Source organism: Pinus tabuliformis, chromosome X (genome assembly GCF_031772625.1).
Source record: "Pinus tabuliformis cultivar Carrire ecotype Pingquan chromosome X, CPIR1, whole genome shotgun sequence".
Taxonomy (NCBI): Eukaryota; Viridiplantae; Streptophyta; class Pinopsida; order Pinales; family Pinaceae; genus Pinus; species Pinus tabuliformis.
This window is the reverse complement of record NC_142308.1, coordinates 43226808-43298896: the sequence shown is the minus strand read 5'-3', so window position 1 is coordinate 43298896 and position 72089 is coordinate 43226808.

The window sequence follows — 72089 nt, the reverse complement described above, 5'->3', positions numbered from 1 at the left end:
CGTAATACCCTAAAGGTATGGCCTTGCAGAGTCATCCAACAAAAGCCTGGTAAAGGTAATAAAAAAGACTCTAGCTGATCATAAGAAGAGCTAGGATTCACATTTGATTTATGTAGTATGGGCAAATAGAATTACTCCAAAGAGATCAACTGGCAAATCTCCCTGTTTTAAAATTCCTGCAGGATTCAACAAATGAACTTGATGATTTTTTAAAGAGAATAAATCAGATTATTGAACTTAATGAAAATAGAGATGAAGTTCAATACAAATTGATGAAATATCAGAATAAGATGAAGACCCTGTTTGACAGAAGAGCCAAGGAAAGGGACTTTAAGGAAGGTGATCTAGTTCTAAGATGGTATGCCAGGAGAGAAGAGAAAGGAAAGCATGACAAATTTGACAACCTATGGTTTGGACCTTTAGCAATTGCTGAAGTGAAGGGTAACAACACTTTTGTGTTGCAGAACCTTGAGGGGCTATATTCCACTTATCCTGTAAATGGAAGGTTTCTCAAACATTACATTCAATACTAAGAAGTTGAAATAGCTTTCATTGTAAATACTCCAGTTTTCCTTTACTTTTCAAGATGACAGTGTGATTTTCTTACAACAAGGACTCCATAGCCCGAGGAGAAGGCACATGGATCTGCAGGTTCTCAGCATTCTACAGGAGAAAGCAGTCCCTAGTTAGAGCCAATGTTGTAGCATTTTTCGGTTTTGATGAGATAGAATATTTGAAAAAAAGTTAAGTTAGGATATGGACATAACAATAGTGAATAAAATGTTTTTAAATAGAATATCTTGATGATGATGTCCATATAAAATAAAATGTTAGGTTAGATGTCCTAAAAAATCAAGACAAAAAAAAAATGTTAGGTTAGAAAGAAAAGAAAAAAAAAAAACTCTGAAAGTGAGCAAGTCTAAATGCCACTACTATTTTTCTGCAAAATAATGGTTGTGTGCAGCTTGTCTTAAATGCCACAACCCATGACAGTCAAATAGTTTAATCTTGTCTGCTTCATGCTTTAAATTTGATGTTATAGTTAGAGAATAAAGATCTGGCCAAACTGTTTAATCTTGACAGATTAGTAGTTAGGTAGAGAATCATAAGGTGCTCATTAGTTTAATCTGAGCCCTTGGAGGTTATAAGGTTAGAATTAGATAGTTTGCTTTTGTAAAATAAAAAGAAAGGAAAAGGGTTTCCTAGCTTAAATGCACCCATTAAGTGAAGAAAAAATGATAGGATAAGCAAAGGGTAAGTAGAAGAAAGGTCGCAGAAGTTTAATGGTTGATTGGACAAAATGTACATTTATCATGTTTTACCATATGTTTCTACGTCCATGAGGCAATTACACAAAGAAAATGAAGGTCTACAAGATAAATTAATTAACTTCCCATTCATCCCCATTCACCCTTATATTTACTAATTTCCCTTTCCTACCTTCATACATTCATATTCATTCATTTTCCATTAAAACCCCTTTTCCTAAGGTCAAAATCCTTTTTGCCTAGGAAAAGTAAAAAACCCATGTAAAATCCCCTTTTACACAAAAAACCCACAAAATAATGTTTAGCCTAAGTATTGATGCATATGCAAAAAGCAAATAATCTCATGATAAACCATTATACTTAGTGTATTTCCCTTTTTCTGCCTATATTTCCAGTTTTCATATATTTTCCCTTTTCCGCTCATATTTCATATAATTTCTCCTTTTCCGCTCATTTTTCATGTTAACACTAACTTATAGTATTAAACCCCTAAAAGTCCCTTTTCCCGTATATTATTTATTCCCTTTAATGAAATACCCTGAAATCCTTAGTTTTATTATAAAAACTATATATTTTCATAACATATCGCATATTAGCGGATCGTAACCTTTCAATGTGCATCCACTCCCCTCCGATTGCGATATGCGATGCACAATGGACCCCGACCTGACGGAATATTTATTATAGTTCATTGCCATATCGCATCCGCCTCCATCGCAAGTCCCGACTAAAGCATAACCCTTTGCCATTGCGATCTCCGATTGAGATGGGAACCCGAACCCGACGCAAATATATTTCATGTTTTATTTCCATATCATGTCCAACCCTTATCGCATCCCTTTGCGGTGGGCCTTCCTCCACTAACCCCGATTGCGATATGCAATGAACCCGAAACTGATATCATTTATCTGCCCGCATTCATAGTTTTTCAAGTCTGCCATATCGTGTTTTGAGAAGAATTTCTTTGTTAAAAGGTTTTACAATTTTAACAAAGAAATAAGCTAAACCTCCATTTAACCGCTAATCTCAGTTTTAACCCATAATAAAGCCCATTGTTGCCATAATTAACTGCTAGGACCCTCCACGTTGCTCCTTCACTCCACCACCGTTCGATCAAATCCATTCAAATCTATCAACCCTAAGCGTCTTCGAGTCGGCTCTTTGTACAAGCATTACCCGCCCGAAAAGCAGTATTCAACTGACCTCCCTTTGCTATGTGTCATGCTCAGGTTATTTTGGGTGACCCCTCCCAAAGCTGCCTGCGCCTCATAAGGGGTGCGATGAAAACCAAAACCACCTCCCGCATAACGAGAAAATGAACACTGTTCACTTTGCGCCATATTTTAAAAAGGAAACTGTTTTTCCGTTTAAACGCAAAATCACCATTTTTCTTTTATTTCGCCTGTTTTCATAGTAAACCCCCCATAAGCCTCTACGACCAAAAAGCCATTGTTTTACCTTCTGATACGCTCTGGACTCCTTCCAATATCCTCTCAAGCTCAATAAAGCCATTGATGTCCTCCTTTTTCACCTCTGTTTTTCTTAACAATTTCTGTGTTTTGTAGGTAAAAACCCCTGTTCCAAACTTACAAAGAAAAAGCCTGCATATAGTTTTGAAGATAAATATAAAGGGTTTTACTATTGAAAAACACAGTAAAAACCTGAAATGCACAGTAAAGGTTACTAAACAGGGTCAAAGGATATTTACAAAGTTAAAAGAGTATCAGATGAAAGATCAAATGAAGAAATTCACTAGCGTAAAGGCTACAAGCAAATAAGCAGCATAAAGGGCGAAATATCAAACAACAAAGCCAACACAACATGAAGAAAAGGGACAACAAGAAGCAGTTCAATAGCTGCCCCTATCTTCTTGCATGAAGATCTTTCCTTTCCTAGAATAAATCTCAATCAGTTTTAGGCTATTTTTTAATTTCATAATTGTATAAATAACTCTCTTCTCGAGTTGTTATGAGTTTGAAGTTCAGGATTCATGGTTCATTGCTTGTTAAGTTGCGACTGTTCATTCTACTTTGAACCTGGAAGCCACCTTTGAAGGAAGCTTTTCTACACATTTGATGTACTTAGTCTTTCTGGAAGCTTAATACAAAGCAGAGATTCTGAATTTGGTTTTACACAGTTTGTGTTATCCTGTAAGTTTTTCCAGTTATCAATCATTATGTTTTTCTTCATGTGCTTATGACTTATAGAGATATCTAGGTAGGAAGAATTGTGTCTCAATTTATTCCTATAAGCTCCTGAAGTGATCATCTATTAAGAGAATGGATTAATTAACTATCTGTTTAGCTAATCCCCTCTAATCAATAAATCTTCAACATCTTGTGTGAGCTTAAGTATACTGTCTTGAACCTCTAGAACATAGTTTAGAAGGTTTTCACACTTATGATTGTTCTGTTTTACAGTCTGGAAACTATGATAATCATATTATTTTCTGTCTTCTTCTCACCACTATTTTGATCTATATCACCGTGTAAAGCTTTATAGCAGCCCTTTGATGAGATATTAATATAACCCAAAGGATTAAGTATTTTAATTCTACATCTGTCTTCATTCATTTTTCTTCCAAAACTAAAACCAAAAACCCAAAAACAATTATTTTAGATGCTTTGGCATTGGTAGCTGACCTACTACTATCTCAGAGGTACAACAGGGATGTGTACTTATATTCTTCTTCAAGTACACACGTAGATTATGAGGCATGGTTGATTGACTCAAGGGAATCCTTTCACTTCACTGCCCATAGGGAGTGGTTCTGTGAGTACGAGAAATATGATGGTGATGAAGTCTTCCTAGGGGATGATATGAAGGCTATAATCATAAGACATGGAAAAGTCAAGTTGAAGTTGCAAGGTGGAAGGATCAAAAAACTTCTCGGTGTTCTGCATATTCCTGTATTGGCTAGAAATATTATTTCTGTAAGCAAGATGGATGATGTAGGTGTAAAAACAATGCTTGAGAAAGACACCTACAAGATGGTTCAAGGAGCACTAGTATTGATTAAGGGAGTTTAGATTGGAACTATGTACAAGCTTCTGGGTAGAACTGTTATTGATGGGTGTAATAGTTTTGTGGTTCCTAAAGGTGGAGCAGAAAATCTAGTGGTCTCTAGAGAAACAATTATGTTATGGCATCAAAGACTGAGACACATTGAAGAGAAGGGTATTTGAATAACGCATGGTAATGGTATGGTAGAAGGAATGTCTAATTTCTCTAGGGAGTAAATGTGTTGTATGGGATGTCATGTCATAGGGGGATATGATAACCTGTTGCATAGTCCCCAATTTTTTATCCATTTTCTTAATGTTTAGAATCAGAGGGAGGGTGTATAGGATAAACTTTATAAATATGGACATTGACATATAGTTGGGAGATGGATAATTGTTGGGTGTGTGTTATATTGTTTCCATGCGTCATGGGGTCTGAGGTACAGACCCAGTAATAGTTGGCCAGCCCCAAGGATGGGGTCAGACCCAAAGATGGTGGGCGAACCTACCCATGGTTTTTGTATGGTTTTTGGGCATAGTGGTTTTTGCTCATGGTATTTGTAGATCTGGTCAAGGGAACTATGGTTATGTTCTAATCCAATATTAGTGGATTGAGGTTTATGAATGCTTCGACATGTATATATATGTATTGTAACATATAAAGGAATATAATGAAAAATAAAACTGGTATTCTAGGTTTTTGTATCCAAGGGAAAATCTCTATGTATATTTGTTTTATGTTCTTGTCATTGTATATTTTTTTGTTTTAAGAATTCATTTGCAGGTAATTTTTGTACAGGGTTAAAACCTACAATCATGGGATACATTTCCAACCATGGAATCCATTTACTTTAGTTTAACCATCTTGGAGAGGACAAGCTAGGTTGGCTTATTTGTCGGTTTTCGTATTTTGGGACCAGAGGAGGTGAAAGAAGGATTTCAAAGGGAAGATTTCAAGGGCTTTAGAGATTCTTTGTCGTAAGAGTTTGAAATGGTTATCTTTGGGTCAAGTACATTTGTAGAGGTGTTGAATAGTTAGGAGAGAGTTCCCACAAATTACCAAATTTTGAATATTCAAATATTTAGCCAAGATTAGACCAAAGAAGAGACTATACATCTCAACTTGATTATTGGTTATGTGTCCCAAGACCTAGGAATAGCTAATGACTAAATTTCCATCAAGGTTATGAATAACCCCTCCCCCTCCTGCAACACCTATTTAAATTAAATTTTTAATTAAAAATGGATTCAACCTTTATGCAAAATTTGATAACAAAAAGTTATAATTTTCTCGAATCTCATAAAAAGAATTCAAAAAAATTATCTATTACACTTGGGAAAATGATAAAAAAGTATGAAAAAATTACCAATTAACATACTACATCTTTACGTTGGACATATACTACCCACAAAGCTGACGTTACCCCTTTTCATGGAAATTTGATAAAATAATTATAATAAAATTTCAAAATTTCATTTTTTAAATTATATTTTCAATTAAAAAGGGATTTGATCGTCATAAAAGAAGTTGGATATAATTATTATTGATGAAATTTTGATATATTTTTTATTTAAGTTATATTTTTAACTCAAAATGGATTCAAACTTTATGAAAAATTTGATAAATTTTCTCAAATCTAATAAAAAGGAGCCAAAAAAAGGTGAAAACAATTACATATTAGACTTGGAAATATGATCGAAAAGCGTGAAAAAAATTACCAGTTAACATATTGCTCCATCTTAACAAATTACCAGTTAAAAGCGTTAAAAAATTACCAGTTAATATATATGTCTGTGTGTGTGTCTTTTTCAATATATGTATTCCACAATTTTGATTTAACCAACCTATATCCATTTTAACTCTAGATCTGTCAAGCGTTGAGAGGGATCAAATCTCTCAAGGTGCAAAACTCTTTTTTGAGTGCAAAACTTAAGGAAAGGTTAGCACATCGAGAGACTTGATCCCTCTCGAAGCTCGTTAGATCAAGAGTTAAGATGGATCTAGATTGGTTATATATGTATATATATATATATATATATATATATATATATATATATATATATATATATATATATATATATATATATATATATATATAACCAATAATATCATTAGAAAAACCATGGGTTGTCAAAACCTAGAGCCCAAAAACCACCAATAGTAAATTGACTTTATGACCTCAAATTTACCTAAACTATAAACATTAGTTTGTTATAATTTTTTAATTTTATTTAATTTTAAATAATTTGAATTATTTATTTATTTATATATATTCTTATTTGACCGAGTCAAAATGTTTGCATAATAGGACATTACAATGTCTCTTCCATATTGGGCTGGAGAGTGCCTCTAGATTTTTTGGCCAACACGTGCATTGCAAAATACATAATTACTTGCCAAAGCAACTATGATAGACATACATTTAATTGGCAACACTGCCAAAATACTAACAAGACAAAAAAACAACCAACATTCATCAAGTGTCATTAGAGTTTATCAGATTCTTTTGAGATGAGCCATGGGATGGATGGGGTTTAAATTCACAATGTACGTGACCCTCCATGTGTGCCAACCGAGATTCCATCCTGTCCATTTTCTCTTGGATTTGTTGTTGTACACGCTATAGGTTAACTAGTCAATTATGTTTCTGCCACAAAGTGTGTTAGAGGCGGTTCATGAAGTCCATTATACGATTATGATCATCTTGACAAGCCTAGTTTAGTTGGTCAAGTAATCTCTACATTTGTTGAAGAGTGTTAATAATACCTACCACAGAGGTGGAATATTACACTGCAGGGAGGGATTGAGGGGACAAAGGATCCTCTGTTTCTCCTTGTCCCCACCCCTAGTCTTGTTATTGTTGGGAGCATCGTTGAACTCTACACATCTCCAACCCTCAACGTGACTTGCCATGGTGAGCATCCATATTGCGTGCCCCGCCCTTGTGTGCATCCATGTTCTCCTTCACCTATGTGGTCACTACTTTCACACACTTGATTTAAATACACCCTTTGGGCTTGATGAGCTATAAATAAAATTTTATTATCCCACCCATTGCCACCCCTATTTCTTGTGAAAATTTGAAGACTCGAATCCTATTGCAACAATTGGAAATAATTCTCCTAATTGTTAATTAAATTTAACAATTAATTTACTATGAACTACAACAAATACTGAATGAATCACACCGCAACCTACACAAATAAACTGCAGAATAAATAAACACTAGAAGAAATACTAACACACACACATAAAATGACACAATTATTTTTTCACAAATGTTTCCGGAAAACCCAACTCGGGAAAACCGATGCAACTGTTAGTGTCGGTATCTTCATCCCTCCATCAGAGATCAAATCCTCTTGTTGCATTGCATATTAGGTGTCTCGCTCAGTTAGCTGCATTCCATTAGGAGCATGGATCATCTGACGGTAGTGGCTTGTTGTACATTTTCCCTCATGTCTTTTACCTGCTGGCCCATTTTCATTCATCAAAATCATATGCAGTCACTTTTTGTCTTCGAATTTGCAAAAGTCCTTTTTTAGGGTTTCAGTTGCATTAGGTCTAGGGTTTCATCAAAAAGGTCTCCAAAATGTCCAATAACAGTCAGCAGGCACATGAGGAGGTTCCAGTACCAATAAAGTTCATAATAAATTGCTCAGCAATGTATTTTTCCTCAAAACTCTGTTTTGAGGAAAAACAGAGTGTTCTAGGTTTTTGTTGTATAAATTCATGTAATTTCAGTTCTCTTGTATGTAAATCACTTCAGTGGCAACCCTGGTCACCTTGCCAAGCTTCAGCTGCTCCATCACCTGCAAGGCAAACAAAAAATCAAAGCATTCAGTTGATCACAGGCAAAAATAAAGCAAACTGCCCAAAAACAGAGTTTGAAAAGCAAGTCAAATGCAAACATTACAAAGTGGGTTGTTGATAAGTGAAAACTTAAAATCTCCTGTATATAACTCATTGGTCATGTTCAAAGAGCTCATTTGCATTCAAAGAAGACATATTAAGTAAGAGAAGGTCGTGTTGGAGAAAGGAAGCAAGTTTGAAGCAAAACTGTGCAAATCCAAAGGCGCGGCGCATTGGGCAGGAGGCGCGGCGCATACAAGAGGCGCGGCGCATAGGGCCACTCTCCTCAGTGTAAATTTGCACTGGCGCGATGCACACAGGAGGCACAACGCGTTGGGTTTGAGGCGCGGTGCATAGAGCTTCCAAGCCTGATTTGCTTAAAAATTCCCTCAAATTGCCAAAATCACTCAAGTCTTCTAGTTTGCAAGTAAGTTAAGCCCTCTTCCTTGCTAGTGAAGGAGTTTTTCATACAATTTATGGTGGTTATGTAAAAGAAAAATCAAACCCTACTTCCTTGCCATTTCTCAAGAAATTGCTACCTAGGGTTTGCATTGGTTATTTTGGCTGCCAAGTTCATTCTACCACTCCCTCACTTTTCACTTCTCCATTTATTTTCTCACCTTATCCACCCATTCCCCAACTTCCATATTCAGTCATCCCTATCCCCAATTCCCATTTTTCCCAAATCCTAATTACAAATCCCCAAACCCTAATTGTTGTCCCAAGAGCTTCATACCACCATTCAGCTGAGTGTACCATCATTCAAAGAGTTTCAATCATCATGTCAAGTTCCACTGGATCATTTTATACCTTGTTCATGCTTCAGTTGCGCCTAGGTAAGGTTCATTTCCCTCTCCTAGGGTTTTGAAGGTAATTTCTCTTAGATGGTCAAATCATCAGCAAAACTTGTATCTTGATGTTCATACACCTTCCCCTTTCCTTAATGTACCTTATTAAACTTTTCCCATCACTTATATCCCTCAAATTCCTCATTTTCGCACAAACCCTAGTTTCTTGCTACAACATGACAATTTTCTGGGTTAGGCCTGTGTTTTTCCCTTTTGAACCCCTTCCCCTCAGTCAATCTTTGCAATTCCACTTTTCCCTACTTCCTAACATCCCTCCCTACTTCCAAGAATTTTCCCAAGAATTTAGAATCCCCTTATCCCCTTCATTTCGCTTCATTTCGACAAATCCCCTGTTCCACACATTGGGGTAGGTTCTACTAAAATGATGTCTCTGAGCAAGAAAAGATGAATTTGGGAAAACAGAGAGAGGTTTTTGTCCAAAAAATGCCAGGAAAGAAAAACGTCCTTCACTTTTTACACAAGTGTCATGGTTTTAGATAAATGTCAAAAATACAGTTGCTCGGGAGAATTGATGCACCTCTGAAGTGACCTTGGGAAAATCAAGTTTTCTCCTAGCTTGGTTGGCCAAATGACTTGATTGATGAGTCAAATGATAAATAGACACAAATATATTTCCAATGAGCTATCATGAGCTCAATTTGGGGTTGAGGAAGACCTTCAAAAGTTGACTGCAACAACACTCTACTTTTAGGCAGCCTCATTTTGCACATTTTGACCAGTCTTGGGAGATTTGATTTTTGACAGGGAAAATGAACTCCAAATTGAAAAATTCAAGTTTTTTTGGAAATTAGACTCAATAATATTTCCAATGAGCTATTGTGCACCCAATTTGGACACCGGGAAGGTCCTAAAAACGGGTCCGCAAAAAGGCGCTACGCACAGAAATTTTTAACACAGGGTTTTCTGCCCTATGCGCCGCGCCACGTGGCGCTCGCTTTTGCTAGGGGCTTCCAAATCTCAAAAACTCAACATTTTTGGATTTCTCATGCAAAATTACACTTTCCTACTTATGGCCAAGAAATTTGGGCAAGTTTTGAGCCCTCAAAAAGGTCAAAAAGACTCAAAAAATGACCTCACTGCCCCTATTTTGACACACAGGAAGCAGTGTTTGGAGAATGGACTTTTGGAGGGGAAAATTGAGGCCAAATTGAAAAATTACACTTGGGTTGAAAAGTAGACAGACATACCTTTCCAAAAAGCACACTTGGAGTGAATTTGAACACCGAGAAGGCCTTCAAAAGTGGGTCCAAACAGGCGCTACGCATAGAGAATTTGGCGCAATGCATAGAGGAAAAATTGCCAGTTTGACCAAGTTTTGCTCTGTTTTTCGCCTAGCTTTGCCTAGTTTGAATTTTTTACTTTCCTAATGGAAAATTTATGATGTAATTTGATGTATATTTATGGATCATGATGTAATTGTGTTGGATTTTCACTTGTAGAGGTAGATTCATCAGTTTAGAGGTTGTTTGAAACTGAATGAATCAGTTCCCTTGTTTTTAGAGGCATGCTGTTATCTTGCCTAGTTTCTAGTTCTCAATTTAGAATCAGTTGGATCAGGTCATAAACTTGTGAGCTCGACCCCTAGAGGTAAGGATGAGCTATGTTTGTCTATATTATGTTGTTTTTCAGTCATTAGCATGGTTGGACTCTTGAGAAATCCTTGAGTTTCATTGTACATTCATTTTCAGTATTTTGGCTAAGGAATTGAGACCAGGATTTGCAACACTCTTTGGGATTCATGTGGAAATTTGTATTGGTACAATGCTTCTCTTTGTAATTTTGAATTTTGTTTATGTATGCCATCATCTATCTTATTTCTTCTGAACTAAACAAACAAGAGTGTAAGTAGAATTCATTGAAAGTGCAATGCTCTACTTGAAGTTTGATTTAGTTGTTTGATGTTTTCAGCTGTTTGAAGAGGATCCATGATTTCCCTTGCCCTCTTCAACCCCTCACATGTCTTTTCCTTCCATCTCACTAAAATTTAAGTGCCAAAACGATTACCTACCTTGCCCCATCGAGATCTCTGCAGAACTGAGCCTCAATCCCCACACCCCAAAATTTTCCTTTCCCTTGATTCCAACAAAACCCCTCAAAAACTCAAATCAAATCCTTGCACTTCATACCTAGCCTAAAATTAGTTTTTATTTCAGTCATCTCAAGCCCCATAGATTATCTTTTGCTGAGATTGACCCGGAGAGAGACCTCTCCTGTCCTCGTAGGGCTAGCTACGAGGCTGAGTGTGGTTTGATGTTGGTCTTGGATCCTACCTTTTCAGCCTGAGGTAAATCTAGGCACTAACAACAACAACTAAGGGTTTTATTATTAAGTAGCAGTGAAATTTAAGTACAATAATTTGGATGCCGAATACTGGCAATAGGGCAGAGAAAAATACTGGCAAAAATATCCTGAGGGAAATTACCCTCACTCTGAGCAATCCTGACACTCAACATATCTTTGAAATCAAGTTGTCCTCCTAGCTCTACATAACTACTGTGTCACACTAGCGCAATATGCTTCACACTCTACTCAGAAAAACTGAAGATCAAGCCATCCAACCTTCTGTTGACTGGGAAATTGGTGCTCTGACAATCTGGAAATACTTTCTGGGCTCTGGAACTGAAATCCAACTTAACCAGGCTAGCAAAATCGAACTTGCTCACTGAAGCTTCTACATTGCCTCTATGCTTCTCCCTGGAGAAATCTCTGCCTTTCTCTGAACTGCACTTGCTGGATCTATAATGCCTTCTCCAGCCTCACTGTCTTTGCCCCTCTCTCACTGCTTCAATCTAACTAGCTCTCTTTCCGACAACTGAATGTCTGCTCAAACTGCTCAAGTGTCTTCTCCAAGTGCCCATCGACTTCTTCTTATAATCCTCTATCAAGACTTCAACGACCAAGATTAGATCTTAATCTATGGCTAGGATTAACTTGAAGTCGATCTGTGTGGGTTTCTAGAAGATTCATGCCATAACTTAATTAATTTTGATTAATTGGTCATATTCCCTAAGTTTCGAATTAGGAAATATTCTAAAAATCACTAATAATCTAATTAAGTCATTTCTAGGTGGAATTTCCAGAAATGATTTCCGGGTTTTGGATATCTCATGTATTCTAGCCTCTCCACAAAATTTTGTGGCTAGAACACATTTGATGCTACAAAAACTAACACTCCCTCTAAGCAAGGAATATGTTATAATACTGTTGCCCCCTGTAGCAACACATTGTCTCTGCATCATCTCTTGTCACGCTGTTGATGTCTACTTGTTGCTGCTCACCAACCACTACGCAACTCTGATATGTGTTGCATTTATGCTGCTGCCGACTTTGTTGATCTGTTTCCAACACTGCATCTACACTGCAACTCCCTCTCCATATGTTGCTACTGCAATTGCAACATCTGCAAATGAAAAACATCCTAAATACTGAATCAACTGTGATCAATATAATGCATATGTCAACCAAGTCTCTGACTGCTGCTAGTATATGTGCTATTAGTGAGGCATCTGTGCTGTTTTTGACTCTACAATGTGCCACTCTGCACTGTTTCCAACTCTGCATTGTGTTGTCTAGTATCTAACTGCAACTAGACTCTACATCTGTCACTCTGGCATATGATTGCATCAATTGCCACTGATCCATCCTGATACTGAATGCTGTGGGCTCTCGTAGCAAGGTATTGATTCAAGAGGTGGACCTCCTAAATAATCCTGCCCATTTGTCACATAGGAGTGTCATACTCCACCTCCTTCTGGACCTAGTGTCCCATTATCTCATTTTGAGCCTTGTCCCTTACTGGGAACTTTCTTCACTTTGAAACCCGTACTAGACAACTCACACTTCCTGTGGTACCCATCTCTAACAATTGGAATTCGATTTACTTCCCAGATCTGCATTCTGGCTAACTCGAACGACCTCCTCTGGTAATTTCGTATGGTCATCTCTGCAAAGCTGCAAAATCTGCGAAACTCAAAAACTGGAAAATAAACACGAATATCCCTCTTTCACTTTGCTCAGTTGCTGCTACTCGGTCGTCACTCAACTACTGTTACTTGGTCACTGCTACTACTCAACCATCGCTCAACTGCTATTACTCGGCTACTGCTGCTACTCGGTCATCACTCAACTACTGTTACTCGGCCACTGCTGCTACTCGGCCACTACTGCTACTCCGTTGTCACTCAATTGTTGTTACTCAGACACTGTTACTACTCAGTCGTCACTCAGCTGTTGTTACTCGACCATTGCTGCTACTTGAACTAGGCTATTCGCACTCCCTTTTAGAGTGAGAAAAACTGCGCACTATGATTGTTGATTTGCAAGGGAATTCGAACTTCTTGAGACTAGAAGTTCCCCAAGGAAAATTTTCCCTCAATGTGTGCTCTTCTTCCTCCCGACACGATTTCTACTCTAGCAAATTGCTGCGTCCAGCTAGAGATATGCTCTGTGAAAAACACTAGTTGCTCCCTCTACCTCTACAAATTCTCAATCTAGAGAGATCGAATTTTTTGTCCCTCTCTCAGAAAAATCGATTTCTTCTCAAGAATTCGACCTATTGGCCAAGGTGATTGTATTGCCTCTAGGGTTTCGAAATGTTGCTCCTCAATGAACAACGAAACTCCCTCTTCCTTTGCTACTGAGCTCTAGCTGATCATCTGTGCTCTGATACGATGTGAAAATTCAAAGACCCGAATCTTATTGTAGTAACTGGAAATAATTCTCCTAATTGTTAATTAAATTTAACAAATTATTTACTGTGAACTACAACAAATACTGAATCAATCACACTATAACCTACATAAATAAATTGCGGAATAAATAAACAATGGAAGAAATACTATCACACACACATAAAATGACATAGTTATTTTTGGATAAATGTCCCCAGAAAAAAACCCAACTCTGGAAAACCGGTGCAACATCTGAGGGTTTTATTATTAAGAAACAGTGAAATCTGAGTACAATAATTTGGATGTCGAATACTAGCAATCCTGTAGAGAAAAATACTTGCAAAAATATTTTGAGGGAAATTACCCTCACTCTGAGCAATCCTAACACTAAACATCTCTCTGAAAATCAAGTCGTCCTCCTAGTTTCACGCAGCTACTGCATCACACCAACATAGTATGCTACACACTTGTTTGGAACAACTGAATATCAAGCCATCCAACCTTCTACTATCTGGGAAATTGTTCCTCTGACAATCTCGAAATACTTTCCGGCCTTTGGAACTGAAATCTAGCTTCACCCCAACAAAATCAAACTTGCTCACTGAATCTTCTGCGCTGCCTCTGTGCTGCTCCCTGGAGAAATCTCTGCCTTTCTCTGCAACTAGTTTGCTGGATTTGGATTGCCTCCTCCAAAAACACTATCCTTACCCCTCCCTCACAAGTTTGATCTCACTAGCTATCTTTCCAGCAACTGAATGCTGCTACTCAGGAAATCGACCTACTCGTGAAATCGAACTGCTCAAGTGTCTTCTCCAAGTGCCCATCGACTTCTTCTTATAATCCTCTGTCAAGACTTCAACGACCAAGATTAGATCTTAATCTATTGCTAAGATTAACTTGAAGTCGATCAATGTGAGTTTCTAGAAGATTCACGCCATAACTTCATTAATTATGGTTAATTATTCATATTTCCTAATTTTAGACTTAGGGAAATGTTTTAAAAAAGACTAATAATCTAATTAAGTCATTTCTAGGTGGAATTTCCAGAAACTATTTCTGGGTTTGGAAGATATCATGTATTCTAGCCTCTCCAAAAAAATTCACGGCTATAACACGTCCGCTTCTACAAAAACTAACATTTCCCTCTGCAAGTGGATGAGACCACTGCAAGTTTCCTAGAACACCACGCAATAGAGCTGGACTAGCCAACTATCCTAACTCATTCAATACATGTCAACACACCCCCAAAAGAAGGAAAACCCACCTGCCGCTTTACATAGGACAAGGAAGGAATAGGTTCACGAACGAGGGGCCCGAAAGTTAACCAAACAAAGCTACTAAAGGATGTAATAGACCCAATACAACCAATTCAACCCCGAAGGGGAAAAACTGCCTGCCCCTTAACCCAAGATAACATATCGATAAATTCAAGAACATGATGCTCTACAATTAATGAAATGAAACCACTTAAGGAAATCACAAACCCAAAATCACTATGAGGATAACTCTCCTCAGTATGGCCAACATTTCTCCCACATTTGACAGAGAACAACCCACCGGACCAATTAAACATCCAGCTGAGGACTATTGGACCCCTCCACCTGACAAAGAAAATAGAAAGGGAAAAATAAAATTGTAATTTTCGCACCAGACCACCAATTTGACCCACCCAACATTCTAGGTATTATCAAGGATGAAAATAGCAAATGCACAAACAAAGGTAGAGCTATAAAGTTTAATCTTGGTGTAAATTTCCCATAGGTGCTTTGAGAGAGAACCTTGCAAATCTGGAGCTTTACTATGTTCTGATTGACTTGTCATTCAATGTTTTGTTGAGTCGTAATCTAGGTAGAGCCACCTATGTGCTCAAAGTCTTAAGCCCACCATCCTTCCATGAACCCCTCATAGACCCTGAGTAGAGATATAGGCATTGACTCATTGAACCCTCCACACTAAGTGATACATAGCCAAACCAATACGTAATTCCTCCCTCTAAAGGCTTTTGGGTATTCAACTTTTTCCCCTTTGGCCACCAACCCTGCGTCTAGTACAATAATGATTCGATGAGTGTTAAAGCCATTAATTGATTCTTATTGATGAAGTATTACGACCTTCATTGAAGTTACATGCTCACCACCTTCTAGCTGGGATCTCACGTTATGGCAGAGTTAATGCGTAGGGTGGAGAGCCCTCGCCACATGCCCCATTGTCCCATGTTCCACCACCCCCATTCAGGTTAATATATTTTATAATTATTATTTATAGTATTTTTTTGTGAATCTAAAAGTTTCCATTATGCAAAAATATTACATCGGTGTGTCTAACTTTCCAAAATACTACCAGCTTCACTGTTACCAACTTTATTGGCGAGTAGGTAGTTACCAAAGTAGATAAAAAACAATTAGAAAAATTTAGCTAACCAGAACTAGAAATTTGCATAACATCATAAGACCTTCAAGGCTAGAATGCAACTAGAAACCATTAAGAGTCAAAATAATTAACATGAGCAAGATTCTCTCATCCATAGCCTCGTGATGGTAGAAGCTTGAAGTCACAATTTACATGATTCTCCATATGGGCCAGTATTCCCTCAATTCAGTTCAATTTATCCTATATGCACCACTAATCCTTTTACATGTTGGCCAAACGGTCTTGCATATACCACTGATTTCTCTAGAGATAATTCATGAAGCCAATTATCACGTTCTTGTCATCGTGTCAATCTTGACTAAGCTACTCCAAAAGTAAAGTGATACGCTTGGAATGACTACCAAAGTGGTCTAGAGATGGGACCAACTCCTTAGTGCTACGTGCATGAGATGGGTTAGTGTCAATGACCTCACTTTAACCTAGGTCCTCCAAACAAGGTCTACTATGTTGTCCCCTCTAGCTAATCCCCCCTCCTATTTATGCCTCATTTATGAGGCACTGAAATCTGGACTGCACACCAATGGATTATGGATGCAAGTAGATCACAAGCAAACCACATATTATAAACTCGCCTAGACTTCTCACCCACAAAGTCAACCCAAAATAATCTCCCACTCAAACAGGTACCCTCTTTACACAAGGAAAATTCTGGAGAGCTAAGAAACTGGGTGCTCACAAACCTCCACTAGAAATACACAAAACCCTCCAGCAAATAACCAGACTACAAGGAGTGACCCAACGAGAAAGTTGCGTGTCGTAACCTACCCAGCTGCAAACCCATGACCACAACCAGAGTAGATAGGCTCCAAGAACTAAAAGTAAACCCATAGTTAAAGAAAATACATATAGTCCACTAGAATACCCAACTTTAAAGTTCAGATGACGAGGATCGAGCTCTTCTAGACATAGAGCCGAAACAACAGAGCTAGGGCTACCCTCAATCCCCCCAAATATTTACATAGATCCTTCCATACCATAACCAGAATAGAGTTGTTATCTTAGAGAGGTAGTAAGTTGATGCCTCCCTCTCCAGTCAAACTCCTTAGGCTGCAAGTAGAGCGGCGAAGCCTCAATTACCAGAACCTAAATCAAGACAATATTACTACCATAATTTACATAAAGAGTCTAGGAATGCCAAATACAAAAACTAAGATTGGAATCAATATCAATGATAGGATGATACCGAGATGGGAGACCACCATGCCATACCTTACTTTGGGATTGACGACCCAGATTCGAACCCAGTTGGCATTCTAGTGTGTAGGAGACCACCAATAGTATTGTAATTCCAACAACCATATGTTGTTTTCAAATCGCGAGTTGCTTTTACCAGGGTCCCAACTTCGCTACACCTAAGAAGGCTCGCCACCACCTTGATCTCTCCAAGCCACTGAGTATGGTCACCGGGTAACAAGACCCAAACGGTCAGAACAAACACCTTACCCTGTCATCACTTCCCATGCCATTGCGACTATCCAGACTCGCACATTGGTGAGGCCAATACTATTTTTAGGATCGTGAAGCCAATGTATCTGTCGTCATGTAGGATTTAGAACCACTTTTATCTGAACCTCAATAATTGTCTTGTCAATTAACTTAACACCCATGCACATTGAATTTGAAATAACTCAAACACGAGGATGCATGGCGGAGGAGTGCCACGCCACCCCTCCTTATTAATCAAGGGGGTTGATAGCGTGGTGGACACCTCTCCCTGAGACCCACACCCTGTTGTTCATTCTCCCGCATCGGGGATTAATTATAATAATTTAAAAGAATGTTATGATTTAACTTATTTTTTATGAATTTTTTAATCTGGGAATGTGAGATGTATAATGTAGTAAGTGTTTTGATGTTTATCATGGATTGATGCTTATCCACGTTTATCAACCATTTAATTTATATGGTTGTACTATTTAAAGTGATTAACTAAAAAATGTCATATGAAATGAGTTATGGTTTTTTAGACATGTCGTATTAATGAGCTATTGTATTGGTCCATGTTATTGTAACAAAGGTTATTTAAAATTAAGAATCTCGACAATAAATCCATCATAAGGCTTCTTTTGTATGCAAATGACCTTATTCTGATTGCTAAATCGGCTCTTGGTTTGCAAGAGCACTTACTATCCCTTGAGCATTTTTGTAGAAGTGTGGGGATGCAAGTCAATATCAGTAAAACGAAAGTAGTGGTTTTCTCTAAGAAAAGAAAACATAACTAACATAAGTTCTACTTTGAATGCAACATTCTAGAAGAAGTTGTGGATTACAAATACCTCAGAATTGACTTCAACAAAAATTTAAGCTGCAATGGTTTTAGAAAGAAAAGAACTTTGTGGGGTTGGAAAGCATTTTATGCTTTTCAAAATGGGTGTAGAGAGGGAGAGTTATGGGACTAGAAAAGCACTCAAACTCTTTTTGGGATTCTAGTGATTCCGATGATACTCTATTATTGTGAACTATGGGCCAACAATACATTCGACATGCAGTGGAGACAAATTGAGAAAATTCAGTAACGTTTCATTACAAACAAATTCAAGATTAAAAGTGTAGTTCCTGATGCTATCTTGTTAAGTGAAACAGGGGTTGCTCCTATTGAAGTAATTGCTATGGTGCGAGTCATAAGGTATATTAAAAAAATTGAGCAAATGAAAGAGGGTAGATGGCCTAAGGTTGTCTTTAATGACAGATTGTGCAAAAAAAAAACTTGGATGTAGCAAAATAACAAATGGTTTAGTAAATGGGGTATTTGCTTGAACGCGTGTCCCATAAACAACAAAGAGATAAAAGCTTTTGTTATGGAAAAGTTCCACAAGCATACTTGGGATAAGGAGCTAGGATGAAAGAAAAAGTACTATATTGAAGTGTTTAATCCCACTCATAATCATCAACCAAAAGCATACATAGAGGCAAATATCTCTTGGAGACCCAAAATTCTTATTGCTCAGTTAAGGACTAATTCTCATCAACTTTGTTGTGAAACAGGGCACTAGAAAAGGCCAAAAGAAGCGTGGGAGGAAAGAGTATGCATTTTTTGTTCTTCCGGAAAAGTGGAAACAGAAAAACATTTCATTTTAGAATGTGAGGCCTTAAAAGACAACAGGGAAAGTTATGTAGATATGTTGTGAGCTAGCTCTTGGGATAATCTATTTAGCGAGGGGTTTGTCGAGAAGCTGGGAGCATTTATTGTGAAGCTTCATAGAAAAAGGGCCAAATACATCAAGCAGATGAAGAAGCAATCTGTCCCATAGGATATCTTTAGCCTCGTGGACGTTAAAATGATTTCTTCTTCTTCTTCTTAATTCTTTTTAACATTAATAATAATAATTTTAATTGAAGTTATAATTTAGTTAATTGATATGATTTTTTCAATTATAGCAACTTATGATGTATGATTAAGTAAGTGTTTTGATGTTTATTATGGAATAATACCCATTGACGTTTATCAGCCATTTAATTTATATATTTACACTAACTTACTATCACAACCATATAAATTAAATGGTTGGTAAATGTTGATAGACATTAATCCATAATAAACATCAAAACAATTAAAAAATAGACATGTTTATTTTGGAATATGGATTCCAAAATTATAATTTAATTATCAATAATCATTAGGTCGATGGTAGAGATTTAACCTCCACAAAATATTTTAGAATATTCTTAGTTGTTACAAAAATCAAAGGTTGAGATTTATCTCCAAAGTAATTATGCCCTTTTTTCCCTTTTAATTAAATTGATTATTTAAAAACAAAGTCATATGAACAATTGTCATATGAAGTGAGTTATGATTTTTTCGGTGTGTGGTATTAATAAGCCACGATATTATAACAAAGTCTATTTACAAATTAAGAATCTTCATGGTAAAGTGGAAATAAAACTCCATGGTTAAGACACTTGTTCCATGTTTTTTTTTGTTTGCTAGGTAATGTGAGTCCCGAGATCATTGGCATGCCTAACCCGTGGCTTGAGCAATTGTGACCCAGGGGCATCTAATCCATCAAAATCACCCAAGCATCGTACATGTCCTGGGCCACACCAACCCTTAGCATGGATGGATTTTTGCCCGCAGAGTTCCATACATGTGACCTTTACACTACGAAGTGCCTTAACAGAACACTCTGTCACCGTTTGCTCTATGCCCTATGGGTCTTGTTCCATGTTTTTAAATGTATATATGTTTAAATTATATATTAACTCTTTTTTATAATTAATATTATTATTATTATTATTTAAAATAAAGTTATAATTTTAGTTAGTTTTACTAATTTTTTTAATTTTAGCAATGTGAGATGTAACATGAAGTAAGTATTTTGATGCTTATTATGGTTTGATGTCTGTGGACATTTACGAACCATTTAGTTTATATGGCTGTACTAGTAATTATAGATAATTATGCTCATAGGGGTGTCTATCTTAGAGTATGGCTTCCATAATTTTAATTCAATTATCAAGAATTGTTAAATGGATGGTAAAGATTTAACCTATATAGAATATTCTAAAATATTCATAGTAGTATGCACAAATCAAAGGTTGAGATTTATCTCCAAAAGAATTATGCCATTTTTTCTCTTTTAATTAAATTTATTAATTAAAGAAAATGTCATATGAAATGAACTATGGTTTTTTTGGGCATGTGGTATTGATAAGTCATGGTATTGGTCCATGGTCTTGTAACAAATCCTATTTACTGATAGGCGCAATTGAACTTATGGATGAAATAACCTCTTTCATAATAAATTGATGATACAATTTCAAGCAAGATTATGATTTTTTAAATGCACAAATGGATTCAACACCCTGGGCACTTGAATTTTAAATATTAAATGACTTAAACTCAAATTTTAAAAAATATCTGCCAAATTTTGATTAAAATTAACCATAAAAAATGTCGTGAAGAAGGCCATTTCATCTATTAGTTAGACCACGCCTTTACAAATATGGTAAAGTGGGGGTGAATCTCCATGGCTAAGAATCTTGTTACTTTTTTTTAAATGTATATATGTTTAACTTTTATATTAATTCCCAGATGGGGTGTTTTTGGTGCAAAAGGGGAGGGGGCTGCCACTGTCCCACCTAGCCAAGTGGTTGGGGGATATGGCAACATGCCCCCATAAAGAGTTTTATGGCACTATCAATCTCAAGGCCTCACCTCATGTGGGCCGATTGTAATTCACTTGAACTCATGCATGATCATAACCATTGTAATGAATGTCTGTTGTCCTGCTAGGTTACTTGTCAGGCCTTTGCTTGTGTGACAATCACTCCCACTCCAATGAAACTTATGGTACTTTACTTCATGGTCTAATTTTCACTTGGTGTTGTTGGTTACCATAGGCCCCCATATGTGACTCAAGTATTGACTCTTGCTAATCTGAATTTGGGTCATTGGCTAGCCCACTCCTTGAGCCTTGGCCAAGCCTTGCTCTTCTATCCATGTTATATAAGTATTACTTAAAATTAACAAGTCCCCTCCCAAAATAGAGTTTCTATAGCCATTTCTAATTGTTATTTTAGAGTATAGGACTGGTCTGGTTGTTTCCTGCTCTTCGTAGGTTCGATGCTCATGGTGTTTCCTTCGATTTCGGCTCCTCATGCATGCTAGATGAAGGTCTAATTGGGTGTTATACACTTTTAGTGGGAGCACTCTCAATATATTTTGTTTTGAATATCTCCCCTTGCTTGGTCTTTGTTTCTACATTTGAATTCTTTACTGGTGTCTCCTTGCTAGTAGTCTTGTCTAACGCTCTTCTTGGACTTCTTGGCTTGTTTTTGTGTTTCTCTGCTCTCTCACTATTTTTTCTCCTACTATTATTCACTCTCCTTTGTTGGATTTTCAAGCAAGCATTGTGTCTTCCTTTGCACTCCCTCCCGAGCTAGCTCACATTTTACATGGACAGTTGGTTTTTTTCTCCCTTACTAGATCTTGGCCTCCTCTATCGTTTGATTACCTATCTCTTTTCCTTCTACATGTGGCACCTCTCTTTGTGTTTGTCACTTATACCCTTCCCACACTGACAACTTGCTCTAAAATCATTGATGGGCCTCCCACCATGCCCCATCAACGTGCACATGTTCATTGAGGAATGACCTATTGCTAACAACAAGCCTCTTGGGGACACTCATGTGTCCACCATCGCCTAGAGGAAAGAACTACTAGGTTTTGGGATCTCACCCCGGGCCCCATCTAGGAGGATCTCACTTGTATGGTGCGGGAATGAGCCTCTCATTGGCATCAAATTTCAAACATAGAGGTTCTTATAGAACTTGTAGATTGGGTGCCAAATGTTGTTTCAACCAATAAATGTACACCATCAACTTATATTGGAATTTGAAATTTCTCCTCCACGAAATCTTAATGGATTGGTTCGAGCATCGAGTAGACATCCTACACTCTTTGGAGCATTTACATCGTTACATGAGGGACCTTCACCAATGTCTTGATGACACAACACAACACCTTGGTATTCCTCCCCCATTAGGAAACACCCTTGACAACACTGAGGACCCCTATGGACTCTGATACCTCTACTTAGTCTTATTTTTTTTGTTGGCATTGTTGTAGAATCCATTGTCATTTTAATTTTATTTTCAGTGTTATCGCAAAAAAAAAATAAAAATAAATAAATAAATAAATAAAAAATAAATTAATTATGTTATAACAAAAATAAGGGGGAGAATGCAGAAATTTGAAAGAAAAAAAAAAAAAATAAAAAAATATATATATATATATATATATATATATATATATATATATATATATATTATGTTATTGATGGCTTGCGAATGTGAGAAACCCGGGAGAAGATTTGAGTCGTCTGATCGATAGGTAGCACATCTAATGGTAATCGCACGGTTAAAAAGGGTGAAGTTTACTCCAAAATCGTACACGAGAAGTCATAAAATCGAGTTAAAACCTCAGTTGATCAGGGTCATCCGCTTGAAGGATGCAGATCCGACAGCAATCACGCGGTTAACAAGGACGAGGTTTAATTCGGAAAATGAACGCAATGGTTTATGGAATGCAATTTGATCTGTTGAAGTCTAGATCAATCACAACCACTCATCAGGAAAGGACGAGATCCAACGGATACCGCGTTAAAAAGTGCATGGGTTTTATTATGATTTTTGGACCCAAGAAGTCTTTTAATTGCAGTTTTGTTTCCTATCGGGTCCATGGGGAAGGAAAAGGTTTGTGGAAAAGGCAGACGCGATAAGATTATGAACTAGAGTTTTGTTTCCTTTTGGTTCCGTGGTAGTTGAAGGTTTTCCATATTCGACGTAAATCAACCAATTCCGCTGTTTTAGTAGAATAACTAAAATTAGAGGTGGATGACCGAAACTTCAAAGTAACGGTGATTGGTCAGGCTTCTTTGTGTTTTTTCCAATCAGAACACTTCCGATAGATATGTGGGCCCATAACCACAAGTCCACACATAGAGTTTTGTAAAGATGCAGTTTGCTGCGTTAAAACAATCTAGCTATTATCAGAACATCTATAGAGAAACTTCATCAACAGTCAAGCCACAGATTCAAACAACGAGCAACCATCACTTTCTAATTTCTGTTACTTCTTGTTATTTTGTTTTCTTGAGAAGAATGAGGTGTCTTTTACCCTCCAATGTAATATTATGTAACGACTTTTACCTTAGATAGTTAGGAGATAGTTAAGCAGTTTGACAATTTTGGTGATTACCAACTGTCCCATGATGTATAAATAGAGGGAAAATTATAGAAAAAGGGTTCGAATTGTGAAGAACCTGGAGACTAGGCTACTATAAGTTTTCCACTCATTGTTGGGTATGATTTTGTAACTTCTCTGTTATGTGTCATCATATGTCTTCTTTTCTTTAAGTATAGTAATGAAGTTGCAAGTCTTTGTTTACTTATGTGAATGAAGTTAAAATTCCTTAAAAGAGCGCTCCTATACTTAAAACCCCTACTTCTACATTTCTTCTAAGTTACAGATAATAGTTTCTGTGAAAAACAACATATTGTCTCTAACTTTTCAAAGTGTTACAAATAATAGTTTCTGTGAAAAACATCATATTGTCTCTAACCTTTCAAAGCATTCTTCACTCAACATTTATATCCAGCATCATATGGCATTCTGAGATTTTCATATCAGCTAAGTATTAAGGGTTAAAAACCAGGTCTTTCAGGTCCTTCATTTGAGGATACACCATACAAATAAGTGACATGAATAATAAACATTAATGTCTTAAGCACAATTTCTACACAACCAAGAAATTGGTTTCTTAAGGGACAACATGCATCATAGTCTATCCTGATGGCCAATCTGACCTACTTTTCAATATATGTATAATATTTTGTTTTTTTGAACACCATGTTATCCTATGCCTCTCTACGAAAAATGAACTTTTGGCTATGCTCTGGTCTTCCCAATGAAAGAGTAACCTAAAGTGTTTAGCATATCCATGTGCACTCTTATTTATAAGGTAATAAAATATTTACCCCACATTTTTTTTTAATAATTAATAGTAAATTTATAAGTTAGTTAATTTTTATGATTTTATTTATTTATTTCCTTTTATAATTTTAGCAACATGAGATCTATCATGAAGTAAGTTTTTGTTTTGTTTTGTTTAGTTTTAGTTTTAATTTTTGTTTGTTTGTTAGTTTTTGTTTTTGTTTGTTTGTTTGTTTTTTTTGTTTTCATGGATTGATGCCTATAAGCTTTTAATAACCGTTTAATTTATATGATTGCACTAGTTAAATAAAAATTCTAGAAGCCCTATTCCAAAATAGACATGCCTATGGATGTAATAGTAAAATATAAGTAAAATTTAAAATTTTGAATAAACATATTATATTATTAAATAAATAAAAAATTTAACTAATTAACCTATTATTAGCTTAGATCCATCTTAAGTCTGGAAATTCCAAGCATCGAGAGGGATCAAATCTCTCAAGGTGAAAACCTCAATATGCCAATGATCCATTAATGAAAAGGTATTATAGACTATGTGTGAATTCGCTTATGTTACTTAGTGCAACGGTTCGAAAATATTGCGAATAACATAAACACACAAACAATTTGAAAACACATTCAAACACATCAACACAACCAAATTTAATAAAGGATTTCACTAGACTTTCTGGCTACGTCTCCAGCTCCTTTCACTTCTAGTGCTGACCTCTTTATTTTGACTTCAAAATGCTGTTACAGGTATGAGCTCGAAAACAGAGTCTCAAATAAGAAAATGGACATCACCACTGCGTTCAGCTCGAAATTTCGAGTCAAACAAGTATAAACTCAACCATATTTGGCCACTGTGACCTCCAGACCCCCTGGAATGGTCCAAAACCACCTTTGTCCCTGCAAAACCACCCTCTGTTTGGCAAAAACTGCCTTGGCTTGCATAAAACCACCTCGGATTGCGCGCTGGTGGTAGGGCGGGTTCGACACCTGCAATGGTTTATTAAAAAATTGGTGGCTTCGTTAACCAAGTCCCACCCTTTAGCATGTTGGTTAGTGGAGTTATGTGAAGTCGTTTGTATATAAGGTTTTGGAAGGTCGAGGGTTCGAAACCCCCCCTGACTATTCCGCCGTTATACATTGGATATGCGATATGATTTGTGTTAACTCCGCTGTTTCTTTGGTTATGTTTCGGTGATATGGTATCGATATACCATATGTGGTTGCAATCTGTGGTGAATGTGGAATAATGTGATAACATAAAATTAAAGGACCGGTAGTCGTGGGGTTGACCCCAACCATCTGGTCTTTTTCCGGTGGAGATCTCGACACAACATAAAAGCAAGCTCATCATATCCATTACCAAGTATGACAGTAGCCCAACTGGTGAGCTAATGATCTGAATTTGAAACTACTTGTAATTTGTTTGCAAGGTATTCAATCCAGAATTATACATGTTTAAAAGATTTCCATGTCTTGCAGAAAGAAAACAAATGAAATTTTCAGCTGTTCATGACCCATTTAAGCATAGCAGATTTATTTCCTTTTACTGTTTAACACACTAAAATGAATTTGTTCTACAAAATAACTCAACCACAGATGCAAAAGAAGTTGATAAAGCAGTTCACCCCTCCTAGGCTACGTCTGTTGGGTCCAAAGCTCCCAAATGGGCTTGTCCTTGTTTTCATTAATTGCTCAAATTGAAAATACAGCTGAATAGAAGCATCTACAGGTGAAATAGATGGTAAAAATGGATTCAAAACACTTGAATCCTTCAAGATTGACTATTGGATCACCTCCAATGGATACCTGCAACCCTATACAGTCTTCACAATACTGGGCATTGATGGCTCCTAGAACTTTCACGGCTCCAAAACCTCTGAAAATGACCTCATATGGCTGTAATACCCGCACCAATGGCTTCAGAAGGTCGAAAATACCCAAAATAAAAAAAAAAATCGTCCAAAACCGCCTTTCCTAGCCAAAGTTATGGCCATTTAATGATCCCCTCCAGTTTAGCCTAAAAGAACTCCAGCTAACTTTAGTTAATGTCCAGTTAGCTCCGCCAAATCTGGGTGTCCGCCAAATTTGGCGCCACCGCCAAAAAATCTGCCAGTCTAACTGTTACTTAACTACCCACAAATTCCGCATGTGACCACATTGCAGTTATCCTTGGATTGCGCGCTGGTGGTTGGGTTTGGCCCACGGTTCTCGGCCCAAGGTCATATGGTATGGGGGGCTGGCCCCCTTTGGTTTCCGCCCCAACCAACTTTAACGTTCAATTATCATTTGTTTCACCCATTCAACAACAACTAACCCCATGGCCTAACGGTAAGTCGTTGCATTCTCCTGTGGGAGGTTGTGGGTTTAAACCACGCTTCAACCAAAAATTTTGATAATGCGCACATACCTTGCTGACATCATCCTGGGGGCCACGTGGTGGCCTCCGGGCTTGCCACGTGGCAGCTTGTGATTGGTTGCCGAAAAGGGAATATTCCCTAGAATATTCTGTAGAATATTCCTTTTTTTTTTTTTTTTCAAAAATTAAAATTTCCAATGTTATTGACAAATTCTTCTTTTTGCCATAACGTCCTCATACGGCGATCGTTTTTCGAACCGTTTGCGGCGCCAGAATCGGGAAGAAGAGCACTTTCCAGTTGTTTAACTTTGAACTAGTTCTAAGCACTTTAAATTTTGAGCATTTTACGACACTTAGGACATGAGCACATGATCACGCCTCCCCATTGGGAAGCTTTTGGACCCCAAAAGCCTTCAACTACCTGTTAAAGAGGTGAGGGTACAGCTCCCTCACTCTATCCACCTCCATCCACTTTGCCTTGTTCGGTTTGCTGCCTTTGAAACCAACCTGAACATAATCTACACTGCCCCTTCTTGAAGTGCGTGTCCTTCTGTCAAGGATTGTATCTTCTTTCAGCTCATCTAATAATTCTGGTGAGAAATCTTCTATAGATGGCAGCTGAACAACATTTTCATGATCAGAAATCAAAGGAGGTTCATACAAACGTAAGTTCTCCACATTGACAGCAAAATACATTTGCATGTAGGAAGGCAAATCTAATTGAAAAGCATTATTTCCAACCTTCTTAAGGATTTTGAATGGACCATAATGAATAGGCTTCAGCTTTTTACCTTCTCCTTGCATCCTTTCCTTACTAATGTACAACCATACCTCATCTCCTTCTTGAAACTTGTGATCGACTCTATGCTTGTCGTGTCTTTCCTTGCACTTGCCTTGACTCTTCTCAAGCTGTTCTTCAATTTGCTAATGTATTTGCTAAATTCTTTCAATGAATGAACGAGCTTTGTCAATATCACTATGTCCCTCAATGGCAACATCTTTCTCAAGAATGAAATCAAGAGGTGATTTTGGCAAGTAACCAAAACAAGCTTCAAACGGTGAGGTGTTTGTGGAAGAGTGCTTGGCACGATTGTAAGCATGCTGTATGTAGTGCAAATGTTCATCCCAAAGCTTGGGATGCTTGCTGCAATAACCTCTCAAGAGGTGCACAATGGTTCTGTTCACAACTTCGGTTTGTCCATCTGTTTGCGGATGGAAAGCAGTACTTTTCTTCAACTTTGTGTCCATCATCTCCCATAGGTTGGACCAAAAATTCCCCACAAATCTGGAATCCCTGTCACTAATAATGGAAGTAGGCAAACCAAAGTGAATCCATACATGATGAAAAAATAATTCAGCAGTTTGTTCAGCAGTTATAGTTTTCTTACAAGGCATAAGTATACACATTTTGCTGAAACGATCAACTACTACATATAAATAATCATGCTGCTTTCTAGATTTTGGCAAACCTCCTACAAAATCCATTGAGATTCTCTCCCATGGTCTAGAAGGTATCGGTAAAGGAGTATACAAACCAAGCTTCCTATTGCTAGGCTTGCTTGTAGCACATAATGAACAACTTCTTATGAACCTTGAAACATAATCTACCATGCGAGGCCAATAGCAATACCTCTGTAGATGTGAAACTGTTTTACTCACAACAAAATGGCCAGCAATAAGAGAAGAATGAGCTTCTCTTATGACATTTATCCTCTCCCCCTGTGGTATACACAACTTGCCCAAATGAAACAACAAATTGTTATGCATGTGATAGTCATTTTCCTCTACATGATTCCCTTTACTCAAGTTAGCATGTACACATCTTTAAAGTCATCATCAGATGCATATTGTTCTATGTAACTATCATGTACAATGGAATCATTCTTAAGTAAAGTAACAACACCAATAATAGGCCTTGAAAGAATATCAGCAACCTTATTCAAAGTACCTTTCTTGTACCTTATTACCAAATGGAACTGTTGCAAGAAGCCCATCCATCTGAAGTGTCGTGACTGTTGTAACTTGCTTTGTGATTGCAAGTACTGTAAGGGCTGATGGTCGATATGTATAACAATTTCTTTGCCCATCAAATAGTGTTTCCACTTTTTGACGCTTTGTACCAACGCATACAACTCCTTATCATATGTAGGATAATTTACAACAGCACCATTAAAAGTTTCAGAATGAAAAGCAATAGCTTACCATGCTGTAGAAGAACTGCACCCATAGCATAATCACTAGCATCAGTTTGTATCTCAAATGGCTGTCTCAAGTCCGGTAATGTAAGGACTGGAGCTGAACTAATCTTCTCTTTCAAATATTTGAAAGCTTTTTGCTTCTTGCCTCCCCATTGGAAAGCATGCTTCACACTTGTCACTGCATGCATAGGAGCTGCTATAGAAGAGAAGTTAGAGATAAACTTCCTCCAATATTGAGCTGCACCCAAAAAACTTCTTACCTCTGTAATGGATTTGGGAGAAGGCCACTTCACAATAGCCTCAATCTTAGCAGGATCAATTCTCAAAGCACCTCCTCCTACTATGTGTCCCAAATAAACCAAAGAAGTCTTTCCAAATTCACACTTTGACATTTTAAGAAATAACTGATTCTTCTTCAAAACATCAAGTACTTTCCTAACATGCATGACATGATCTTCTCTAGACTTGCTGAAAATTAAGATGTCATCTAAGTAGACAATAACGAAATCATCAAGAAAAGGACGCAGGACATCATCCATTACCCGCATGAAAGTTGCAGGTGCATTGCACAAACCAAACGACATCACAAGCCACTCAAAGAGTCCTTGTTTGGTTTTAAAGGCTGTCTTCCAAATGTCACTTTCTTCAATTCTTACTTGATGATATACCCTGCGCAAGTCTAGCTTAGTGAAATATCGAGCATCTTTCAGCTGGTCTAGCAAATCATCTATCCTTGGGAGTGGGTAACGATTCTTTACCGTTATCTTGTTCAAGGCCATAAAATCAACACACATACACCAAGTGCCATATTTCTTTGGAATCAATACAATCGGTGACCCACATGGCGAAGTACTTGGCCTTATGAAACCCTTGTCCAACAAGTCCTTGATTTGCTTCTTTATTTCAGCATTCTCCATAATAGACATGCGGTACATGCCTATGTTTGGAAGAGGACAATCTGGATGCAAATGGATTTCATGCTGAATCTCCCTCTTAGGAGGCAAACCTGTTGGCTCCTGAAACATCTCATGATATGCATCAACTACATCATACAAATCTGATTTAAGTTTTGGATCACAATTGTCAAATGACTCATGATTCACATCAACCTTGGGCTTAATCATAAGGAGAACAAAATTCTTACTTGAATTGACCAGCCTTTTTACCTGTCCTGCATTTACCATCGCTATATTTGTCTTCTTGCGATGAGCTCTAACAATGAACTCCTTGCCATATTTGAAAAGATGATATTTGTTTTCATGACGATGAAAGATAGCTTTCCTGTCAAACAAGTAAGGACTTCCCAAAACAATTCCTGCTATATCAAAAGGTACCACATCAAGTTCAACTGTGTCAATAAAATGTGCAGTAATTGCAGAGCGCAATGTGCACTTTCTTGAAACTTGTAAATTTGCATCCTTGCAAATCCATCCAAGTGGATATGGCTTCGGATGTGGAACGGTCTCAAGTTTAAGCTGCTTGACCAAGTCCTCTGATATAAGGTTTGCTTGTGACCCACTATCAAAAAGTGTTTCAATTTTAGTATGTTTTGAAATCACCCTCACATGAAACAGTTTAATTCTTTCTTCCTCATTAGGAGCTTGTACATGGCAGTTTGAGGTACTAGTGCTGGCTTGAGTTTCAATTTATTTTCCCTTCAAAGTTTTTCAAACCCATGGCTGCAATTTTGGTTTCATCACCTGAATCATCCCCTAAATCCTGTGGGTAGATGTAGTAGCAGCAGTTTTCTGTTTCCCTTTGGATTTGTTAAATTGAGGTCTTTTTTCAAGATATAATTTCCAACAGTTTTTCTCCTCATGGCCTGGTTTAGAACAGTGTTTACAGATCACTTTCTCACTCTCCTGTTTGACAGATGCATTCTTTTTACTCTTTCCCTTGGAGGTTTTCTCTTTGTTTTTCCCCTTGGGGGGCTTGTTTCTACCCTCTTTAAATGTGTTTTTCCCCCTTGCCTCTAAATGGGTAGCTTGGACACAAACCTCGTCCAGGCTAGTAGGGTTAAACATCAAGATGGTGTGTCTAAGGTAGCTATGCAAGCCACCGATGTATTTCAGCAAGGTTTCTTGGGTCTGTAAATCTACCCCTAACAAGAGAGCTCTTCTCCTGAATTCTTGGGTGTAGTCTTGGACACTCTGACCCTTAAGTTATCTGAAATTTTGCCAATTCATAATGGCTTTCTGCATGTGAGCAAGAGGATAAAGCTTTTTTTAATGGCTAACAGAAATTCAGGCCATGTTAAGGTAACCTTACCAAATTTCTTGATCTCCTCTTTAGTCTTGGCCTCCCACCAGACCAATGCTGCTCCATCCATTCTCAAAGAAGCCAACTGAATCTTTGTGGCATCATCATGCATATTCTGGATCCTCAAGTAAACTTCCAACTGCCTAATCCAGTTGTCAAGCTTTTCTGCATTCACTTCACCATTAAACATAGGTAATTCGAATTTTACATCAAGCTTCAAAAAAGGACTTTTTCCAGAGGATCTATGCTTATGAACAGAAGAAGACGAGGATGAAGAGGAAGAAGGTGAAGATGGGCGTGGTGGATCACCATTTCCTCCATGTCCTTTCTTGGAATGACCATCATCCTTCTTACCTCCTGAAGAGCCCTCTCCTTCATGTGGATGTTTGGACCCTTCTCTAGCCAATTTCTCATTTCTTTCTTGGTACAATATCCTTACCATTTCAGTGAGGTCTAAGAAAGCCTTTCTGAAGACTCTTTCTTCTTCTCTTGGATCTGTCTCTGTAGGAATTTCTCCTTCATGTTCAGACATCCTTGAAGCTTCTGCTGAGACTCTTGAGGGTGAAATTGAAGGTGGAGGTGATGGCTCTCTGGCCTTCCTTGACTGAGGATTCTCTCGTTCTCTAGTCAACTGTCCTTCCCCTATTTTAAGTTTCAACCTGGTAAGCATCAATACTTGCAAGACAGTTAGAAGATCTTTGCACAAAACCCTGAGCTCTGATACCAACTTGATCTGAATTTGAAACTACTTGTAATTTGTTTGCAAGGTATTCAATCCAGAATTATACATGTTTTAAAGATTTCCATGTCTTGCAGAAAGAAAACAAATGAAATTTTCAGCTGTTCATGACCCATTTAAGCATCGCAGATTTATTTCCTTTTACTATTTAACACACTAAAACGAATTTGATAAAGCATGACAGATGCAAAAGAAGTTGATAAAGCAGTTCACCCCTCCTGGGCTATGTCTGCTGGGTCCAAAGCTCCCAAATGGGCTTGTCCTTGTTTTCATTAAATGCTCAAATTGAAAATACAGCTGAATAGAAGCATCTACAGGTGAAATAGATGGTAAAAATGGATTCAGAACACTTGAATCCTTCAGGATTTACTATTGGATCACCTCCAATGGATACCTGCAACCCTATATAGTCTTCACAATACTGGGCCCTGATGGCTCCTAGAACTTTCACGGCTCCAAAAACTTTGCAAAAGACCTCAGATGGCTGTAAGACCTGCACCAATGGCTTCAGAAGGTCGAAAATACCCAAAATAAAAAAAAATTCGTCCAAAACCGCCTTTCCTAGCCAAAGTTATGGCCATTTAATGATCCCCTCCAGTTTAGCCTAAAAGAACTCCAGCTAACTTTAGTTAATTATAGAGTTCAGGCTTCTGTGATCCATATCAAGATTGTGAAAGATTTTTCAGCGAAAATCACATGGAGTATCATTTGTCGACGCGTTTCGAACCAACTAGTGTGGTTCATCGTCAGGACAAGTTGAAGAAACAGATCCAGATTATCATGATAAATAGCCTGAGCAGAGTATCCAACGGCTAGATTGATTAACGGCTAATTTTGACCTTAGAAGCCAGGTCAAATTATAATTTATTAATTTAATATTATTATTATTTTTCTATGGAAATAAGTTAAATTAGGTAAAATGGTTGGTTTTAAAAAGGAATTTATTTATTTAAAAATTAATAATATATATATATATATATATATATATATATATATATATATATAATTATAATATTAGGTTATTAAAAGTTAGGATTAATCATTTCAATGGTTGATTTGAAAAGAAAATTTATTTATTTATTTAAATTATTTAATAATTAATATTGGCATTATATATATATATATAAATATTTTTTATACTTAAAATCATAATAATAGGTTGACGAGTATTTTTATTCAATCATAATTTAATGGTTAGTTTATTTTTATGGAAAATAATAAAGAATATCAAAAGATGTTACGTTAGTTAGAAAATTAGTTAAAAATAATTAGATTAGAATTTAAATGGAAAATTAGTTATATAAAGGACCTTAAGGTAATATATAATATATATATAAAATTAATTGAAATGGGAGCTGATTTCTAAGTATTATCAAAGTTAAAAGCTAATTAGTAATATTAAAATTAATAAATAAACAAAATTAAAATAAAAATAAAAGGGAAAATTAATTAAATAAAATAAAATAAATAATATTAAATAAATAAAAATTAGTTAAAAATAATGTCAGTTAAAAAAAATAAAATCATAATAATAATAATAATAATAAATAAATAAATAAATAAATAAATATTAATAAAAATAAAAATAAAATAACATAAAATAATATAAATAAAGAAATATAAATAATAAATAAATAAGTAAATAAATAAATAAGTAAAAATGAAATAAAATAATAATAAATAAAAATAAAGATAAAAGAAAAACTTAAAGAGGAGGGCGGAAAAATGACTAGGACGAGAGTGCAGGGACCCAACACCTAATGACTTTCCAGCCATCCTTTTCTTTTTTAATTTTTTTTCCAAAAATTAAAATTTCCAATGTTATTGACAAATTCTTCTTTTTGCCATAACTTCCTCATACGGCGACCGTTTTTCGAACCGTTTACAGTGCCGGAATCGGAAAGACGAGCACTTTCCAGTCGTTCAACTTTGAACTAGTTTTGAGCACTTCAAATTTTGAGCATTTTACGACACTTAGGACATGAGCACCTGATCAGCTAATTTTGGCGAAGTCATTGCCACTCCGAGAGGTTAGGGGTTCGATCCTCCTAGACCCAAAAATTTTGGGATTTCATGCCAACATTGGGCAAATCCGGGCTGCCACGTGTCAGCACCAGATTGGACCGTGTGAACCAATCACAAATTTCCACATCACCTTCTCTGATGACATCATCCAAGACCTTTGGCTCATTCCTGGGTTGACACGTGTCCTGCTGACATAGGCATTGACAGTTGACCTTTGACTTTTGACGTTTGACTTTTTTGCCCTAGTTTTCCACAAACTTTGACTAGCTCTAACTTATCCATCTAGACTTAGATTTACGTGCTATTTGCACCATTGGAATCATATCACCGAGCACTTCGACTTGATCCCACTTTCATCTGCATTTGAAGACTTTGATCGGGAGGCAAAACTAAATCCATTTTGGATCACTCCTCCCCACTTTAAGCTTTTGGTCCACCAAAAGTTGGTTTTAGCTGTCAAGTAAGTGAGGATAAAGTTCTCTCACTTTTCCAATTTCTATCCATCGTGCTTTACTTGGATTTGTACCTTTGAGTCCAACTCGAAGATACTCAACATTTCCCCATTGCGAAGTCCTTATCTTGTTGTCAAGAACTGTGTCCTCCTGTAGCTCATTAAGATACTCAGTCAAAATATCTTCAATGGAAGGTAGATGACCTTGCTCTTCGGGATCTTCAATCAATGAAGTTTCATACAACCGCAAGTTTTCAACATTTACGACGAAATAGATCTACATATAAGCTGGTAGATCTAGGCGGAAAGCATTTTCACCAATTTTTTCAAGTATTTTGAAAGGACCATATCTAATTGGTTTCAACTTTTTACCTTCCCCTTGCAGTCTTTCTTTGGTAATGTACAACCAGACTTGATCACCAACTTGAAAATTATGCTCAACTTGATGCTTGCCATGTCGCGCCTTATACTTTGCTTGGCTTCTTTCTAGCTGTTCCTGTACTACCTGGTGAATTTCCTAGATTTGTTCAATGAACTTGGTTGCTTTGTCCACATCACTGTGTCCATCAACTGCTATGTCTTTACCAATGACAAAATCCAAGGGAGACTTTGGTATAAAACCAAAACAAGTCTCAAAAGGAGATCTTTGAGTAGAAGAATGTTTTGCATGGTTATAAGCATGCTGCACATAACACAATTGCTCATCCCAAAGTCTAGGATGCTTGCTACAGTATCCTCGAAGGAACTGTATCACTGTCCTGTTGACCACTTCTGTCTAACCATATATTTGTGGATGAAATGTCGTGCTCTTCTTTAACTTTGTGTCCATTAACTCCCATGGACTTGACCAAAATTTTCCGACAAATTGAGAATCTCGATTGGGATACAAATAGAAGTGGGTAACCCAAAATGAACCCATACATTTTGAAAGAACAACTTTGTAGTTTGTTCAACTGTGCCCTGTTTATTACATGGTGTCAAAATACACATCTTACTGAACCTATCCACAACTACATACAAATAATCATGACTCTTTCTAGACTTTGGCAATCCCCCAACAAACCCATGGAAACACTTTCCCAAGGACGATAAGAAATTGGAAGTGGAGTATACAAGCCTAATTTTTTATTACTTGGCTTGCTTGTAGCACACATAGTACATCCTTTAATATATCTAGAAACTGTCTCATTCATTCGTGGCTAATAGTAGAATCTTTGTAATTGTGCAACTATTTTACTTACACCAAAATGACCTGATATGAGAGAAGTATGTGCTTCTCGAATTATATTAACTCTTCCAGTTTGTGGAATGCATAACTTTCCCAAATGATATAAGAGTTTGTCCTTTATGAACTAATCCAATTCTTCTACCTTCTTGCCATGACTTAAAGTTGCATATACATCCGTAAAATCTGTGTCTTGAGCATATTGTTCAATGTAACTTTCATGAATTACTAAATTATGCTTAAGTATTGTGGATGCATTTATAATTGGTCTAGATAACATGTCTGCAACCTTATTATGTATGCCCTTCTTATATCTGATAACAAGATGAAATTGTTGTAGGAAACCCATCCACCTGTAATGTCGTGATTGTTGTAATTTAGTTTGTGAGTGTAAGTATTGTAGTGGTTGATGATCTGTATGTATGATTGTTTCTTTACCCATTGTGTAATGTTTCCACTTTTTAACACTCTTAAATAATGCATACAATTCTTTATCATATGTAGGATAGTTAACTACTGCTGATGTGAATGTCTCAGAATGAAAGCATATAGGCTTTCTGTGCTGCATCAACACTGCCCCCATGGCTTATTCATTTGCATCTGTCTCAATCTCAAATGGATGCTGAAGATTTGGCAGTGCTAGTACTGGCGATATACTGATCCTTTCTTTTAATGTGTCAAAGGCTTTCTGTTGTTTGCCTCCCCACTGAAACACCTGTTTCACACTTGTCAAAGCATGTAAAGGAGTTGCAATCAAAGAAAAGTTAGCAATAAAATTTCTCCAATATTGTGCTGCCCCTAAGAAACTTCTAACTTGTGTAGCAATATTGGGCTTAGGCCAATTTACAATGACTTCGACCTTAGAGGGATCTATCTTCAATTCACCACCCCCTAAAATATAACCCAAATAATTCAAAGATGTTATGCCAAATTCACATTTGACAGTTTTACATAGAGATTTTCTCTTTTCAAAACATCTAAAATCTTCTTTAAATGCTTTACATGTTCTACTGCAAACAAGAATATCATCTAAATAGACTATTACAAAATCATCAATGAATGGCCTAAATGCATCATTCATGACTCACATGAATGTAGCTAGAGCGCTAGTTAAGCCAAAAGGCATAACCATCCATTCATAGAGTCCTTGCTTTGTTTCGAAAGTAGTTTTCCATACATCTTGTTCCGCAACTCTGATATGATGGTAGCCGCTTCGCAAGTCCAATTTAGAGAAGTAAACTGCATCTTTTAAATAATGTAACAAATCATCAATACGAGGAAGAGGATAACGATTCTTTATTGTGATTTTATTTAATGCTCTAAAATCAATGCACATTCTCCACGAACCATCTTTCTTTTGTACTAACACAATAGGTGATCCGCATGGTGATGTGTTTGGTCGAATAAACCCTTGATCGAAAAACTCCTGTACCTGCTTCTTTATCTCTGAATTCTCTAGAGCTGATAACCTGTACATTCCAATGTTAGGTAGTGGAGCATATTGTTGCAAATAAATCTCATGTTCTATCTCTCGCTTGGGTGGAAGCCCATTAGGCTCTTGAAACAGAATATCATAATCAGAAACAACTTTAACTAGATCTGCTTTATGTTTAGGATCACAACCTTGGAAAGCATTGGATTTATCAATATCCTTTGCTTTTACAATCATAAGTAAAAATTGTTTACTTGAATTTACAATTCTTTTCATATGCCCTGAATTTATGAGAGAGAAGTTATCTTTGAGTTTATGAGCCCTTACAATATATTCAATTTCATTCTTAGTGAGTTGATACTTATTTTCAGTTCGATAGAAGATAGTATTTCTATTGTACAAGTATGGAATTCCTAATACAATTCCACATATGTCCAATGGGACTATGTCTAACTCAACCTCATCTACAAACTTTGACCCAATAGCAAAACAAATTTTACATTGTTTCGTAACTTGTAGCTTAGTTTTATCCCACACCCAACCTAATGGATATGGCTTTTTATGAGGTTTTGCTTCTAGATCCAACTTCTTTACAATTGCTTTAGAAATAAAATTAACTTGTGACCCACTATCAAATAAAGTATCAATTTTAGTATGCTTGGAAATGACTCTAATGTGAAATAGGTCATTTCTTTTCCTTTCATCATTATCATTATCAACAGAATGCGAAGAAGTACTTGTAGATGCTTTAGAATCTTTACCTTTTATACCTATAGCTGTAATCGTTGTCTCGTCACCTGAATCTGATCCCAAGTCCTTTTGAATAGCATCAACATTCTTTTGCTCTTTACTCCCAAACTTCTTGGTCTTCAATTCTGGATGCAATGACCAGCAGTGTGCCTCATCGTGTCCTTCCTTCTTACGATGAGTGCATGAAGGTTTATCCTTCTTCACAGTGTTTGTTTTCTTCTCCTTCCATTTAAGTTTCTTCTTGCCTTTATTCTTGCTTTCAATAGGTTTGGATGATTTCACAACATCTTGTGTTACATTTTTTCCTCTAGCTTCTAGATGAGTTGCTTGAACCGATACATCATCTAAGCTAGTTGGATTGACAATAAGTATGGTATGCCTCATATAACTATGAAGACCACCTATGTATTTCAACAATGTCTCTGGTGATTCCAATGATATGCCTAATGTTAAAGCTCTCTTACGAAATTCCTAAGTAAAACTTTGAACACTTTGACATTTTAATTGACGTAGTGTTTACTAACTAATCATTGCTTATTGCATATAAGCCAAAGGATAAATTTGTTTTTTAATAGAAGAAATAAATTCGTTCCAAGTTGAAATGATTTTACCATGCTTTTGGGAATCTGTTTGTGTCTTGCCTTCCCACCATACAAGTGCAGTTCCTCCAAGTCGAAGGCTAGCAAGTTGGATCTTCGTCCTTTCTTAAACAACTTTATGCACCCTGCAATATACTTCAATTTGTCTTATCCAATTATCAAGGTTTTCAATGTTAAGTTCTCCATCATAAATTGGCAAATCAAATTTTACATCTAATTTGATCAAAGAGGATTTCTTCTTTTTCTTCTTAGAAGGACTATATTTATGAGAAGAAGAGGATGATGATGACGATGATGGTGATGATGGAGGAAAGGGTGGAGGAAGCATTCCACCATTGCACGTATTGTCATGAAACTATCCAAGAATTGAGATTCTGATCCAAGTGGAGTTTCTTCTGCCATCCTTCTTTGTGAAATGACCCTTCCAATCTCTGGATTCGCCTCAACAAGTTCACCTTCACCTCGTCCGAGCCTCAACCTAGTAAGCATTCAAATCTTCACACAAACTTGTCAAACCTTAAAAAGCTTGCTACTCTGATACCACTTGATCCATTAATGAAAAAGGTATTATAGACTATGTGTGAATTCGCTTATGTTACTTAGTGCAATGGATCGAAAAGATTGCGAGTAACATAAACACATAAACAATTTGAAAACACATTCAAACACATCAAAATGACCAAATTTAATAAAGGAGTTCACCAGACTTTCTGGCTACATCTCCTGCTCCTTTCGCTTCTAGTGCTGACCTCTTTTATTTTAAGTTAAGAAAGATTCTTCGGCAAAAATCACATGGAATATCATTTGTCGACGCGTTTCGAACCAACTAGTGTGGTTCATTGTCAGGACAAGTTGTCTTCAAAATGCTGTTACATGTATGATCTCGAAAAAAGAGTCTCAAACAAGAAAATGGACATCACCATTGCGTTCAACTCGAAATTTCGAGTCAAACGAGTATAAACTCGACCATATTTGGCCACTGTGACCTATAGACCCCCTGGAATGGTCCAAAACCACCTTTGTCCCTGCAAAACCACCCTCTATTTGGAAAAAACTGCATCGGCCTGCCACCTCAGATTGCGCGTTGGTGGTAGGGTGGGTTTGGAACCCGCAAAGGGTTTATTAAAAAATTGGTGGCTTGGTTAACCAAGTCCCACCCTTCGGCATGTTGGTTAGTGGAGTTATGTAAAGTCGTTTGTATATAAGGTTTTGGAAGGTCGAGGATTTGAAACCCCCGCTGACCATTTCACAATTATACATTGGATATGCGATATGATTTATGTTAGCTCCATTATTTCATTGGTTATGTTTCGGTGATATGGTATTGATATACCATATGTGGTTGAAATCTACAGTGAATGTGGGATAATGCGATAACATAAAATCAAAGGACCAATGGTCGTGGGGTTGACCCTGACCGTCCGACCTTTTTCTAGCGGAGATCCTGACACAACATAAAAGAAAGTTCATCATATCTGTTACCAAGTCTAACGGTAGCCCAATTGGTGAGCTAATTCCGGAAAAGTAGTTGCCACTTCGGGAGGTCAGGGGTTCGATCCTCCTTGACCCCAAAATTTTAGGATTTCATGCCAATATTGGGCAAATTCGGGCTGCCACGTGTTAACACTGGATTGGCCCGTGTGAACCAATCAAAAATTGCCACGTCACCTTCTCTGCTGATATCATCTAGGACCCGTGGCTCATTCTTGGGTTAACACGTGTACTGCTGACATAGGCATTGACGGTTGACCTTTGACTTTTGACTTTTGAATTTTTTGACCTAGTTTTCCACAAACTTTGACTGGCTCTAACTTCTCCATCCAGACTCGGATTTACGTGTCGTTCACATCGTTGGAATCATATCGACGAGCACTTCGACTTGATCCCACTTTCATCTGCATTTGAAGAATTTGATCTGGGGGCAAAACTAAATCCATTTTGGATCAACCAAGCACCAAGAGAGATCAAATATCTCAGGGTTTGTACCTTGAGAGATTTGATCCCTATTGACACTTGATAGATCGAGAGTTAAGATTGATCTAGGTTGGTTACATGCATGTGTGATTCACATACCTCAAAGATTGGTGACCACTAGGTCCATGGAATATTTGTACAAGGAAGATCCACCTGAAGGAATCACTTCCTATTGGCTCAACCATGGAGCTTGACTTTGAGAGTGTCGAGAGGATTGGACCTATGACCTCTTAATAACAAAGGTGATTTTAACGACGGTGACTCGACCAACTGAGCTAACCCTCAGGGATCTCTTCTTCATGCCTTTAAATAGGTTATATTACATAAGAAATACCATTAGCAAAACCATCGTTTGTCAAAACCTGGAGCCCAAAAATTACCAACAATACATTTTATTTTATTAGTTTTATAGTTTTGATTTTAACTTTAGGTAATTTGACCAAGCAAAATGTTTACATAAAAGGACATTACAACATCTCTTACATAATGGGTTGGATAACACATCTTAGCTAATCAATTAAATTTACATGCTTTATTTTAAAATAAAAAATAAAATTTGTCATGCATATGACTAAATATCACTTTTTTAAAAATTTAAATATTAACTTATTTTTTAAAAATAATATTTTTAATAAATAAAATCCATGTGTGTGTGTGTGTTATATAATCGATTACCATTTATTGTTAAGATTGTTCAAGTAAACTTGACTCGTTCAAGTTACCAGTGGTTTCTAACTCCAAGCATACGAGCACCCATGGTTTTGCCCATGGTATTTATTTATGAAGTAGCCTATTTGTAGGCCAAAAGAAATTCCATGATTATTTGTCTTGTTGGCTAATTAGGTCAAACAATGATGTCTTTAGACACCGCCATTTTTCTAGATGCTCTGTGATCCTAACATTTACATTAAGAATTAGAAGTGACATTGGAGTCAAGCAAGGCTTCCCTTTATCCCCTACTCTTTTTGGTTTATATATTGATAAACTAGAAGAATGGCTAAATTTGCAAGGTGGAGATGGTGTTCGACTGGGGGAGTTTGTGATAAAGATTCTTCTATATGCTGATGAGCTTGTATTGATTACTAAATCAGCCCATGGATTGCAGATGCACATATATGCCCTTGAAAATTTTTGTAGAGCAGTGGGATGCAAATCAATACCAATAAGACCAGAATACTGATTTTCTCTAATAAAAGGAAGCATAACCAACATACGTTTTTCTTTGAAGGCAACATTATTGAAGAAGTAAATGAGTACAAGCACCTCAAGATTGATTTCAACAACAATCTTAATTGGGAGGACTACAAAAAGAAGAGATTTTTAGGAGGGTGGAAAGCATTATATGCTCTTCAAAATAGATGTAGAGAGGCAAAGTTATGAAAATGATTAAAGTGCTTTATGGACACTTAGTTTGTCCAGTGATGTTGTATGGGCATGAATTGTGGGCTAGGATCACTTCCATCTCAAAATGGAAACAAATTTAGAAAATCCAAAGACGCTTGATCGTGAGCAAGTTCAAAATAAAAAGTTCAATTCCTTATGAGATAATGTTGAGTGAAACAAAAAAAACTCCCATCTAAGCAATTTCTATGGTGCGTCTCATAAGATATCTAAAAATAATTGAGCAAATCGGAGTAGGTAGATGGCCTAAAGTTATCTTCAATGAAGGCATGACTGAAAGAAAGAAAACATGGATGAGACAAAATAACAAATGGATGCAAAAATGGAATATCTACCTCAATGCCTATCCCACAAATAACAAGGAGTTAAAGAATTTTGTTATGGAGAAGTTCTGTAAGTGTAAAAAGAAGTATCATGTCGAGGAATTCAACCCCAATTTTGATCTCCAACAAAAGCAGTACATTGGAGCTAGCATTTCGTGGAGAGAAAATATTCTTATTTCTCAATTAAGAACTAACTCGCATCAACTTCGGTGTGAAATAGGACGGTGGAAAAGACCTAAAGAAGCTTGGGAAGAACATGTGTGTACTTTTTGTGTTTCCTAGGGCAGTGAAATTAGAAAAACATTTTATTTTTGAATATGATGCTTTCAAAGACATCAGGGATAGTTATGGAAATATGTTAGCATTGGTCCCTTGACACTGTCATTTCAGCAAGGGGACTGTTAGAAAGATGAGACAACTCATCATCAATTTGAATAAGAAAAAGATTGAATAACAAGAAATGAAAAACAAGAAAGCTAATAATCCCATAGACTATTTTTAGTCCCATAAACATTAAAATATCATTTGTTTATTTAAAATTTTTTATATTAAAATATATTCATTAAAAATATTAGAAATAAAAATAACAATTTATCCATTAAACATATATCATAAATATTGGATGATGAGTTTCTCTAATCATTTGTGACACATGAATATTGGATGATAAGCTTTTTAAATAATGTGTGGAAATCAAAGAAAAGGGAAATTTTCCTTTATTCTCAAGTGGTGATGGAACAACAAACTAAAAATGCAAAGTTAATGATATAAATGAAATTTTTTTTATTTCTCAATGATATATAAAGTTGCATTAGTATTTCCATAATTTCTTGGCTTTTTAAAATGGAAATTATAACTATTGTTATTACTTCAACCATATTTATGAAAAATGTTTAAAATGGTAATACTTAACCATTGATTAATTTCTATGGAAGAGCATGTATCTAATATATACTATATTAAAACACGTTCAAAGCTATTTATGAAAATATTGGAACGTTAAGATCCAAGGTGAACAATGACAAACAAAGGTCCATTGTGTGCTATTAGAAAAAAGTGGTAGATATCACATAATGGGTATTAGAAGAAAGCGAGGGAAGACAAGTGGGGGCATTGAACACACTATTTATTATTTTTCATTAATTTAGTAACGATACTTTTATAGATTTTTTTTTTAAATGGTATAAATTATAGATAATATATAGTAAATAAAATATTTATTAAAAGTTATAATCAAATATAACATAAAAAAATTAAAATAATAAATTATTAATAATTTTAATTTTAGAGAATAGCCTTTCGGATTAATCACATTGTTAGGGTTGGGTTGACGTTTCGGACCAATTAATGTGGTTCATCCTCAGGACAAGGAAATACTATTCTCTACATCATGGATCACAAAATTCTTAGATCTAAATTTTAATTTAATTTTATTATTTTTAGTAAGATATTTTATATTAAATAGATTAAAGGTTACATTGTTCAAAGTATGAGTTTATGGTTTGTCTGATGGGAAATTAGACTATATATTGGGCTGCAAAATTTTAAGATTTTGGAAATTGTTTTTGACTAATTTATTTGAAAGACTAAAAGTGTAGCCCTAGGGTTGACTATTGTAATACATAGACAACTTATTATTTGACTGATAGAAAGGATGGGTAATCTTGAGAGCTAGTTATGTCGAATTGTTGCCTTGATCTTCTTGAGCTTGATGGTTGCCAATGAGATTGCGCCCCCACCTGTGGTCTGAATTATAGTGCTTGTGGTGCTTTGTAGCTTGTAGGTGGGAGGAAATACTTGTGAAGATGGATTCAGTCTAAGGCATTTGGTCATGAAGACTTGTTCTAGCTTGCCCGAAGCTCTTGTTTACCAGCGGATGCTTGGAACACTTGGCCTCTAGCACTAGGCCAAAACCAACGACCATGATTAGTGGAGGGGGTGGGCTGTCCCCATTCGCGAATCCAATGTATCAGATCGAGGTGGAGAATTAGCTGAGATCAATGACATGTGGGGGAGGGGTGCTACTGACCTCATCCAGGGGGTCCACACTCGTAAATCCAACTCATGATTCCAAATAGTATATCAGATGATGGTGGTATGTTGTGCAAGATCGATGACTTGCGGGGGGGACGGTTGGGGGGGGAAGTTGTGACGTCATCAGGAGGGGGGGTTTGCACTCGTGGTTCCACCCTTAATTGGAATTGTGATTTTTGGTGTCGGCTGCCATATTTCTAGTTATTTTATATACTTCTTGTTGACAAGTAGCCTTGTCAAATAATTCTTTGTACCTATAGCCAACTACACTAACCAAGATTCTACATGCAATTACTTACTCAAACCACACTTATCCACCAAGTAAGGACTAACATAGATATAATTAGATCTAGGGTCAATAAAAATAGACATAACTTGATCACAAAGCTTATCGTCCATCTCAATGATAGATGCCTGGTGCTCTGCCTGTTTATTGTCCACGGCTACATAAATATGAGGAATACTCTGCCCCACATCCCAAATAGTCTGCGCCTCCTGTGCACTATATATCTTAGGCCTACCACCTTGGTTCTGCGGACAATCTACCCTAAGGTGTTCCTCACTACATGTTGAACACTCCAATCGTCCAATATCATTACCTCTGTGCTGCTACTGTGATCCATTTCCCTCTCTAGCTGCATTAAACTTCTTTTGAGGTGCCACATTTTCTTTCTCCCCTGCATTTCGTGGCCTTGCTCTCTTAGGCTGCCATCTACCTTTACCTTTGCCTTTCCCTTTCCATCCTTGCTGAGATTCATTCTTATGCTTTGATTGTTCATAGCAATGCTTCAATTTCCCAATGACTTCTTCAAGTGACCAAGGATCATCATACTCAATCCGATCTCTAAATGCTAATGACAAACCACTGACAAATCACTGAACTTTAGCATTCTCATATGTAAGTACATACCTCAATAGCTCCAGAAACTTGATCGTGTACTCTTCATTTGTCATTGACCCCATCTTTAGCTCATAGAATTCTTTGGCCTTACTCTCATAGTACCTTTCTGACAAGTATTTCTTCTTGAAGATCCTCTTGAACTCGTGCCAACTCAAGTCATCCATTCTAATGTCTCTGACCCTGCTTTACCTTTCAAGTTGAAGATAGCGATTCTGACCTTCATGTTATCTGTGTACTCATGCAACTCAAAGAATTTGTTCATCCCAAGTACCCAAGCCTCTGCATCTTCTGAATTCTTCACATCTCCATCAGAAGTAGGTGGATTTTCTTTCTTAAATTCATCTGGAAAGTATCCCTTATCGCTCCTCCTGTAAGGACGATAATGATGACGATCATGATGCCTATCAGAACCAAAACTAGAATAGTACCTGTACTCATCACCCCTCCTATCTAGAGTGGCCAACAACCTACCATATCTCACTGTGTCAGCTCTATCTGACCCGTGTCTACCAAAATACCTATTGCCATATTCCTTGTTAGTTTTTTCCTCCTGTCCATGGCTAATCCAAAGTGGCCCTTGTCGCTGTAGTTTTGACAAACTTTGAAGGAGTATTACATTAACCTCTGCTTGTTTCTCTTGTGCCTGTATGATCCTGTCATTGTATGCCTTACATCTCCTTATCTCTTCCTTCAAGCTTCTCAATGTGTCTACCAAATCAGAAGAGTGCCCACCACGCTGCTCATCTGATTCACAGGGAGAGTCCTTGTAGTCTACCATCTTACTATTCATTTTGACCTTTCTCCTTCGACGCATAATATGTTAGATAAACCAAATCATAATAAACCAACGTACCTTAGCATAATCCAGGGAGGATATATCATCTATAAGATCATCAAATTAGCGTGATACATGTATAACATAACCATAACAACATATAGACATATAAAAAATAAATGCATCAACACATAAACATCATTCTAGTTAGAGTCTAGTCATCAATGCATGACCATATCAACTACACATACCATGACCTCATGCATGACAACAACCATTACGCCACTATACACATGGCCACATGCAAACATCAACATGCATAATCAATGCGTAACCAACCACACACATGCATGAATGCATATAATCAATAATAAGCGAACAACACTTGAAACCATGCTTACAAGAAGGATACATGCAACCAAGCATACAAGAAGGATACATGTAAGCGACATCAACATGGAGGTAGTCATACAATCACAATGATGCACTCCACAATAACAACATCAACTTCCACATGGCGACGTCACTACAACCATGATCAACACCATGCAATGCAACATGCACATGGAATCAAGCGTAAGAGACACACATGCAACCGACATGCATGCATGACCAATACACAACCCATCTAGCCTGAGGGGTGAAAATACCGCTCCATAACGCCCTCCTCCCACATCTACCCAAGTAACTGGCCAACTGGGGTAAACATGCGACGAGAGGCTACTATTATTAGATTCAACCTCCTATGTGAACTTAAGGAAATGGAATCGATGGAAACACAACATACAAACTTTACACATCAGCTACAGGACCCCTGAGAACCATCCCAACACTTCAGGCATCTTGCCCCTCGGTCCCACTGAAGTTTTAGACCACTTGACCTATGGATTCTCTCACGAAATAGGCATGCCAGCGTCTAGGAGGCTCTAGATGCTCTCATGCTATATGCATGCCAGCATCCAGGGACTATTTTGTCTAGTTCTGTGCCAACGTCCTCGGGATTTAAGCAACGTTTTTAGGCCCAAAGCCCAGGTCACTGCCCACCAATCGGGGATGGGACTACCACGTTCCACTTGATCATAGATTGGTTGAGTCAAATTTCTCTTCAGCTAATCACCCCCGTGCTATATTCCATGCATGAATGTGGGACTCATAACCAACTTAAAAGAACAAAACATGCATGGATGCTACCAGAGTTCTTCGCCTACACCGTGAGGAATTTGAGTGCCTCCTAGTCTCTCAGGCTTTCCTGTAATCCATAGTCTGATCTAGGGATCACTAGGCCTTACACCAAGACCCACTCTCCAGGCTTTACCATACATCCCATCCCATGGCTACTAGGCCCAATGGAGAGCAATCCATCTCTTGGATTTACCAGATACCCAACCATTCACTGGCAAGGATTCCTAGGCCCACTACGGCACACAATCCTAGCTTTACTGCAACCCACTGTCTGGCTTAGGGGTTACTATGCCAATGGATTTGCTGTAATCCACAGTCCGGTTCAGGTACCACTAAGCCATGTGTTTATCGTTTCGGAGATCCACCCCACTCCGCTTTGATTCCATATGAAAATCTAGCTCAACTGAAGTATGAGAATCCATCTCATCAAGGATATCAGGAAATGGAAAGGCTAGGTTAAGAAACCACTGTCAAACCTAGCAAAGCCCATGCCATGATAAAAAACAACCACATGCAACATCATGCATGCAAAATCTAGCAAAGAAAATACACATGCATATCGATACCTGTAAAGAATCCTGTTGTAGCTGCTTGATCATGATTTCCATTGCTTGATCTTCACTTCCTGTTGCCTTCTTTACCTTTCTTGATCCAATGCCCAAGTGCTCCAAGAAAACTCTAAGTGTCCAAGAGTGAGAGAGAGAGAGCTCCAAAACTGAACTGACAAAAAGTTACTAACAGATCCTCATAAGCCTTTTTATTAATGAGGCCTCTATTTTCTTCATTTTCCATTATTTTCCTTCAATTTCCTCCTCACATGCAACCTGTGACCTTTCACCTCCCTTTTCTCCTAATTTCCATTATTTTCATAAATAAATGTGCCAAAAATTCTATTTTGCCTTTCCAGAGCCTTATCCATTGCCCTTGCCAATTTCCTTAGCCATAATAAACCAAATGAACACCCCCTAGGATGTCTTACCCAACATTCAACTTGGAATAAGTGTCTCATCAATCATGGTTATTATTTTTAACTTTTATCACATGGAATTTTCACCAGGGTTGTTACAACTCATTTGGCCTAGTTCTTGTGAGTGTAGGCACTCTGTTTCTTGAGCTGGATCTGACAGCTATTGTAGGGTTCCAAATTTATTTTGATTTGCTATTATATTTGCATTTGGTGCCCTCATTCCTTTTTTGCTAGTTTTCTTCTTATGTGTGACCTTGGTAAAACCTTATGCATCCTGAGATGTAGCCATTCGAACATTATTCAAAGCTTGGTTTGTTGGGTAGTCTCTAAATAGGCGTCTATTTTCATGAAATTTGTGGTAGTGAAAAGTGATTTTTTCATAGTCAAATAACTGCTCCTAGTTCTCGTCCTCGCTACTTAGCATGATGTTGGCTGGAAGTGGTTGTGAGAGGTCAACATAAGCATAGATACATGCATAGGAGGCATATCCAACATGTTTGGTAGTTTTTGAGATCATTACAAATTTCCCAATCACATTTCCTATCCCTATCAAAATGTCCTGGTCCCAATATTCCTGTGGTAAGGAGTATAACCTGATCCATATTAGTGCTTAGGAGAAATCCTCTTTTTCTGGGTTAAATTTTGGATTCCAGGGCTTCATAAAGAGACCTACAGAGTTCAAGAAGTACAATCCTCCCTGAAGACTATGTCTTTGTCATTTATGTTGTTAAAGATAACAATAAAGAATCCTTTGGAGCCTATTTTGAGTTTTAGGTCTCCCTTGAGAACTCAATTTTTCTTAATCCAAGTGATGAGAGCTTTTTTCATTGGCCACATACCGATAAATTTGCAGATGATGGTGTATTCCCTCATTTGTTCTACCTTTGCTCCTATTTTCTCTAGAGGAATCTCCAAGAGGGGAAATTTTGTAGTTTGCAACAGACATGTAGTTGCTCCAGTGGTGGTAGGGCTTGATTGTTTGCCAGAGGCGGCAATAGAGGACTCGAGGTCTCTGATGTCAGAAGATGATTGTTTCTAAGCATCACAGGCACCTAGATTCTTCACAATAGTTTTTGCTAATGGAATTGATTTAGCCGCTAATATGTTATGGAAGGAAGAGCCTCCTCATCCCCATAGGTTGTCATGATGCAGGACAAAAGATAAGAAAGCAGATTATAACAACCCTAGAACACTTCTTGTTGTAGAGCCAAACACAATAAATAAAACTTACACTTCCCATTGTAATTTAAATACATGTCAACAACATATATTGTTGACATGATATGATTAAAAGAATAATATTTAAAATCAATATATTATTGTGTTAGAAATGTAAATAACACATCATTATGTTAGGAATCCTTGTATTTAAAATCACAATAAATAGATGACATGTAAACCAACATAACACTCCATGCTACGAGACAATAAAGACATCAATCCGATTTTCAAGGCATCATTTTGATAAATAAAATTAATTGGTTCATTTGATTGTGTAATTTTTGATAAACCAATTGCTCCTAAATGTATAATTAATCTTCGATATCAATGATAACCACTCTAATAACTTAAAAAGGAACAAACATGTATACAATGATCGGCTAACTATTGAAGTCAAATTCCATTTGATAAAAAAAATAACAAATAAGTATCATATGGATATTACTTAAAAATTGAAACGCTCCATGAAATTTGTTTTTTATTAGTCCCGGCGTTCTACAGAACCATAGTGACCGCTCGATGTTGACTGTGAATTAATTCATCTTTTGACTGAATTTTTTCCTGGCCTACCTAAATTTAACCAAAGTTTTATATTTACAATTTCACTCAATTCAATTTTAACGAAGGTTTTTGGGTGATAAAACATTCCACTGGTTATTGCAAACTTCACGTGCCCCCTGCAACATGGTTGCATCAATTTTATTTTATCCAATTTTATTTTATCCAAAGTAGGGTTCTAGCCAGGTTTTCTAATATGGAGCAATTTTATTTTATCCAAAATAGGGTTGTGGCAAGGTTTTATAATATCTAAAGTCAAGTTTTATCGTGGAAAGGTTTTCTATATCTAATCTTTTTAGAGCAAGAGGCAATTTCTTTATATACAAACTTACTGCCACATAGTTACTGCCAGATGGTTATCTGCATGGCTATTTCTATATTTATTTAAGAACCTTGACGTGTAACCCATGAAGAAGAGCATATAAGAGTAGTTAAGCGCTGAGTTTCTTTTCCCTGCAACTCAAATCAATTCACAATAGAAAGAAAGAATCCATTTGTTGATGAACAATTTGGAAGAGATTTCCGGAAGAGTTTTTGTGGAGATCATCATTAGTACAACACTATGCATCATCATGCATCATCAGCACCACATCATGGCGTTTAAGAATTTCTGAAGCAACACTTTCTCTGGTACGCTTTCTGCACGGTTGAGCTTTCTGCAACCTTGAATGATATATATTAGATGTATTCTGCACAACCAGTAAAAAAAATACGGTAATATTTCTAGAACCTTGAGCAATATATAATGAATATAATGATACAAAGAGAATATATATCTAAGTAGTGTAATATATTACATGTTATGCAATAGATTCCAAGTTACAGGTTGTTGTTTCGGTTGGATTTTCTCTTACATCTATACTGCAGTAAAAAAATAATAGGAAATTTTTGTGTACCTTGAAGAGATTAATGATCCAGCCTTGAGTTGTAACAACATTTACAAGTTTTGAATGAATCACCATATGCCCATTAATGAGCCTTGAGTTGTAACAACATTTACAAGTTTTGAATGAATCACCATATGCCCATTAATGAACCTTATATCTGCAGCACTTGCACGTTTTGAATGAATCACCATCTACCCACCAATGAACCTTATGAACCTTATATCTGCAGCACTTGCACGTTTTGAATGAATCACCATCTACCCACCAATGAACCTTATGAGCTCGGGTTGCTATGTAGGTATTTAGACTAAAAACCCGCAGTTGAAAACATGTCTGCATTTTTTTTTTCTCCTCTTTTTGGGGTCATAAAGCCTACCACATCCACGCCAAGTCCTTTCGACACCAAGCCCTTATAATGCTCACCAGAGCTTGACGAGAGAGAATTAAGCTTGCATAAAGAGAATTACCACATCCACACCAAGTCCTTTCCACACCAAGCCCTTATAACGTTCACCAGAGCTTGACAAGATAGAATTAAGCTCGCATAAAGAGAATTAAGCCTGCATAAAGGGCTATATATCATACTGCTCCTACTTTCTTAGGAGACAACCCAAGAAAGGAAGCCATCACATCGGCTGTGACCAAGCGCAGCCATCACACCTGGTGTGACCAACATTATACGAATGTTGTTTCAACGTTTTTGTTTATATGATATCTTTTACCACAAGTTTTAGCCATAGTGTCCCATAGTGTCTTCTTTGTCGTATCCCATCCCATATTTTCCCCGTGTTGCTTCCTTTAACCCATTCACTGCAACAAACACCTCTTTGTGGAACTTAAACCCACTTTCTCCCACCCCTTCTCAGAAAACAACCCATTCACGACAACAAACACCCTTTTAGTGCAACTTAAACCCACTTTCTCCCACCCCTTCTTAGAAAACAACCCATTCACTGCAACAAATGCCCTTTTCCTTGGAACTTAAACCCACTTTTTCCCACCTCTTCTTAGAAAACTTCCGCGACCCCTTGGTGGTTCTTAGCTTTGTACATATCCAGCGTATTACGAGTTGGGTTTTTAGGGATCCAAGTCAGTAGAATTACTGATGTTCTAAACATGAAGAATGGAATTAGGAATTGGCAATGGCATACCAAAGTAAAACATAGGATTGGAGCAAGGGATTTGAGTGCAAAACAGGGAAGCTGAGAATAGCGGAGGGAAGAAAATGTTGGTGTTGTGCTGGTGAATCTGTAAATGCCAGTAGGGTGGCACAGTGCATTACCTCACATCCACCTACTCCTTTGCATGCATGTAACCAAGGTGGCATCTGCATGTCCTAGGTAATGGACCACTAGCAAATGAACATGCAGGTAACAGACCACCAGCTAACAAACAATAGGGGGAGACGTGGGATGGAAGGAAACAGAGGATAGTGGATAGGTGAAAACATACACCAAGAAATGGTGGGAGACTGTGATGGCAGAGGTGGCCGAAGATTTGACGATCCGATTGCCTGTAGGAAACTAAAAAGGTAATTGTAACGGTTTAAAACATACAATTTTATTAATATTTTGTCTTTCTCAGACGAAACCTCCATGACGGGCATAGATTTCGAGGAACCATGAATGTTGGCTAAGAATTTGTTGTAGTTCATTATATATGATTTATCTTATGCGTTTAAATTTACCTACTTAGTTTTCAATGATAAAAATTCAGTTAGTAAAATTTTTATATTACAATATAGTTTTTACCACAAGTTTTACCAAATTTAAAAAGTTAAACATATTTAACTAGCAATTAATTTACATATTTAATTGAGATTTATTCATTTGTTGCTTCTTCAATTTTTACCACAAGTTTTACCAATGATTTGATTTTTAAAAAGTTAAATAGATTTAACTAACAGTTAATTTACATATTTAACTGACATTTATTCATCTGTTGCTTCTATTTTTACCACAAGTTTTACCAATGGTTTTATTTTTGAAAAGTTAAACAGATTTAACTCGTAGTTAATTTACATATTTAAGTGAGATTTATTCATCTGTTGCTTCTATTTTTGTTTATAAAATTGAAGAAATTGCTTCTAAAAATTAAAATGCACAAAATCATAATATACATCCAACATAATATAAATCAGGTAACAATAATCTATTTCAAAAAAAAAATCTTACAATCTGTTTTTCACTCTACCTTATGTTTTTTTACTACAGGCTTCACTATTTAAACTTCATTTCTCAGGAATCATTGAAAGGTTTTGAAGTTTCTAAAAGTTAAATAAATCTAGGAAACTCCCTGAGTATGACTTATTAATTCATTCCTTCATTACCTTACATTTTTGACACCGATGGATTCCATCTTCAGTGAGGAAATATTTATGCATCTTAAAAACACTCTTGTGCATATTTGAAACCACGGTCCTCTTTTAGCTAGCTTGGATTAGTGGAAACTTGTGCTTAGGTTGATGGTGATGCTCGATATGAAAATGGATTTCAAACAACAATAACCGTCAGAATATTTCTTTGCAATGAATATTCCAAGATTGAAAGATTGCTAATTATATTTCTTTGCAATGAATATTCCAAGCTTGAAAGACTACTAAAAATTAGTGTGTTGCCTTAAATAATACAACATAGGTTCATTGGCACATGGTTGAAGCATTGTTTTAAATAATGCAACACATAATTGTGAGTATTGATGTGTCTTTTGATAGGATTGCATTGTATAACATTTTTTGGTTAACAAATTTGTGGATGAATTATTTTAATTAAAAAATGATTAAATTGATATTTTTCCTTTTCCATCATCACTTTTGTACGTGATTAACAAATTCGTGGATGCATTATTTTAATTAAAAAACTATTAAATTGATAATTGATATTTTTCCTTTTCCATCATCACTTTTGTACGTGATGAAAAAAATATGAAATTATTGCTTTTCCTCTTCATCACTTCTATGTCATTTGATGAAACTTACATTTGATACATCACTTCAATGTCATTTTATGAAACTTTCATTTGATAACAGTTGGTTTACCACAAAAATCATTTCCTAATAATAATAAAAAAATGTGTCATTTCATGACCACTTGAGTTACATTATTCAAAAAATAGTTTTACTGAATACTATAAATAAACAAGATCTGTTACTGAGTAACAAGTCCCTGCCTCGCGTTTTAAGTAGATCCGGAAATCAAATCTAGTGATATAGTGACACCCCTTCGGTGTTGTATGTGTCATGTTGTGAAGGTCACTTCGATATATGGGAACTTGGGGCATGTGGCATAAAAGCGAACATGAAAGCAATCAATTACAAGATCCACATGGGTTTGAAAACTAACCAGAGAAGACCGCGAATGGATCAACTCTTGTATCGAAAGCATGAGTAGCAGCATCAATTCCTATCATTAAGTGAATCACAACGAGTCATCGAGTGATCACCTCTTGTATTTCCTCTAGGATCGCCTCTTTCTCGACATCTAGTGAATCAAAACTTGTCATCAAGTGATTGAAACCTGGGATCAACTCTTGTATTGAGTACTGCCATCTTGTCATCGAGTGATTGAAACTTGGGATCAACTCTTGTATTGAGTACTGCCATTTTGTCATCGAGTGATTGAAACCTGGGATCAACTCTTGTATTGAGTACCGCCATCCTGTCATCGAGTGAATAAAGACCTGGCTCTACTAGTGGGAAAGAGTCCCGACATCCAGTAGTGGGATCAACTGGATCGACTCTTGGATCAAGTACCTGCATCTTGTCATCGAGTGATCACCACCTGATAATCGTAAGTAAACGATCTGAAATGGTATAGTTTAGTGAATATAAAATCCATTTAGGAGGTCAGATGAGGAATTACCATTCCCCCCCCCCCCCCCCCCAAAGTAGCAATTTTTTAAACAAGAATGTATAATTAAGTTGTTTTCTAGAATCGGTAGCCGCTCAAAGTATCCCACCCACATCTAGTACCAAAGTGGAGTCTTGAAGCCCATTGTATTATCCCATCCCAGTGGATCAACCAATTGGATCAGTCGGGTATCCAAGTTGAGTATCACATCTTAGTGTATTAGCCGAGTCAATGATCCGAGTAGCCGAACCGATCCCAGGAGCCCATCTAAGTGGCCCGTCCAAGTATGCCCATTAGAGACAAAAATGCGGGGTACGCCCTTGACCCTCGCTCCTAATCTATTTAGTGATGTGCTCACTAAACATTATAAATAATACAAAGGATGATTAGTTATTAGACTTGTGGCAAGAAAATTAGTTTAAACATGTTTGCATGGACCACAAGTGTTGCTTGATACACCACAAGTGTCACTTGTATCAAGCAGTTTCCCTTATTGAAGCATTTCGATGGTCAAGCCAGCACTGGATTTTATGAACCCTCTTGACCTGCAACTGGTTTTGTTTGGTTCCCTGAGGAACCTATCCATCAGAAGAAGTCATGCAAACAACGGTTATGGCACACGATAGCTACATCAGATACAGTTAAGGAAAATACAAAAGCAACAACAACAGCTAAAATGAAAAATATAGCAACAAAGGCAACAATGGCAAGCAACAAAGGCAACTACAGCAACAACTACAACGGGTTGATAACAGAAAATGAACCATAGCGTTGTTATGCACCCAGAGAGAGGCTTATCTGCTCGTTTAGCTTCTAGTTGGGATCAATCAACAGAGTAAGTGGTGTCTATAATGGAAGGTCAAGGAGCTTTAATGGTTGTGGTTGCAGGAGTTATGTCCGCTGCTCTTTTTTTTCTAGACAATAATAATATTCACATCAATGCTACTTGAAGCAAGTGTTTGGATTTTGCAGTGGGGGACATGCATGTAGCAAGTGTGGAGAACAATGCAATTGCTTCTCTCTATATCACTGTAGCTAAGCTTGATGCTAGTTCTCTAATTGGAAGGAATGTTGTTGGCTTGTATGGCTTGCTTTGTCTAGCTTTCCAATGAATTTGGTAGACTGTCACTGGGCCAACGTGTATATAGGGTATGATAAGGAGGATAGAAACTCGCAGTTGATAGCCAGTGCCCGGAAGGAATGGCTTCTCTCTTTAATGGTGCTCGGAAGACTTGTGATCCAGTGTCGGTAAAAGCAGTTGTTAGAGAGCCTAGCTTAAACAAAAGCTAGTTATACAGGTGAGGCTAAAATGAAATGAGTTTTTTTTTTAAAAGCCAAAATGAATTCTGTGATGCTAAAGAGAACAGAAAAGTGCATGACGATTGTACCTGCAACCCCTTTGCCACTGCCACTATAGGTTATCTTTTTTATATCTATACCTCTATTACTGCAACTCGCTGCTATAGGTTCTCTTGTTTATATCTATACCTCTGCACTCTTGTTTATATATATACCTCTGCTACTTCAGCTATGTTTTGGGAAACTTTTTCCTTTGCTACTGCTACTATAGGTTCTCTTGTTTATACATATACCTCTGCTACTACAGCAACAACTTTGTTGGGTTGTGTTATATTCTTTCCATGACTAGCCCATGTAGTTAACCGGGGGGTTATAAGGGGGGCAAAGCCCCCCTTTGTTGCGCCGATTGTGTATCGGGGGGGTGGGGGGAGTCACAAGGGGTTTGAGGTGTACCCGTAACCCCGACCCTATGTTAGGATGGGCAGACCCACCTATGTTTTTGTGCATGAGTTTCGCACATGTTTTTTGGACGCGATGGTTTTCGGTCCATGGTATTGGATGCGATGGTTTTTGGTCCATGGTATTGGACGCGATGGTTTCGGTCCATGGTATTGGATGCTTCGGCATGTATAAATATGTATTATAACATTGAAAGGAAGATAATGAAAAATCAAGCTGGTAGTCCCGGTTTTGGGATCCAGGGGAAAATCTCTGTGTATATGTGTTTTATGTGTTATGCTCTCTCATTGTTTATTTTATGTGTTTTAGAATTCGTATGCAGGTAATTTCTGTATGGGGTTAAAACCTACATTTGGTATCAGAGCAGTTTTGGCTTTAAGGGGACGCCTTTGTTGCTGAGGGGTTTCGCTCGGGCCTGTGGTAGACCCTATTCGGTGGGAGATCTGCGAGATCGATTCTAGTCGTAAAAGAAGATGGCGAGCAATGGAAAGATAGAGATCGAGAAATTTAATGGTCAGAGTTTTGAGTTGTGGAAACTCAAGATGGAGGATCTTTTGGTGGATAAAGATCAGTGGATCGCAATAGATCTGGGTACTAAACCAACGGGAGTGACCGATGAAGAATGGAAGAAGTTGGATCGGAAGGCAAAGAGCACAATACGATTGTGTGTCTCAGATTCAATATTGCTGAATGTATCAGGGGAAGCTACGACGGAGGCTTGTGGGACAAGTTAGGGACTTTGTACCAATCTAAGTCTCTAGTGAATAAACTGTTCTTGCGGAAAAAGCTGTATAACTTGAGGATGAAAGATGGAGACTCGATGACAGAGCATCTGAACGCATTTAATACTGTGGTAAGTCAGTTAGCATCTGTTGATATTAAAACTTCAGATGAAGATAAGTGCATCAATTTGTTGTGTTCTCTACCAGATTCGTGGGATAGTCTGGTTATTGCAATAGGTAGCAGTGCAACTGCTTTGCAGTTTGATGAAATAGTCCTAGCCTTGTTGACGGAGGAGATGAGACAGAAAAATATGGAGAGCCAAAATGGTGATGCCTTGTCTGTACGAGGATGGTCCCAGAACATAAACAAAAATAAGTCATCGAGTGGGAGATCTAAATCTAGAGGGAGATCTAAATCTCCAGGAAAACCTATAAAGGTGGTGTGTTGGAAATGCGGAAATGAAGGCCACTTCAAAAGAGACTGTAAATCTAAAGCTCCTGACGAAGGAAAGGGATCTGATGAGTCTCCTTTTGCAGAGGCGAAAACCACCTTAGATGAAGGCGGAGATGTGTACTTGGTTTCTTCAAGTACACATGTAGATCATGAGGCATGGTTGATTGACTCAGGTGCATCCTTTCACTTCACTCCCCATAGAGATTGGTTCTGCGAGTATGAGAAATATGATGGTGGTGATGTCTTCTTGGGGGATGACAGGAAGGCTAAAATCGTTGGTCGAGGAAAGGTAAAGTTGAATTTGCAAGGTGGAAGAGTTAGAACACTTCTGGGTGTTCTACATATTCCTGCATTGGCTAGAAATCTAATTTCTGTAAGCAAGTTAGATGATGCAGGTGTAAAGACAGTGTTCGAGAAAGATACCTGTAAGATGGTTCGAGGAGCACTGGTATTGATGCAGGGAGTTCAGATTGGAACTCTATACAAGCTTCAAGGTAGAATTGTTGTTGATGGGTGCAACAATTTTGTGGTTCCTAAAAGTGGAGCTGAAAATATAGTGGTCTCTGGAGAGAAGACCATGCTGTGGCATCAAAGGCTTGGACATATTGGAGAGAAGGAACTTCGAATACTTCATGATAAAGGTATGGTAGAAGGTATGAGTAATAGCTCTCTGGACTTTGATTTCTGTGAAAATTGTGTATATGGGAAGCAGAATCGAGTGAGTTTCCCCTCTGGTGGTAAGAGGGTGAAACAGATATTAGAGCTTGTGCACAGTGATGTGTTTGGACCTATGAAGGTTACATCACTGGGTAAGTCTGTGTACTATGTATCATTTATAGATGACTTCTCAAGGAATACATGGGTATATTTCCTTAAGAAGAAATCTGAAGTCTTTGACATGTTTAAAGAATTTAAGGCTCTCGTGGAAAACCAGATAGAGAAGAAGATAAAGGTGCTGAGGACATATAACGGTGGAGAGTTTTGTAGTAATGAATTTGAAGAGTTCTATAAGAAGTGTGGTATAGCATGGCAGAAGACTACTCCATATACACCTCAGCAAAATGGAGTTGTAGAAAGAATGAACAAGACGTTGATGGAAAGGGCAAGAAGCATGCTCAGTGGTGACGTGTTAGGACAGGAATTCTGGGCAGAGGCGGTGGAGACAACATGTTACTTGATCAACAAAACACCGTCATCAGCGTTGGAGGATAAGACTCCATAAGAGGTATGGACTGGTAAGAAACTCTCTCTTTCACATCTGAGGGTATTTGGATGTGATGCATATGTACATGTTCCAAAGGAGAAACAAACCAAGTTGGACAGTAAATCTGAAAAGTGCATCTTTATTGGGTATAAGGATGGTTTAAAGGGTTATAAGCTTTGGAACCCAACAACAAGGAAGGTTGTGTACAACCGAGATGTGGTGTTCAGAGAGGTGAAAGATGTTATTAAACATGAAGTCCAACCAAAGGAACCTGAAAAGATAGAGTTTGAGCTAAAGGAGGAAGAATCAAACTCTACAGCACAGGAGGAATCAGAAGATGAAGATCCACAAACTTCGAGTGTAAGAAGATCAGTTCGAGAAAGAAGACAACCATAAGGTATAGTCCATCTATTTTCTGTTCAAATTTTGCTTTATCTATTACTGATGATGATCCCAGAACTGTGAAGGAAGTAGTAGATTCAGAGGATGGAAAACTCTGGAAAGAGGCCATGGTTGATGAAATGTCATCTTTGCAAAAAAATGAGGCTTGGGATCTGGTGGAGTTGTCGACTGTAAGGAAACCCATTGGTAGCAAATGGGTGTTCAAGAAGAAGACAAATGTAGAAGGAAAGGTGGAGAAATACAAAGCTCGGTTGGTAGCAAAAGGTTATTCTCAGGTGCCGGGAATTGATTTTGGTGATATTTTTTCTCCTGTTGCCAAGGTAACTTCTATTAGGCTACTTTTATCTGTTGCTGTTGCTTTTGATTTTGAGGTAGAACAAATGGATGTGAAGACAACATTTCTTCACGGGGATCTTGAAGGGGAGATCTACATGAAGCAACCTGAAGGCTTTGCGGTGAAGGGTAAGAAAGAACTGGTATGCAAGTTAAAGAAGTCTCTGTATGGGTTAAAACAGTCACCAAGGATGTGGTATCGGAAATTTGATACATTTATACGGGGACTTGGCTTCACCAGAAGCAAAGCAGATCATTGTGTGTATTTTAAATTAATTGGTGACCGTGTTATTTATCTGGTCTTGTATGTGGATGATATGTTGCTGGTTGGAAATGACAAAGAAATTATCCAGGATTTGAAGACCCAATTGTCCTCCAAATTCGACATGAAAGATCTTGTTGCTGCAAACTATATTTTGGGCATGGAAATTAAAAGAGATTGGGAAAAGAGGAAGCTTTGGTTAAACCAAAGGAAGTATGTAGAGACAATACTGCAGAGGTTTAATATGTAGGATAGTAAACCGGTGAAGGTTCCTATTCTTGTAGGTGTAAAGCTATCTGTTGAAAAGTGTCCCAAGACACAAGAAGAGGAAGAGGATATGTTTCGTGTTCCATATGCAAGTGCAGTCAGTAGCCTGATGTATGCAATGTTCTGTACTAGACCAGACATTGCACATGCAGTGGGAGTATTGAGCACGTTTATGTCAAAACCAGGAAAGGAGCATTGGACAACAGTGAAGCGGGTTTTCAGGGATTTGCGTGGCACTAGCAATTACGGTTTATGCTACAAGGAAGAATAGGATTGGACAGAGTGTTGTATATTCGTGGCTTTGTTGATGCAGACTGGGTTGGAGATTTGGATCAGAGAAGATCTACAAGTGGGTATGTGTTTAACCTATTTGGAGGTGCAGTCAATTGGATGAATAAGAAACAACCTGTAGTGGCACTATCAACTACAGCGGCAGGATACATGGCAACCACTCATGCAAGCAAGGAAGTAATTTGGTTGCAGAGATTGTGTTCAAGTATGGGGTTAGTACATGAAGCTATAAGGATAGATTGTGACAGCCAAAGTGCAATTTTCTTGGCAAAGAAGCCCGCATATCATTCAAAGACAAAGCACATTGATGTTCAGTATCACTTTGTGAGGGATATGATAGAAGATAAAAGGGTGTTGCTGGTAAAGTTGGACACTTTGAACAACACTGCAGATGCATTGACGAAATCTGCGAGCTCTGAGAAGTTCTCTTGGTGTAGAGAGACAATGGGCGTTTCAGGGCTGGAAAAATGACTAAGCTCTCTTGTGGCCCCCTGTGGAAAGAAAACAACAAGTGGGATAATGTTGGGTTGTGTTATATTCTTTCCACGACTAGCCCACGTAGTTAACCAGGGGGTTAGAGGGGGGGGGGGAGCCCCCTTTCGTTGCGCCGATTGTGTAGCGGGGAGGGGGGGTCGCAGGGGGTTTGAGGTGTACTCGTAATCCCACTTTATGGGGTCTGGGGCAGCGCCCCAGAAAATTTTGGTTTTGGACCCTATGTTAGGATGGGCAGACCCACCTATGGTTTTGTGCATGAGTTTTGCACATGTTTTTGGACGTGATGGTTTTCAGTCCATGGTATTGGACGCGATGGTTTCGGTCCATGGTATTGGATGCTTCGGCATTTATAAATATGTATTATAACATTGAAAGGAACATAATGAAAAATCAAGCTGGTAGTCCCGGTTTTGGGATCCAGGGGAAAATCTCTGTGTATATGTGTTTTATGTGTTATGCTCTCGCATTGTTTATTTTATGTGTTTTAGAATTCGTATGCAGGTAATTTCTATACGGGGTTAAAACCTACAAGCTCGCTCCTGGGCAACTTCCGCCTTTGTTACTACCACTATAGGTTCTCTTGTTTATATCTGAACCTCTGCTACTGAAGCTCTCTACTGGGCAAGAGGAAATCCCCAAAATTCTTCTTAGCAAAGTTTTCCAAAGAATTAGAATTCTATAGTCCCTAAAAATCTTTCATGCAATCGCAAAGTGCAGGACTATATGGTGCATAGTGAAGCCATCAGAGTTTAGTGCAGGACAATATGGTGCATAGTGAAGTAGTCAGAGTCAAAGTGCAGGACTATATGGTGCATAGTGAAGCAGTCAGAGTGTAGTGCAAGACAATATGGTGCATAGTGAAGCAGTGAGAGTGCAGGACTATAGGAAAATAAATAGTTCCTATAAATAGTGAGAGAGAAATGGGAGCATGTCCATGACATTCCACCACAACATGCCTGTCCACCACAACATACCACGACACAAACATGCACTCATAAATGGCAGAAATACTTCATTCACAGATTCTACATAGACGTGCTGTGCACATATAGCAGAAACACTACATAGATGTGTTGTGCAATCGCCCTGTGGTGTAGCCAGGGACATTTGTTGTGGCGGAGAGTCATCAGAAGGCATGCTACTTATGAGAGATGGGAGATATAACATAATATATACAAGCATATTTGTGTTCTTCTTATCAGAGATGGGAGAGCATGTTATTTAATGCCCTCTATTAATGCTAGCATTAGTTTAGTAGCATTTACGGCTTTGAAAATATGAACAAACAAATAGATTATAATCTATGCTTTTTGCGTCCCACCTCAGGAAAAGGCCAAATAAGATGGTAAATCCATCCACGTTAAAAAACTTTGATTATAAATCAAGAGCTGGGACTAAGAAACAGGTCAAAACAGCTCAAGTAATACTAATTGCATCATTTTCGATTACTATAGTCCCATGCCGAGACGGTAAGGACTAATAAGTTGATCGGCTGACCATTTTTATTGCAACACATTATTTAAAAGTTTTTCTTTCATTATATTCATATAATTCTTTTTTGATTGACTCTGTGACTGATGTACAAATATTCACTGACTAATGTGTCATTTCAGTTGAATTACATTATTCAAAAAATAGTTTCGCTGAATACTATAAATAAATAAGTTGATGGGTCGACCATTTTTTACTGCAACACGTTATTTAAATATTTTTCTTTCATTATATTCGTATAATTATTTTTTGATTGACTCTTTGACTGATGTACAAATATTCACTGACTAACTGAGTCGAGTTTGTAAACAAAAAATTGAATCTTGCAGTGGGCCATCTGAAATGTTGCTCATCATTTTCATCATCTTCTTCCTCGGCCTACTCTTAGTCTTCCTGACTTCCTAACTTTTTGCAGTGGCTTGCAACAACTGTTCAATTATGTCTTAAGCCCAATATGGATATAACAGGTGTCCGGAGAAAAGATCGTGCTAAATTATGAAAACTTTGGATATTTGATTTTGGTTGGGTCGTTGATAATTTGGAACTAACTTTGGATATGTCGACTTTGGCTAGTTCACTGGTAATTGCCAAATTTGGATAAACATTTATGAATTCAAAAAAATAACAAACATTGGCAAGTTCAACAGGCTAATAAATTTAAGGATTTCATCCCCACAGGTAATTTCGAACTAACTTTGGATATGTCGAAGGGTTTCATCACTTCGCTAATTTCGAACTAACTTTGGATATGTCGACTTTGGCTAGTTCATTGGTAATTTCGAACTAACTTTAGATATATCGACTTTGGCTCACTGGTAATTGCGAAGTTTGGATAAACATTTATGAGTTCAAAACAAATATCAAACATTGGCACGTTCACCAAGCTAATAAATTTAAGGATTTCATCATTGGCACGTTCAAAAAGATAATAAATTTAAGGATTTCATCATGCCTGAGTAAACTTAGAATAAAATTTTTAATACGTAATACCATGAATATATCTCTTAACTAACTTCATTCCCCTATCAAATAGATAGGGACTACCACTGCTTGCAGTCCTTGTTTTACTAGACTAAACTTCTACTTACAAGAATGAAGCTTACAGTAGTGAAAATCACTCTCCATACTATTTTAAAGTTAAGAGTTAATTTTCATCAACATGGAAGCTTCTTTTCACTTGCAGGTGCATGTTTTCATTTGTAAGAATGTTATGAATGATGGTATGAATGTTTTCATTTAATTATCAAAAGAGTGATGGTATGAATGCTTCTTCTACTTTATAAAATTTTACACCAATCAAGAGTAGGAGGTAAAATTTGTATCATACTATTCTCAAGTCCAGGTCAGTTCTCAATGTGTCCAACCACATGGAAGGTTCTCCTTGATGTTGGGGGATTACATGTAAGTGCATACTTTCATGTGTAAGGAAATATATTGTATTCAATTATTAAAAGAGTGAGCACATGAATGGTTTTTATGCTTTGAGTGAGTGCATGAACGTTTTTTTAATGCTTTATACAATTTGCATTATATTTTATTTGCATTATAAAAAAAATCCTTTGGTTAAAGGATAAAAAGAAATAACATGATGTGTATTTTATTTATTTATTTTTGAGATATTAAATTTAAATTCAATGTTAAGAGGAATATGTTGAAAGAAAAAGTTGAATTTTTTAATAAAATTAACTTTGAAATAATTAATATATATGTACATCTAAAAAATAAAACGTTCATCTAAAATATAAAAACAAATGAATAAAAATTTAGAGCCTAAGCTTAAAGAAATTTTGCTACTTGTAACTTCCTTTGCCCACCTTTTCTATTTCCATTCTCCCTTTTTTTTAGTGTATGTTCTTCCTCTTATTTTTCAGTATTTTTGATTTCCCCTTTATAATATTTCAATGTAAAAGATTTTCTATTTATCATTTTGGGATTACATTAAAATAATTAGCTAGTCCTCATGTAAAAATTCATAAGTAAAATAATGTTGAGAACATATTCAACAATTTAACACTATACTCCTATTCCCACTATGGTCACCATTAATGAGAAGATAAACTCTAACTCATAACAAACTTGATCCTTTCATGGCTACTTTCACTTGCCTACAAGTCCAACCATGCAAACATAGTATCGAAATATTAAAATTCCATTATTAACTCATCCAAAATCATCCTCCAAATACTCCCATAGAAATAGAAGTAAAATCCCCATTTGATTGGAAGCTTACTATGTAGAGCATCATATGCCATATGCCAACCCACTGTTTAGAAGGTCTTAAAAGTTTAGTTGTTATTGTTATTGTTATTGTTATTGTTATTGTTATTATTATTATTATTATTATTATTATTATTATTTCCTTTATATAACCCACAACAACTCCAAAACTCTCACTACCCAAACCTTAGCACACCCTCTCTAATGAATTATGTTCAAATAATACAAGAAGCAACACAATACTAGTGACAACCACGACAGTGACAATTGTTAAAATTTCTGATAATTTCCAATTCACTTTTATTTTTTATACTTCCGCACCAATCATATTTTGTGAATGTATCATTAAATCTAGAATTATATAAGCATCATAACCAATTGCTCTAACTCCGAGATAGTAGGAGGATGTTGTGTATGAGACACAATAATGAGTCATTTAATGTATTCATAATTGAAACAATATGGTCAATGCCTCAATTAATGCTTAAGGTGGGCAATAATAGGTTAGGTGGAAGAAGAGTGATGGATTATAAATGCAATAATAACTACGCAATGAAGGTGGGAATGCAAAGGGTTATGGGTAAATTTATAGGTGGAGGAGGAGTGTAGGAATATTGGATCTTCCATCACTATAATGAAGAGCAAAGAACAAACATTTAATTATGGATAACCTTATTGCATACTATATACCTTTCAACATTTAATTATGGATACCCTTATTGCATACTGTATACCTTTCAATTTGCAACTCGATGGTGATGTAAGGACTTCTAAAATTATATGAATATATTGAATTGTAGGTAAGTAATCTATTGATAGCTACAAAGGTAATGAAAAATGGTTAGTTTCGAAGGACTAGTTGACAATAAATGGTTTCCCAAACCTAGTAGTTCATGATGGCCAAGTTTCGGGCGAAAGCTTTCCGTTAAACATGCTTTCAAAATAAGTATAACGAATAAGGGTTTTGCTCACTTTCTCAATCTATCAATCTTCTTGTCGTCTAAGTACCTACTTATGAGGTTGAACTCATGACAATATATAGTACATGGGTAAACAAATAGCCACATATTACATAAGAATAAATGTTCAAAGTGTAGTTTTATGGATCAACAAAACTTGTTTTAGAGAACTAACAAGGTTATAACACTTGATTATGAGAAAATATTAAATTCCCTAAAATTATGTAAAACAACTATAATATAAGATTATGGGATACTATGTCTATTTTTAGCACCACTGATCTAGTTATAGAGTAAGATTGTGTTCAATATCCAATGAGGAAGCAATCGATAGGAATGGAATTAAGAAGGTGGATTTCTCATGGAAATGTTATGGCTGCCTTAAGAAATATGGTCATGGAGGATGTTTCAATCCTTATTTTCTCTTTATGGCATTATGTGTTAATATGTAAATATAAATATTAATAAATATCAATATATATCTATTTTTGTTCTTAATGTATTAAAGAATGAGAGGGATAAAAAAGAAACTAAAGCATAGATCTGTCAATCCTTATTCAATCAGGGTAAAGATAGATCTATGTTAGTTTTTTTTTTTTGTTTGTGTTTATTTCTGGAGGGCCTGAGGGCCATACATACCAAAAGAAAGGCAAAATTAGGAGACACCTAGTAGACTGCATATCAAGGCAGTAGGTGGATAGGTTGTACCAAAAAACCTGTTGTTAGGCCATGCCCTTCATGCACTTGAAAATCTATGTGTTCCAGTGTCCTCTCTATTGCATGTAGGCGATCATTGGTCCGACGTTGGCTCACATTGGCTAGTTGTGCCAGGATTTCATTATGACTATATTGAATATCATTGACGTATGCCACCAGTTCATTTCTGTCCTCATAATGGTTATCTTGAAGGGTATATAGGTTGGCTTGGATTCCCGTTAGCTGCTCAACAATAGAATCCAAGGAGGGTAGTTGAACCACATGACTCGGGGAGTGGGCTGGGTCCTGGGACATGACGCTCTCCCTCTCCAAACTCCCCGAATGACCATCACTCAACATCTCCCCTCTATCCCTCCCACGTCCTTGCGACCCCCGTTGATCCCTTCCTTTGCAAGGGTGACCTTGCTGAAGAAGCATCCCCACACTATACAATTTCCTCAGAACCTTAACCACCTCGCTGCTACCTTCTCCCATTGAATTCCTCCAAACCCACACCTAAAATGCCCACAATTGAAAATTAAAAACCAGCTTCAAATTAAAAGGAGATGAGCTGAAATTTTATCGAGGTCGTTCTCTCCAGAAGCAAACAGACACCACAACAACCCAAACAACACCTAGTCCCCGGTTCTCAAGAAAGGAAGAGCACCCATGATACCTAAAATTTCCCTGAGAGACTTCGACTTCCGGAATTTGATCAAAAACCCACCGACCACTTGAACCACCTTTCCTTCCCAATTTTTGAAGATGAGTTCAAGCCTCTCCGTCGTTCTTGAGAGTTGAAATCCTTGTTTAGAGCTCAAAAATAGAGAAATAATCCTCCCACACAAGAAACACAAGGGTGACGAAGAAATAATCCTTCCACATAGTAAACACACCCAAATTTCACCAACACTCAACACAACCACAATGCTAAACTAAATCCCAGAGCCACTAAGTGAAAACACTTGCTCAACACAAGAAGACACTGAGACTATCGTCGGACTCCAAAAGAGTAAGAACCTCTGATCCAAGCAATTAAACACAACTAGAGGAGAAAAAGTACGTCATCCCCGATGAGTCCATATAAGGCTAAATGATCCATACTTATACAGGAACACAACAAAATACAAATATAAACATAAACATAGAGATGTATCAAGAATAAAACTTCATTTCATTAATAGTGGGGACACAGAAATTTGACTGAAGTGGTTGGAGGGCGATGAACGCGTTTTTAAGGGTGATAGATGCGCCGACTCAGTTTTGGCCTTACGCGTTTTTTTATTTTCAAGAATGGTGCGAGTGCACCATTGTTGAATTGCGCCGACCGTGAAAGGAGGAAGGACGATGAACAAGCCGATGGTGAATTGATGTGTTTTGGAAGGACATTGAAGTGGCAGTGGCATTCTCAAGATCGTTGCGGAATTGAATTAGATCGCAACACACTTGGGAATTGAATCCTTTTTTTTTTGGATCGCCACTGAGATTGACGTGGAGGAGGCTTATGCAGTGAGCGTGAGGTCAATAACTTGAATCCAGTAAGTTGTGTGTGGAGATCGATATCGTGGCATCGGTGGCTGTGGAGGAGGCCGAAACTGTCGAGGAAGAGGCCGCTGCTCACGCGTGCGTGGTAAGTTGCTACCACTGTCTGTTCGCAGCATTTTCTTTTTCTCTTCGCTGCTAGTGGTTGTTTTTTAAATTGTTGGGGTTGAAGTTTTTTTATTCATTTAAGATGAAAAATAAGTTAGTAGAGGAATACTTGAATGAGAATAACAAGTTGGATGGATCCAATTATTTTGGTTGGAAATTTAAGCTACAGACCCTGCTTGAGGGACATAATGCATGGACAATTGTGAATAATGATGAGGTGAAGATGAACTTGGCTGCAGGAGGAACAACAACAACAATCTAAGACTGGGACGAGCGGGAGACTAAGGTGAGAAGGCTCCTGAAATTCTCAGTCAAAGATTGCGTTATTCCCCATATTCGTGATTGCAAGACTACACCAGAAATCTCGAAGACGCTCAAGGATCTCTATGAGGTCAAGAACACCAATCAATTGATGTTCTTGAAGAGCAAGATTCTCTCCATCAAGATGGAGGAGAATGAGATAGTTGTAGCATTTATTTTGTGGATCGAGGAGCTCAAGGACAAGCTGGGTGATATCGGTGAAGCTGTGTCAGATACAGATTTGGTTACGATTACTGTGAAGGTATGACTGACGAGTATCAAATGGTCATCACTATCTTGAGTGCAAGAGAAAAATCCCCTGCATTTAAATAATTGACTGGGATCCTCATGCAAGAGGAGGAAAGGCGACTGACTCATAAACCTTAGAGTTCAGATATGGCCTTAATGGCGAAGAAGAAGCCCTTCAGAGGAAAGCCAAATGCAGCACAGAAGAGCAGTGCAACCCCACAAAGAAAGATGCCCCCACCTCAAGGTATGTCTTTAAATAGAAATGACTCTACGACCAAATGTTTTTACTATGGTAGAACCAACCATATAGTCAGATATTGCATGAAGAAGAAGTTTGATGAAGGTCGGAAGAGACATTAACAACATGTAGGTCATTTTGTTGATGAGGAATAGTGTCAAAAACTCAGATTGTTCATATCTGACTTTGTGCTTTCGGCTAAGGATGATGAAGCAAATACCTGGTTTGTGGACTGAGGTGCATCCATCCACATGATAGGGAACAGACAGTGGTTTTAAGACTTCAAAGAGATCAGCAGTGGAGCAAACATCTATCTTGGTGATGATAGAGGGTACCAAATCAAAGGTTATGGTAATACTCCTGTTGTTTTGCCCGATGGAAATATTAGACATATTCATAATGTGATGTATGTACCCAAGATAAAAAAGAATCTGATCTTTGTCTCTACTATAACTGATCAAAATCTCAAGGTAGAGTTTTATAAATCATATTGTGTTATTAAAGACCTGTTGGATCGTATGAAGCCTATTGCATCAGGTATTCACGTGGGAGGATTATACAAGCTAAATGTCAAAAGTACACCACATCAGGCACTGACATCATCTACCATGACTACAATGGACTTATGGCATCAGAGGTTCGGTCATATTAACTTCAATGATCTGTTGCTTTTACAGAAAAGAGGTATGGTCGAAGGTCTTCCTATTTTAAAACCTATTCATATTGATTGTGATGCATGTGCACTGGGAAAGTTGCACAGAGATGAATTTCCTATGAATGCTGATAGAAGGAGGAGAGATATACTCGAGCTAGTACACACATAATTATGTGGGCCTATGCAGACAAGGTCTTTAGGCAATGCATACTATTTTTTACTGTTTATTGATGACTATACTAGATTTACTTGGGTGTATTTTCTCATGAAGAAGAGCCACACTTTTGAATACTTCAAGGAGTTTAGAAGTATGGTTGAAAAGCAGACAGGTAAATGCATCAGGATGCTCCGCTCAGATAAAGGGGGAGAGTACACGAAAGCTTGCGTCTTCAAATAATGCAAAGATAATGGGATACAATAGCAGTTTACAGTACCCCATACTCCTCAACAAAACGAGGTTGCAGAGAGGAAGAACATAACCCTTGTGGAGTGTGCTCGCAGTATAGAAAAGGTAAGAATCTTTCTAATGATTTTTGGGCTAAAGCAATTAATACTGGAGTATATCTAAAGAATAGGATTCCAACAAGAATTTTAGATTTCAAAACTCCTTTTGAACTTTATTTGGCTATAAGCATGTAGTTAAGCATTTGAGAGTATTTGGCAGTAAAGCCTTTACCCATGTCCCAAGGGAAGATAGAAAGAAATTGGATTCAAAGGCCATCAAATGCATTTTTGTTGGGTATTGTATAGAATATAAGGCTTAAAAACTGTTTAATCCCTCTACTCATAAAGTTTTTGGAGCAGAGATGTAGTGTTTCATGAGAAGGTTAATGATGGAAGCCATGAGAGTGCTAATGAAGAATGGCACATGCCCTTGTTCGTGGAAGAAGGAAGTGATGAATCAGGTGACAACAATGAGTAGCAACAACAATAGAAGAAGGGAAAGAAGATGATGTCGCTGTCAAGCCAAGTCCACAAAATGATGATCAGACAAGGTTTGAAGCTACCCCACCACTCAGGAGATCAGGTAGGAATATTTAGTTGCCATCAAGATATAGGGAAAATTCTTTTATAACTAGTATGATGAATTTTATTGAATCCTCTAGTTATAAAGAAGCCAGTCAATATAGTGAATGGAGGGCTGCTATGGAAGAATATGAATCAATCCTCAAAAACAAAACTTGGGATTTAGTTAAACTACCTAAAGGCAAACAACCCATATGATGCAAATGACTGTATAAGCCTAAATTTAAAGCAGATGGGAGCATAGATAAGTATAAAGCTAGGATGGTTGCAAAGGGGTATTCACAGCAAGAAGGCATAGATTATGATGAAACATTTGCCCCTCAAGCTAAATTAAACACAACTAGAATGATAATTGCTTTAGCTACCAAACACCATTGGATGATTCATGAGCTAGATGTTAAATCTGCATTTTTAAATGAGGACTTAAAAGAAGAAGTCTACTTAGTGCAACCTGAGGGGTTTGTCAAGCAGGGTGAAGAACATTTAGTTTGCAGGTTGAAGAAAGCGTTGTATGGACTAAAATAGGCACCCAGGTCATGGTATGACAAAATTGATTCATTTTTCCTGCAGCATGGTTATAAAAGGAGCAAAAATGACCCTAATCTTTATATCGTGTTTGATAAAGAGGGAAGGATTGTTTTGATTTCTTTATATGTAGATGATCTAATCATTACAGGGAATGCTGATAATCTCATTAAGGAAATCAAGGGGTAGATGTCACAAGTCTTTGAGATGAAAGACCTTGGAGAGTTACATCACTGTTTGGGTTTGGAAGTCTAGAGGGATTTTGGACACACCTCTCTGTCACAAAGTAAGTATGTCAAGAGCTTACTAGAAAAGTTCAGAATATATCAGTGCAAAGCTGCAGCAGTACCTTTACAACAAAATCTAAAACTTCAGAATGATGATGGATCTAAGGAGGCAAATGCGACTTTGTATAGACAGCTAGTTGGGAGTCTAATCTACTTGACTACAACTAGGCCTCATTTGGCTTATGCAGTCAGTGCATTGAGCCAATTTATGTCAAAGCCCCTTGAGAGCCATTGGGTTGCAGCAAGAGGTGTTTTGAGGTATCTCCAGGAACCTTAGATTTTGGTATCATTTATACTAATTCGTGTGATGTTAGATTGACAGGTTTTTGAAACTCCGATTGGGCTAGAAATGAAGAAGAGCATATAAGAGTAGTTAAGCGCTGAGTTTCTTTTCCTTGTAACTCAAATCAATTCACAATAGAAAGAAAGGATCCATTTGTTGATGAACAATTTGGAAGAGATTTCCATAAGAGTTTTTGTGGAGATCATCATTAGTACAACACTATGCATCATCAGCACCACAACATGGCGTTTAAGAATTTTTGAAGCAACACTTTCTCTAGTACAATTTCTGCACGCTTGAGCTTTCTGCAACCTTGAATGATATATATTAGATGTATTCTGCACAACCAGTAAAAAAAAATATCTCAAGTACGCTTTCCGGTAATATTTCTGGAACCTTGAGCAATATATAATGAATATAATGATACAAAGAGAATATATATCTAGGTAGTGTAATATATTACATGTTACGTAATAGATTCCAAGTTACAGGTTGTTTCTGTTGGATTTTCTCTTACATCTATACTGAAGTAAAAAAATAATAGGGAATTTTTGTGTACCTTGAAGAGATTAATGATCCGGCCTTGAGTTGTATCTACAACATTTATAAGTTTTGAATGAATCACCATATGCCCATTAATGAACCTTATATCTGCAACACTTGCACGTTTTGAATGAATCAC